Source organism: Taurulus bubalis, assembly GCF_910589615.1.
Source record: "Taurulus bubalis genome assembly, chromosome: 6".
NCBI lineage: Eukaryota > Metazoa > Chordata > Actinopteri > Perciformes > Cottidae > Taurulus > Taurulus bubalis.
Window position 1 is genome coordinate 24019000 of NC_136594.1, and position 55105 is coordinate 24074104.

Genomic DNA, 55105 nt, shown 5'->3' on the forward strand with positions numbered 1-55105 from the left:
ATCATGATTTTGTGGTCAAACCCTTTTCATTCCTCATCTCATTTTAGGGAGGAAGTGACGTTGTGTTGTCGTTCGTTATGCTAGTGTGGGGGATGCTACGTGAGCTTGTTAGCTGTTCCGTTTGAGCTAACGTTACTGTTAGCGAAGAGCCCCTTTGCAATACTGTGAACACTCAAGCAATACACCTGCAAGTTAAGGAAACCAACGTCTGCGGGTCGTTACTGCGGACGTTACAATATCAAAGTTTACACCAATATGTTTGGGAACTGTCAAGCTTGAAATGACAACTAACGGTCGCGCAATTTAAATCTAGCTGTTATTTTAAGTGCGCACTGATATGGAACGCTCTAAATGTAAACAGGCTGTACAGTACTTTATGGCTGAATAAACTACACCTCGTGACTCACTCTCAACCAATCAGATGCTTGATTTGATCTACCCGTATTATAATGCCGTATAAAGCTCTGGTAGCAGCAGCGACCTGTCCAACAGAGTAAGCCCCGCCCTAAATCATACTCTGCTTTATGGTCTATTGGGCTCTAAATGGACCATCATTAACTAAATAAACATCATGCTGTATTGAAGAAGACGTGGAACTAGAGATTAAGACATAAACTCATGTTTACAATGTTTACTGAGGGAATAAATCAAGAGAAGTAGAGTCATTTTCTCATAGACATCTATACAACCAGAGGAGTCGCCCCCTGATGGTTAGTAGAGAGAATGCAACTTTAAGGAGTCAATAAACACATCTATTTGTTTTATATGATTTTCTTTCTTTCTTTGATTTGTTCCCTTGCACTGCCACTATAGTGAACATTATTGGACTATGCTAAACTGCCACATACCACAAATATAATACAACAAGCCCAACAATACCATGATAGGAATTTTAGTTCATATCGCCCAACTGTAGTGTATAGCAAGATGCGATTGAGTTGCATTATGGGAAATGCAGGATCTGATATTTTTGGAGCTTTACTCATGCTAGGGACTAAATGTCCGGATATCTCGACACGCTGCTTCAGTTTTGATCTTTTTATTAATTTTAATCTGTCGCTTCCAGTCAAACAGTCTCCCTCTGCACTCACGAAGCATGTCACAAAGACACAAGAGGATCACGGCGTGGGAGGAAAGTTTCACTTAGCACTTTAAAGAAAAGAAAACTATGCAGGTGGACTACTAAAACATTGGGCCAAACACAATTTGCCTGACAGGTGCAGAGCCGACATGTGATCCGTCAGATCAATGTCGGCTTGAAAAAAAAGAGTTTGACAGCGCTCCGTTAGTTAGAAGGCAGGGCCACACCCTCTGCCCTCTGCATTCTCCTCCTATTACATAACATGACTAGGCATTGACATGTTCTACCTCTCCTCCTCCTCCTCCTCCTCCTCCTCCTCCTCCTCCTCCTCTGGCTTCCCATACAAGAGAAGAGACAGACAACAGTAGTACTTATGGAGGCCAAGAAGTCATGCAAATTAACGTCAGTCAGCATCCGTGTGTTTTGGCCCTCCTGAGCCCCTGTAGGGAGGAGGTGCAGGGCCAACTGAGTATAATTGGGCCTCAGCTGATTAGTGAAGAGGGGGGCTCATACAGGAGGAAGGGGGGGGGGGGAGTAAGAAGAAGAGATGCTGAAGAGATATTAGGAGTGAGAGAGCAGGGCCTCTGAATCAAACAGGAGGAGGAGGAAGAGAGAACTGACAGAACATACAGAGGGAAAGGATGGAGCAGGGAGTGTGTGTTGCATATTCATGACCGCTGCCGTGTTTGCATCCCGACTCCCTCTGCCGTCTCTTTCTGCTCCAGACTGAGTGCATTTGTCTGGGAGCAGAAACACAACTGAAGGTGTGCAACAGGCCTACGGATTCTATGCATTATTTATCATTTTGTATTCATTTATGTAAAGGATTCCTCTGGTTTCCTATTAGTTATGATAACGTGGCGTCATTTGCTGAAAAGAGTCAGACAGGGCCCCAAAAAAACACACACAAGCAGTCAGATGATTATACAAGTTTTAACCAACACAATAATGTCAATATTGGATGATTCTGCAACACCTCGTGCTAATGCCTCCAACTTTTTTTCTCCCTACAATATCCGCTAATACGTCTCCCATTGGTTTGTGGACTGCTGGTTTAAAGCCTTGAGTTCAACATTTAAGCAGTCGCCATCTTGTTTTTATGCAACTAGAAGTGACATAAGAGGAGCAACCTAAGACATTTTTAGGCATCCTAAACTTTCATTAACTGAAAACACACTAAAAGGTTTAAAGTTATATGATGAAAAACACGGACAACTCCCAGATCGGATAATGTTGCGGTAGCGACCCGTCAATCACAAGGTAGCCCCGCCCTCAGGCATATTCTGCTTTATGGTCTATTTTACTCTAAATTTAAACATCAGTCTGTATTGAAGAATACTTTAAACTACTTCTCACTTGTTTTATTCCCTCAGTAAACATTGTAAATGAGTTTATGGTCTCCCTTGCTAGTCATTTTCTCGTAGACTTCGATACAATCTGACTTCTTTTTGCAACCAGAGGAGGCTCCCCCTGGTGGCCAGTAGAGAGAATGCATGTTTAATTAAAGCACTTCCACATTGGCCTCACCTTTCAGACCCGGAGTTTGATGGATGTTAATTTTTCTAATCAACGTTTTTTTTTTCGAATAAAACAGTCTCAGAAAAAATAAATAAGTGACTCTTTGGTTGAACTGAATCATCCAGTGACATGTATGGATGAGGGATTGCAAGACAACATCGCTTAATTTGAAAGGAGTCACAAGGAAGTTTCAATCCCACTTCCACGTGTAATTGCATGCCGCTTACTTCTATCACCACTTTTTGTTTTTTTTCTGCTGTGCAAGCAAATTCCTTTAGAGTCGGGGAGAAGCAAGCCGGTCCTCCGCTGGTCTGACTGTTGGCTCATCAAATGAGGAGAAACTCTACCGCACTCAAACGGCGATAAAAAAAAAACGTAGTTTGACCTTATCACAGAAGACATTTGGACCTCACAGAATGAGCGGTTACATGCCTCCCATTGCCCTTTACGGCAGCGTCCATGTTCACACACTGACGCCACGCAGACGCATTACACAGTGAGCGGTGGAGATGAGCGAGGCTTGTATGTTTCTATCATTAAGGCCCATCCCGGACACCAGGAATGACGGGACACGTTGTTCCATGTAAAGTCCCATCACTCCCAACAGATACTACATGTAACAAATGTCAGATGTGTGTGTGTGTGTGTGTGTGTGTGTGTGTGTGTGTGTGTGTGTGTGTTCCATTGACAGGCATGGAAGCAGCTTGTTGAACTAATAGCCTAACTAATGTGTCTACATCCCCCCCCCTCCCTTCTCCTTACCTCCCTCACCCCCTCTTCCTGCTGCAAAACTGACATCTATGAACTGAGCAGAGGACGGAGGAAGGGAGGGAGAAAAGAGGGGGGGTAAAAAAAGAAAAGAAGAGTGGGTTGACAAGCGGCGGACCCTCTCGCCCTCCCGTCTGACTCCGTCTATCTCCCCCCTCTCTCTCCCTGAGGGTTTGTCTCTGAGGGTAGCGCTATGATGAATAGGCCTGTCTGAGCTAACCTAGCGGAGACCAATTAGAGAGGGAGAGAGAGAGAAAAAGAAAAGGGAAACCGAGAAACGACGAGAGAAGCTGAAGCAAAAGGGGAGAGCGGGAGACAGAAAAGAGGAGATCGAGAGGAAGGGCAGATAGGTTAAGAGGGAGGTAGGAGGATAGGGGTAAAGTGGAAAGTTTAAGACAAAGCATGTTGCTGTACGTGTGTGTGTGTGGGGGTGTGTGTGTGTGTGGGGGGGGAGCTGTCAGTGCTGAGGGAGAGGCAGCGTGAGGGGCTGGCCTCTTAAGTCTTAACCTCGTCTGCTGCTGCAGGAGAGGCTTTGACAGCAGAGACGCAAACAGGACCGACCCTCACAAAACACTCCTCTTCCTCCTCATCTTCCTCCTCCTGAGAAACCTTTCAATGCTCGCTCCTCGTTCTTCTTCTCCGCTCTCCTCCCCTCTCCCTGCTGGTTATTCTGTTGGTCCTATACGTTGGCATCTTCGCTCTTCTTTTTCTCCAAGTTGAGCGAACACATTAAGTTTAGGTGACATTTCTTTAATATTAATAAATTCACTAATGTGTGCTGCGGGGTTTTCAGACCACAGACAGAGGAAGACGACGTCGTCACGGTGGCGTTGCCCATCGGTTTGTGGACCACGATTTGAAGCCTCGAGGTTTTTGGAATTTCCGGCGTCGCCATCTTGGTTTTTCTTGCAACCAGAGAGGGTGGAGCTAAAACCGAATGCTGAGTTAGGGCCCGTTCACACCAGATGCGACTCTCAAAAACGCGTCGCTAGCAAAACCATTGTTTCCCGATGGTACACTCGGCCAAGGCAGCCAATCGGATGAAGCAAAAGGCGGGCTTTATTACTTTACCACTTCCTTCCTGTTTTCGTGTGGTATCGTCTTTCCTTTTTCTTTAAAATATTGTGAACCCAAAACCTTCACTTTTTCCTCCTCCTCATCCCACAACACAGCAAGGGCAAGAGCGCGACGTCTGCTTGAATCCATTTTGTAAATTAAGTTCTATCGGCTGTTTTGCCAAGGCCTTTTTGAAGCGACTGCGCTTTTAAAAGTCGCGTCTGGTGTGAACGGCCCCTAAGACGTTTTTGGGCGACAAGACAACTTACATGTAACTTTCCATGAACTGAAAACACACTGTGAAGGGGTTAAAGTTGTAAGACAAAAACACAGACGGCGACCTGTCAATCACAGTGAGCCCGCCCTAAAGCATAGCCTGCTTTATGGTCTATTTGTATTGTAATTGTTTATGTTTATTATATGACTTTAAACTAGAGATTGAGACCATAAACTCATGTTGACAATGTTTACTGAGGAAAGAAAGCAGGAGCATTCTTTCAGGTCATAATCACAATTTGGAAAGTTTGGAATAGAGTGATTTGGTTGGCTGCCTCGCTTCATCACAAGTCCATTGTTTAAGGTATCTTAACCCCTAAAAGGTGCTACAATGTCAATACCGATGCTTTTTAACCCTCGCACAACCAGCTGTGTGATCGCACATTGGCCTCCATGGTAGAGGGTTCTCATGTTCATGACTTCAGGATGGTTTCTGAAGTCATGAACAGGAGAACCGTCTCCATCCATCCCGGATGGTGTGAACGCTGCATGACTCTGGAAACGTTGGTGCCGCATGTCGGCCCTTGTGGCCTGGGTTTAAACGCCGCCGATGCTTCCCCACCCGGGTGTGCCGAACTACGTTTCCCTCCTTCCAACACACATTTGATAGAAGGCCTCCTCTCAAAAAGCAAAACTCTCCCCCTCCTCCTCCTCCTCCTCTTCCTCACCGATCACCGCCGTCACCCCCCCGCTCTGAAACAATTACAAACATCCCGCTTCCCCATTCATCACCGACAATTAAACAGCACGATGGAGGCGACTTCATGAGCAGAGCGTTGAGGGCGAGGCGAGATGAGGTAGAGTCGGCAGTGAGAAAGAGAGAGGAAGGCTGACAGCACAATTAAGGTTTTTAATTCTCTGCTTGAGTGGGCCGGTCCAGTCTTTATGCTAATTAGGATGCCACGGCTGTGTAATAAATCTCTATGATCCAGCCTCATTTCCCTTCTGTCTCTCTGTCTGTCTCTCTCACAACAGAAAGTTCACCCGCTACTTCCACCTTTTTTCATTTTTTTCCCCTCGGCTGGAGTGCTAATAGTTTCGCTAAAATTGTGTTGGGTGGGAGGAGGAGGGGAGAAGGTTTGTTCGTGCGGTTTTGAACGCTTCCCAGAGATTCGAGAGTTCCTCGTGGCGGCGCGCGGCGTTTTGCGGTTGGCCAAGCATTCGATGCCTGGCCTCCACGCCAGTATCACATAGTTTCTCTCCCTGTTAACTCGCTTTATTAGTGTTTTTACAGCAATATGGTTTGCATGCCCCCCCAAACACATCTAGGGCGAGGAATGCAGAACATATTCTCTTATTCCTCTCTCTCGCTTCCCTTATCCGCTCATCTTTGACGGACATGTCTAATGATAACATCTGCGGATGGGAGGAAAACAGAACAACAATCCGCAGATAATTGGGAGGGGACGCTTAAAGACGAGGACGGAGAAGACGAGAGGGATAGATAAGTGGACAAGTGTACCCGGTTTGTTAAAGTAGCAACTAGCAGATATATTTTCACCCTCATTTAGATCACGAGGACGTGCTTCTTTATTTTTTGTCCCAAAGCCAATTTAAAAAACACAAAATCTGTGGCGACTAATTAAACTGCAGTTGCATGTTCATTAAATAAATGAAGGTAAAATAGGTCCATGCAGATTTTTACTGAATGAAACACACACAACGAGATCATTTGACAGCAGAGTTAGCCTCGCTGCACATCCGTGTGACTGAACATCCCCAGTTGGGTTTTGGCGCGGCGCCCCTCCGCTTTCCTCTCCGGGTACAAAACTCTCTCGCTCACGGCGTCTCCGTCGGCCATCTTGTGCCGCGCGAGGGTCAAAATGGCCACCGCCGCGACCACCAGGGCCAGGTGGAGCAGGTAGAGGGCGACGCGGAGGCCCGTCAGCAGCAGAGAGGCGCAGACGGTGGCGACGCACCAAGGCCCGGCCAGGAGCAGCAGCAGCAGCGAGTGATGCAGGGAGCTGAGGACCAGAGCCGGGACGGCCAGGACCAGTCGGAGCAGCGTGGACGCCAGCCAGGAGTACAGAGACAGAGGGGACAGGAGGAGCGCCGCCGCCGCCTCGCTCGTGGACACGGCCTAGAAGAAGGAAAGCGGAGGTTACGACAACGCCGATGAAAAAGGGAACGGTTAGCGAGCAACATCCAAGTTTGTTTTGAAGTCGTGCCTCTTTTAGCTCGGTTTGGGTCTCCAACTATATTTGCTCTTTAGCTCCTAAATGCTTCAGTATGTTCACCAGCTAGTCGCTTACTTTTTAGTTTTGGCAGCACAAGGAAATATGGGGTAACGAAACCGGCTGAATCCGATCACATCCGCCCACCAGGGCTCTCAAGAATATTTAATATGAAAGTTTAGTGGGGGTTTTTAGGCCTGGAGGTGCAAAACCATCCAGAAAAAGTAACAATTTAACAACTTTTTTGATCTCTTATGCCTTCAAATCTCCCAACCCCCAATTAGGGAACCTCTACATATAAAGCACATGTAGGCCTTAATTCCTTTAATCAACCTACCTCACAAGGATTTCCATGCAAGTCGTCATCGGTCATCTGAGCCTTTCGAAGCCCTGAAAGATAAGCAATGGGCAGATATATTTATAGTCATGCAGCTGCCTCACAAAAAAACAAAAAAACCTGCGAGCAAAATTATTGGACCGTATCAGTGTAACAGCTCTGCTAAAAAAACGCATAAACTCACATAGGAAAAGGAGAATGAGAACGGTTGTCAGCAGGAGCCTCATGTCGCTCAAGTCTGAGAAGAACAAACAAACCGGTGAACACAAATGTGCTGTAATCTGTTGGAGCGTTCAGGAAGAACTTCTGCTCACTGCTTCCAGGCTGGACGCTCTGGGTCTCAGCTCAAGCCTCTCGCTGCTCCACACTCTGCAAGGTTCCTCAGCTTTAAGTCACTAATCCTCCTCAGACACGCCCTTTTTCATTCTGCTTTTCAAACAAGCCTTGGACTGAACTTCACAACATGAGCAGTGCCCCCTGTTTGAATGGAGGGACAATGACAAGAATCATTTCACGTCACTTTATTGAGATTCGCAGACCTTTTTTTTTCTTCTTTTTTATTGCGAGGAGGAAATCGTGAGTCATCTACCTGACACTGAACCGAAATGTTTGACAACAAAGTCAAAAATGCAAATAAAGGCTGGAGAAAATGGTGGAAAAAGGCCCGAAAAGAAGAGGAAGGGTCTCTTTTATGTGAGAAAGGTGTCAGCTGGCTTTTATTCCAGCTGTTGTCCACAGCACACACACACACACACACACACACACACACACACACACAGCCCAGCAGGAGTCATCCGCCACTGGAACAATATGGAGGATACTGGCTGAGGAGGATGGGCTCTTCATTTTTATCTCTCCAACTTCAACCTTCACCTCTGTCTTAAATTAACACCCCCCCTCCCCAATCATGCTCTCTCAGACTCCATTAAGGTTAAACCCGCCTTATCACAGCCTCCACCCACCGTTACCCTTCCTCTCCCCTGCTGAGACGCCAAGGAGAACCTGCCACCAATGGACGCCAATAAGCCGCAGCGCTGTTATGAAGAGAGGCGTCCTGTCGAGGAACAGGGGAGGTGGGGGTCGTTCAGACGTTGCCGGCAACGCGCATCATTATTTAGCCGTTCAGGCAGCCATAACAATCACGCTCCTGCAGCCATTCCTGCCATTACCATGATCATCCACCATTTACAGCGTCGGGCTAAATCATCATCTTCCACTGTGGTTATGAACGACCTGAAGTCTTAACTTTTTCAAGGATAAAATACATTACAGATGTGGCAATATAGCAGGTATGTGCGTTGCTTTTGCATAAAAATGCTAAAAAGAAAAATGCAGTTTGTAGTATTCAAAGTGCGTGCTTGCAAACCCAAAGTCCATAAAGTGACACTTCTCACCACTTATTTGACTAAATATGAACAAAGAGATGCCGTCACTCAGCTAAACTATCAGCATCAATCTTCGTACCAGAGTGAAGACGGGGAGACGAACAGAAGGATGATGACAAGAGTAAACACACCACTGCTCCATCAAACCGCTGAGTGGTAGAACACAAAGTAAATACATTTAAAAAAAAGCATTAAATGTCATGGAAGTAGATATTAATCCAGATTGTCAGTCTCAATACAACACACGCTTATTATGTTTACCCAAAATTATTTATTTTGATCCTTTTATGTCAATAGAAATGTGACAGACAGTTAAAAACTAGAAAAGCACCAATGAGACGTAAAAGCAGACGCTTAGTGCAACACAACAGTGTAAAAACAAACGCCATGATGGAAGATTTGAAAACATGTACAATAATGACAGTAAATTACATCTATAGGGGGAGAACAACACAATACATAAATATGGTAATGAGCAGCAAGAAGGTATACTGTAAATCGCTTCAGCTTAATAATTACAAGGTAAAAGAGCAATGCTCGACATTAAACAAGATACGCTGTACAGGATCCTGCGTGTAATGCTCGCACGATTAATGTAACACGTACTCTGAGGATCGCGGGCTGCCCTAAGGACAAGTGGAAATATTCACTATGAATAAGGACTAATGTGCTAAGACGCCATCCCTGTGCGCCCATCAGTAATCAGACAACATTTCTTCTTGGGACACAAAAAGGCCGGTGTCCATCGGCCTGGAAAAGAAAGATTTAGATTTTGGACGAGGCGAGGATGTCCTCCACCAGGTGCTTGTAGACCCAGGCGTCGCCCTTCAGCCTCTGGCGCCGGATCCCGACGACCTCCGGCCTCTGCAGCATGCACACCTCCAGCTCAAACGCCATGGTGACCTTCCCGAGGTCGCCCCAGGTCTGACACTTTAGGGTATACCTGAAAGAAAGGCGGCGCAGGAGCATTTAGGGTGGGATCAGAAAAAGAAAAAAAAAGGAGCGTGCTGCGCCGTCTTCTTACCCCTTCTGTGTGAAGTCGACGTTCTTCTCCGGCAGGATGGAGAGGATCCGGTTGAGGATCTGGTCTGGATTGGTCTGACTGGTCAGAGTAACGTTGTATTGCGCCTAGCGGGGAAAAGACGAGACAAAGAAAAGTGACGAGTGCAACACTCGAGGCGCGGGAGACGAGTTTGCGTGGCTTCGGCGCGCTGCGTACCTTGATCTTACGCGGGCCGTCCCGCAGGGCTCTCCTCTTGCTGGGGGTGAGCATGGTGATCATCTTGTCCAGGCCTCTCTCCAGGGAACCGAACACCTTCCCCCCCCGCGTCTTCTTCCCGCTGTCGTCTATGACCGCCATGTCCAACGACCGAGACCTGGGGTGGGCAGAAAATGACGCAATCAAATGTTTGTAACACACCATCACATGACTGTCACCAATCGTTCACTGATAACAGCCCAATTTACATATCTAGGAGTTGCATTCGGAGAATCTGAGAATGAACGACGCGGCTTATAGATTATATTACTGTGTATGCCTACGTGCTTGGAGCTCGCGGAGGCAAACAAAGCTGCACTTATGAGCTTTATCCTCCCTCTTGCCCCGTCATCGTCCATATTCAGCACATTCAGCTGCTCTCACACACACACACACTTTTCCATACTCCCTCACCTCAGAGCCTCCACTCACCTTCGCTCAGGACTGAAAGCCAGTATTTCAACATTCGCAAGCTCCTTGAACGCTTCAGCTCTCCTCTTATTGTGCTCTTTAGAGGCACTGCCTCCACCTGCAACACACAGGAAAAAAAAGAAAGTTATGCAGCCAAACATCATTCACAAGACATTTGATGAGGTCACCTTGGACGATTTTTTTTTTTCATAAATAATGTTTTAAGACCATAAGATTCATTTAGAAAAAATAATTTGCAGATTAATGTAATTAAAAACAATTGTTAGTTGCAGTTATACAAATTTTAGCATGTGTGAAGAATGGTGCACAAGACAATTTATTTATATTTGATGAAATGGTGCCACCACTAGAAAAACAACAGTTTGGGTTTGAACATATAACTTTGATATGTCACTCAGCATCTTTTAGCTTCAATAAACTTAGAAAAAGCTGATCCAACAAATATGCAACGCTGTCCGGACAATTTTAAACTACATTTATTTCTTTTCGCCCTCAAAAAGGGAAATAAAAGTGACCGGTACAGGCTTGCTTTGTCATTGGGGTTGTTGAACACAAAGGCTTTGGTTTACAGAGGCAACACACAAACACACACACACACACACACACAAAGAGAGCTAGGCTTTAGTGGCAAGAGAACACATGTCACTACAGCCCACGTGGGACGGTGAGCAGAGGAAAGAGACAGCTACACCTGTCACAGCACACGCCTGGGGACACACACACACACACACCACAAAATGTGTGTGTGTGTGTGTGTACAAGTTTGTCAAAGGCAGCATGTCTGCACTGCAGCTTAGAGAACGGGGAGGCTGAGGGGAGCAGGACCGAGCCAGACTCCAAAGGTTTCCACAGCCAACAGGTCCGCTGCAGGCGGTGCGTTTAAAGGGGGGAAACTAATGAGGCCGGACGTCTGAGCAGAGAATATGCTTTGAGAAACAATTAAGACTTTAATGATCCTCCGTTCATATTAGCGTCCGTCATTTTCCGATAAGCGAACAGAATTAGCGCCCTGATGATAACCTCACCTTCGAGTTGACAGAGATAAGTGCGCATGTGTCCGTTTCCAGTGGTTTCCGTAATGACGGCTGAGTCGTTGGAAATATGAGAGGCTTTGTCGGGGAAACAGGCCCGGCAAATGAGTTTATTACCAGAAGACAATTTACTTGCAAATGTGTGGCATGTGGACGTGGCACTTGTGATTACGAGGGCCCCGTGTAAAGGCTGAGCGAGGGGACGAATACATTTGAAGAGAGAGGGACAGTTCGCTAATGCAAATAATCGAATGGAGATTGTGCTTCAAGTGCTTGTTTGGAACACAAAAAACAATTACAGTAGACAAATAAACCGCATGATGAACTGAAGCGCCGTGTTGTCTGTACTTCATTACTGCCATGGGCTGAGTGGACTCCTCTTTACCTTTAGGTGTGACCGCGTCGGTTTTGGTGCCGTTGGGAGTATTTTGGTTGGGCGTGGTCAACACGTTCTTGTTGGGCCGCGCGTTCTTCTTACTGGACACCGGAGTGCGAGGAGGAGGCAGTGCGAATATCTCCACGTCTTTCTCCCGCGCGGTGGTGGCGACGTTCTCCTTGTTCTCCTTGTTCTCGATGACTCGCTCCCTCCTCTCCTGGCGGTGCTGAGCCGGGACGCGTCCCCTCTCTGGGGTCGGGCTGTAGGCGCACCTTCTCTCCACTGACGGAGACGCTGGTCTCTTTTGGGAACACGGAGAAGAGAGAGAGAGCAACATGGTGAGAAGATTTGTTTTCTTCTCGTTGGCGGCAAAGAGTCTTGGCACTTCATAATGGCGATCGGCACAAGTGCGCTCCGCCTTTCACATACCGGGTCTTTGTGGTTCGCTGCTCCATCCGGCTGACCTCGGACTCCCTTGGGTGTGTAGCGTCTGACTGGAACCCACGGGCAATCGTCGATGAACTCCGAGCCGAAGTCCAGAGAACCCACAATCACGGCGTCCTCGTCCTCGCTGAAGTGAAGGGCTTCCCTCGTCTGGACGCGAGAGAGAAAATAAGAAACGGACAAAAAAAAAGATCGCACAAATAACAGACAGTGCTGACAAACAGGGAGTACTTTCGGTGTACGGCAGCCAGTGGCCCAGAAAAAGAACAAAGCATTTGGGGAGTCGTGGCACCGAGTCTGACCTGCAGTCCCCGGTGCAGTGGAGAGTAGGAGTCCTCGCACGCGGTCGGCTCGGGGCGCAGGCGGACAGGTTTGCCCCTCTGCTTCTTCGACAGCAGCAGCAGGTAGGTGGCTGTGGTCTGGTCGTACCGCCACTGTGGGGGAGGTCATTTGTGTTATCTGCGATTCACGTGTAAAATACCACTTCTGTGAGGAATACGAGGGGCGCGGACGCGATTGACGTGCGGCACAACAACAAAAATCAACAGATGACGAAGTGACCGCCACAATAAACACACAAAATGTGAGCACAAACACACAATAAACACAAACACGCACCTCCTTGACCAACGCCGTGGCGCTCCCCCTCGATCGCTTCATGTTGACGGCCATCTCTGTGATGCAGTCCTCGTCGATGTGGCCGAGCTACAGAGGAGAGCAGGTACGTTCACACAAAATCCAAGACCGATTTTATCCCCCCCCACATCTCTTATTTGTAAGCACTAGAACTCAATAACATTCAAATAATAATTTAAAGGATTATGGAATTGTTTCAGGGAAATGGCCTGTGTGGTGACTGGAGAAAATTGGAATAACTAAATTCAAAAGAAACAGGTACTAGGTAGCATGCTGCCCCATAAACGCTTAAAAGCTACTGTGATGCCTGCAGTCCTGTTTGTATGTTTATGTCTGTATCTATTAAGTGGTTGTGTGTGTGTGTGTGTGTGTGTGTGTGTACATACCGGCTGCCTGCTACGCCACTCCACAGGGCTGTTGTAGTCTTTTATTGCCCATGGATGGTCCAGCAGCTGTCGAACACTAAGACGCCGCTTGGGGTCCACCTACAGGACGAACATGGAAACTACAACTCAGTACGCAGGAGACCACGCATCCAACAGAGCTGCAGCGTGTTTAAAATATTGCACATGTTGTACAAATGATATTACAATTATGTAAATTCTAAATTGCTTCTTCTCTGCTATTGTGGCAAGTAAATGTGTTGATGTCTGTTGATGGGTTCCACCGTTGTGCAATGAGACATTTCTGTTAAATAGCACCGGGAAAAAAAGAAACAAAAAAGGGAGAGTGGGGTTGTTTGTGTGTACCTGCATCATCTGGTTGAGGAGGAGGACGCTACCCGGAGACAGCCACTGGGGGTTATCATATTTACCTCTCTGAAGAGGCACAAGAAACACATTATGGAACATAAATAAACTCGAAAGAGAAGCAAACATAAATGTTCTCTGCTATCAGGATTTGATTAATATCCCATAAACCACAAGGGCAGACAATAATTGCAGGAAAGGTACACAAGATTATGAGCGCAACACCAGGATCCAATATTTTTCAATAATAAAATAAAAAACTTTGCAGTACATAGTTGAAGGTGAAGCATCCGAAACACTAAACAGCTGAGAAGGTGTCAGCGCTCTTACTGTAATCTTCCTGTAGAGGACCATGCAGTTGTCGTCGTCGAAGGGTAGGTACCCACAGAGCAGGGCGAACAGCAGCACCCCCATACTCCACACATCGGCCTGGGGGATACACACCACGCAGCAGAAGGTTCAGCTTCACAGTTTGGATTTCACAGAGTCATGCACCAGCGGATATGATCAGCGCACCATGAAAAAGCAGGGCAGAATTGAAAGTGGAAAGGCAGTTAATCGTGACTTTCTTTGTGGAAATACAAATGCGTTCTAAAAGTTGTAAACAGTAGCGTGCACGTCTCACCTCTGAGCCAATATATGCTTTTCCCTGGATGAGTTCAGGTGCAGCGTACGCAGGGCTTCCGCAACACGTCATCAGCTCATAACCCAGACCTCCCTAGGAGACAGATAACCAGACACACTGTGGTGAGAGACCCCAAATAGATTTGCCACCATGTTTGTTTGTTTTTCCTTCACCTTTCTTGTTACTTGATAAAACAGCTAACAGGTCTGATACTTTTGCCACAAACACAATGAGACGGGGAAAGTTGTTTATTTACCTTGGGTTTGGCACACAGTCCAAAGTCTATGAGCTTCAAGTTGTGGTCTTCGTCAATCAACAGGTTTTCCTACAGTTCAAGACGAGCGGGGCATCGGACGTTAAGATCAGTATGTGGTCACAGAAAAGCATTTCGTTGCCGTTTCACATCCTCTCAGTCACACGCAATCAGTGGACGGCTTTACCGGTTTGAGGTCCCTGTGAGCGTATCCCTGGCTGTGGACGTAGGCCATCGCGGACACAATCTGTCTGAAGAACACCCGGGTCTCCTCCTCTGACAGACGGTCTTTTGCTATGATGTAGTCAAACAACTCCCCACCCGGACAGTACTGAGATTTTAAAGAAAAAAGGAGGGGGAGAAAGATGAAAAATTACAAACACATTCTCTCTCTCTCTCTCTCTCTCACACACACACACACACACACAGTAGATTGCGTGCTCACCTCCAGCACCATGAAGATCTGGGTGGAGGTCTCTATGACCTGGTAGAGACGACAGACGTGCTGATGACTCAGGTTCTTCATGGCCTCGATCTCCACCTTCACACGAGGAAGGTCAACCTGGGGGTGACAGAGTTTGTCGTTTTGTTATTGACTCAGGATTCCCAGTTTAATGCAAACATCTACAACGGATTCCCCCAAAAGCACGAATGTGCAAATGGATTATTTGACTCACCCCGAGATCCTTCTTGTTCATGATTTTAATGGCAACCTTCTCTCCCGACAGGATGTGTCGACCCAGCTTGACTTTGGCAAAGCCTCCTGACCAACACACACAAACACACAGACATCAGAGAGGACACGGCACCGACAGAGCCGTTTCACGCGCTGACACACACATCAGCATCGTCATTACCTGAGCCGATGGTCTCGTACACCTCATAGTATTTGTGGAGCTCCTCGGCTCCGCGCAGCTCCGTCCTCTCCACCGGCATAGTGCCCGCTTCCGCCCCGCGCGGCGATAACCTGCCTGCGGGGAGAGAGAAAACGGTTCACAGAAGCCGCGTTAGCATAGAAACACTCGGTTTAACTGCAAAACACCAATTATCTCTCGGCTGAATGTAAACGTTAGCAGGTAGCTAACACCCAGCAAGCTAAACAGACGTTAAAGAGAATTGCAATGTTCGCTAACTGGCTGACAAAAACCGTTAATACCACTAAAAGTGTTAAAAAAATACTTAGCTGCTAGCTAACTCAATGCTCGGCATGGTGAATTTACCTGAATGTGTGTGAAAACGGGTGAGGAAGAAGGTACAAATCAGTTAGCAGCAACACGTCATGTAGAAAAGCGATGTGGCAGAGATGTTTTGTCCCAGAAATTTGAATTTCGCTCGTCGACTGACTCTATTTCCTGCTTCCGGTTTGTCCGCCGCTGCGCGCCCCCTTGTGGCGAATAACGATACTGCGGCCATGAATGGTGCTTTCAGAGGCTGTAGGTTATAGTGCTGTTGAATTGTAGTGCGTCATACAGACACACATTTTTGTTGTTCTACTGTCAATATAGATGGGGTGGACACACTATTAGAAACACCTCATATTGTACATTACCATGAAGTTTAATCAACACCTCAATCAACAAAAAACACTTGCATGAAGGTACATTGGTTTCACACGGAGAGAGTAAACAAGGGGAGGAAAAGCAAATGGCTCATAGGTGCAGAGCTTGATACTCTAAAGCAGTTACATCCAGTTGGAGTGAGATAGCGAGCCAGTGGTGGGAGAAGTGCTCATATTGTTTACTTGAGTTTTAGCAAGACCACAGCATTAAAATACTCAATTGGAGTATAAGTATAAGTCCTGCTCTGATTACAATCAGAACTTCATGTGTACGCAGCATTTTTATGTCGTATAGGTGGTCAAGATGGAGCTGTTTTTTTCATTTTTAACATACTTTTGGGTAGTTTAGTAACTTCACAACAATAAAAAGTATTGAAGACGATACTCGGACTGTAGAAATAAAAATACCCATTGTGTTCCCTCTCAGTGCAACATTGTTTTACTAAGGTATGAAATGGAATATATATATATATATATATATAGTAGTGGTTAGCTGGGAAATGTACTTGACTTCATAACCTCATGTGCATTCAAGGACAGGTATATACAACCTGTGGGATAGAAATGTGCAATGTGTGATGTAGGCATGTGGCTGCAGCGGCTGACCAGAGAGGTGTATTTATGGTGTCAGAAGGTGCGTGTGTGTGTGTGTGTGTGTGTGTGCCTTCATCCCCACAGCTCCTCCAGTCTGTAATTAGCAGAAGGTGAGAGGTGGGGTCAGAGGTCACTGCATGTATTTTAACAGACCCCCTGACTTCTTGTCAGCCAGCTGTAATGACTGTATACAACCACTCTCACTGCTGCCGTTTTCTTGTTGGGAAAATTGCCAGGAACCATTTCTCTCTGGGCCAATGTCCTACATTAACTGTAGTGGAAAGGGACATCTTGCTGCACCTGTAAGGAGCCAGGCATCCTGTGTCTTAAGTCTGGCAATCAGGCCATCCCAGTCATGCATGAGACTGTGTGACGTATATGAAAAACATGTTTAGCAAATGTGCAAATGTTGCATCCTGACACTTATCCTGACACTTAGCCAGGGAATTTTTTTCCCGTGATTGATCGGTGGTCGTCCTGTGCTTCTCATGGTCGTTGGAGAAGGAGTTGGTCGTTAGGGAAGCAGCCGGCAGTTAGGGTGCGTCCAGGTGTCAGTGGGATGACAGAACCCATCATTTGGTTTCTGGGGGCAGCTGGCCAGGACGGGGCAGACGGACATCAAACGACCCACAGCTGGGGGAGGAGACGAGTGTGAGTAATGGGAAATAGAAGGGATGGTAGAGGAAGAAGATGAGAAAAGAAATGGGGGAACGGAGAAGAGAGACAAATGTAGAAAACCAGTTAGTATGGCGCTGTAAGGAGGAAAATATTTAATTTCAGGGATGAGCCAAATCTCTGTTGACTGTGTCCTTTAGCATGTTGTCTTCCTTTCCTCTTGTTTTTTTGTGTGGTTAAAAGTGGCCAGCTAACACACACATAGAAACAAACACATTTTAAATAGTCACATATGGTTCAATCTCGGCAAAGCAATAGAAAAAAAATTGGTTCAGGTCTTTTTTTTTCTTTTCTTTTTTTATCAGGGCTCTTTTATTCCCAAATCTGCATGAGCTCACACATCTTACTGCACATTTAAAACCTATTTTTAATGTACTGTAACATTCTGTAAGCCAGTGGGTGTTCCTCCTCCCTCCTCCCCTCTGGGTCCTTTTATAAGATGCAACTCAAGAGAAACCTTTCTTTTTTTCTTTCATGAATAAAAAAAATAAAAAAATGGTTGTAATGCTTTTGAGGGAAAATTCTGCTACAGCCAATGCTTTTAACAGACCGTGCAGAACTTACACAGCCAGCCAGCGTTCGCTGCAGGGACTGACAGTAAAAGTCTCACACGTACAACCTTCAGTAAGCACATTCAACATCGTGAGCTGAATTCCGCTGAAAAATATGAAAACTAAAAAAAAACCCATCACAAAATAATTAAGGTTGACAAAAACAACTATCATTGTCACAGATCATTGTCGCAGCAACCTGTATGCATGCGAGCTATGCTGGAATACCTGTCATTGTTTGAGTTGTGTTTAAGAGCCGCTGTGCCACGTCCAGCCGCTTTCAGGGACACGCTGTGTGTGTGTATATGTGTGTGTGTGTGTGTGTAATCAGACATGGCAGCTATTAAGCTGTCACAGTGGAAAATAGACATTGCAGCGCCGGGGACGGAATTCCCAGTATTCCCTGACAGACTTTAGGAGGCTCCCAGAATGCATCTGTCAGGTGTTGACTGCAGGGGACCGGCATCTTAAATCTAGCTGTGTGCTAGAGAGGCGAAGTAAAGAAGAAGAAAAAAACATATGTATGTTTGTGTTTGTGCTATAATCCTGATGGTGTGTGTCATTGTCCTTATGTGCCTCAGGTCAAAGGTCACAAAGAGAGACAGACGCAGACAGAGATCACCGTCGCAGCCCCGCTTCTCTTTCTCCCCCACACTCCTTTTACTGTGGCCCGATTGATTCACCATGTATTACGGACATCATGGCGCTTTATCCACACATGTGTGACTCATATATCTTTGTGGGGTTTAAACACACACACACACACACACACACACACACACACACACGCCTAAAGACACACGTGATCAGAAATAGGTGCACAGAGAAGATTGTGAGACTCTCAGCCAATTTCAATTTCACACCCGTTGTGAGCAGCTGTGGTGTCGATCAGCTGGCAATCTCTGGGGAAAATGCTTTTTTTACGTCGTGTGTCTGCCTCTCCGAACGACACAGGTGGAGAAAAACACATCACCTCCGCTCCGTCTCTTTAAATGTATCCACACTGCAACGCACAACGTTTAATTGAAGTAGTTTCTGATATTCACAAATATTCACATCTGCTCACTCCCCGACACAAAGCAGTGGAAAGTTAGAGAGCCGGGCGAGCGACCCTACATTGTGTGTTTACAGGGCCCTATAAGGGTCCTCTGCCCAGAACTGAATGATTCAGACAGGGAATACAACGTCTCCCAATTATTTATGTCCATGCAAACTTGGGAGTGTTGGGGTTTTGATGCCTGGCCAGTGGGTTTACGGTCATTTCTGAGTCGACCTGGTACGGGGCTGAACTGAGTCACTGTGAAGCCGGCATCCGCTGGAAGTGAATCACTGATGAAGGAATACTGAATCACGCAGAACGCGTTAAGTTGTGAATATGTTTAACGCATCCTTTCTATTATGGTCAAACCAAGCCGTTGTTAACGTGGTTTACCAAAAAAAAGACAAAGAAAGGAATTGCCCAGGACTAAAAAGGCTTCATAGAGTGAAACAACGAGAAGTCAAGAGCGATGTGTGTCCAAAGCCTCACAATCCTGCGTGACGATTCACAGGGAGAGATGTTGTTTTTGGGACGAGCTTCCCGATACACTACAGGAGCCTGTCATCAAGCCAGAAGCGTGAGCCGTCGCAGCTTTCACACCGAGGTGCGAAATGGGTGCGACTTCCAACTTGCAACAACTTTAAAAAAAAGAAAGAAAGTGTAACACAACTCCTTATATCCCTCCCAAACTTTGCCTTTTTCCCCCTCCCACCCCTCAAGCCAACCTCTACACACACACACACACACACACACACACACACACACACACACACACACACACACACACATGTTTATGTGTGTGTGTGTGTGTGTGTGTGTGTGTGTGGGAGCGTCCTCCCTCAGTCTCTCCATGGCTGGATTGTGGCAGCAGCTTTGCTCCCCGCAGCAGGGCCGAGCTCTGGCTCTCCTCCACCTCATCGCTCTGCTCTACCCACCCTCAGGTGCTCTTCCTTGGGATATCAAAGCCAGCTCACCCCTTCTGGAGGTAGGACATCCACATGGTTCATGTTCATGTGTAGCTTCATGTATTTTTCAAGTTGCAATTTGACAGTTTATGTGATCTGTGTTAGTGGTTCAGGAATAACTAGATAACTGACCACTGGTTTGTTTTAGATTATCTCTTTGTCACTCACTCACACCTTTTGGGATAGACATGACATGAAGAAGAGCAGAGCAGTGTGACTTTAAACATGCAAACATAGAGGATGCATGAGGAGGAGGAGGGGGACCAGAAGGGCTCCCCGACTCAAACCAACTGTTGGACTGGACTGAGCTGAGCTGTGGGGTTTCCAGCGAGAGAGAGAGAGAGAGAGAGAGAGAGAGAGAGAGACAGACAGACAGACAGAGAGAGAGAAAGGGAGAAAAATCCAGCAGAATCTATGAAAACCCCCACCAGTGATGGTGCGAGCCATGTGTTGCTGTGTCTGCAGAGGCACATTCAGGGTCTGTACCTGTGGCGTTGCGTGCATTAAAGTGTGTGTGTGTGTGTGTGTGTGTGTGTGTGTGTGTGTGTGTGTGTGTGTGTGTGTTGGCAGGGCTTTCAGGTTGTGAAGGGGAATTTCTCCAGAAGTTTCTTGCAGGTTGGCTACCATAAGATCACAGATATTCCTGCAGGAGCACGCAATGTCAGCATAAGGGAGACATTGAAGAGCCGAAACTACCTGGGTACACACGTACACACACACACACACACACACACACACACACACACACACACACACACACACACACACACACACACACACACACACACACACACACACACACACACACACACACACAAACACATATTTTCCCCATAACAAACAGTACGCTGATGCACGAACATGGGGTTTCCCCTCCAGCTCTGCGGACCCAAAGCGGCCTCTCCGTCGTCAACGGCGACTGGGTGATTGACAGGCCGGGGGTCTTCGCTGCCGCCGGGACACGGCTGACGTACCAGAGACCCAACGAAATCCGCTCTCGCAACGGAGAGTCCATCACTGCCGCCGGGCCGCTAACCGAGGACCTGCATGTTTATGTGAGACCAGGACTGTAACTATTATTAACACACACACACACACACACACACACACACACACACACACACACACACACACACACACACACACACACACACACACACACAGTACTACTATAACCACAATGCTGTACATGTCACTTCACCCATCTTCCCCACAGCTGATCTACCAGCAACCAGGTCCCAGTGTATACTATGAGTACAGTGTGCCTTTAAAGAACACACACCCCACTCCTGAGCCAGATCCACCATCTGACGTCTCGCCCCTGGGTGAGTGCACACACACTCACACGCACAAACACACTTCTTTTTGGGCGACCCTAAATTACCGCTGTGACATTTTCTCACGTCTGAATATTCTAGTTTGCCCTCAGGGAGCGTAACACAAAACAGATGCCTCTGTTTGTGTGTGTGTGTGTGTGTGTGTGTGTGTATGTGTGTGTGTGTGTGTGTGTGTGTTCAGTTCAGATTACACGGTAACGCCAATATGTATCATTTTCAGCTCAATCGTCCTGCGAATACTCGATTAGGATTTTGATAACGTTTGATGCAGGCAGGGAGCCAGACTCGGCTTTGGCCTCTGCACCGCACACGGAGACGATAATCGGTCACTTGGGCCGGGATTTATTTCAATACCTAATATTCAACCCACAGTAAATAGATTTCTTTAAAAAAATTGCTTCATTTGTGTCTGTTGATGCTGACAAATAATGAGTTAATAACTGGAAATCCCAAAAGACAACGCATGTCAAACATTTCAAGGAAATTCACTGCCTTTCTTCCCCATTATTTGCCTCTTGTAGTTGCGACAGTGGGCCCATCCCACCCTGGTGAGAAGGGCCACCGAGGTGACCTCACCAACAATGACATCATCAAAGAGACACCCCACCCTAACCAGGTTCCCTCTGACACCCGGCCCACCTACGCCTGGACAAGGAGTGGGCACACAGAGTGCAGCGCCACCTGCGGCGCAGGTGAGAAAACACACGTAATTCAAAGACGACGTGACCGCACAAATCTTCCAAATCTGTGGTTTTCTTTTTCAAAATTTGTGCTACATAATTTGTTGGGGCATTTAGTGTGCAGGCAGGCTTACATTAAAGTGGACGTATCATTTTTTAGGTTCTTACTTTTTTGGTTACATTTTGGGTTTCTATTCAAACATAATTACCTGCTTTAATGTTTGAAAAAACTATATTTTTCCCTCATATTGACTGTCTAATTATACCTGTGTACTCAACCTCTCTCTGAAACGCTTCATTTTAGCGCCTGTCTCTTTAAACCCTCCTCCCGAAAAGATTCTGATTGGTTGGGTTTTAAATTGAAATGAAACAGTAGCTGTCACTCACCCAAAGGGCTGAGATTGCTGGCAAAATGCATGTGCCAACTTCTGTCAAATATGTATATACAGCCATATTTTTGCGGACAAAACGAACATTCACTTGCTTAGTCTTTTTTCTCTCTCTCTCTCTGTGTGTGTGTGTGTGTGTGTGTGTGTGTGTGTGTGTGTGTGTGTGTGTGTGTGTGTGTGTCTCCACACGCTTGCCAGGCAGGCGTCAGTTACTCTGGGGGTGTGTTGAGAAAGACTCCGAAACAACTGTTCCTGCTGACCTCTGTGACCCCGCCCTTGAGCCAACGGACCAAGAAGAAGACTGCAACACCCAGCCCTGCCCTGCATAGTGAGCAACACACACACACACACACACACACACACACCTGGTGTATACAACGGCCATGATTCATGGGAATAAGACACATGCACGTCGTTGCATTAGTTCCACACAACGCTGTTACTCTCAAGGCTTTTTATCACTCACACACATTGTCAAAGTCAATCACGCTGACTTTCTTTGATGTGGCTTCTCCGGTTTGAGCGTCTCGTGGTAAAAAACCGCGGGGTCACCGCATGTCGCCAAGATGCAGAGGGGTGTTAGCGGAGTAGCTGTACGTTTGCTTGCGGGTCTGTCAGATGTTTCGCCCGCAGCAGCGATCCCTGATGGCTCTCGGCCTGAAACCGATATGTTTCTGTTGGGGGAACGCAGCAGAAGTAATAGAACCCAGAGAAACATCTGAACTTGTGCAACACACACTGGCTCATTTCGCTTGTCCCCGTTTATGATCTCCTGTTGGGGGCTTTCTAACGCCCCCCTGCAGACTGGGGTAAACTATGGTCGAAATGAGGATATGGCACTCACACAAACTCAGCTTGAGGGAATGTCTTCGCCAAGCTCAACGCTCAACCACATCTTTTGTGACTCTTCATTTCCTTCCCAACTCTCTTTTCCTGTCCCCGCGATTGGCTGACAGCTGGGACGTGGGCGAGTGGTCGGACTGCAGCAGGAGTTGCGGGCCCGGCTCTCAGCACCGACAGGTCATCTGCCGCCAGGTCACCCGAGTTCCCGCCAACGGGACGGAGACCTCGGTCCCCGTGGCCGAAGAGCTGTGCGGGTCCCCCGACCCGCCGGTGACCACGTCCACGTGTCAGCTGAAGATCTGCAGCCAGTGGGAGACGCGGTCCGAGTGGAGCCCGGTGAGAGACCACTCACAGGCCTCCGTACTCCTGCATACTAGTACACTCTACCCATAAACAAGTCTTTCATAAAGGTAAACCCATTTGCCCTCTCTGTCCCCCGACCCCCAGTGTTCGGTGCCCTGTGGGGTGGGCCAGCGCAGCAGGGAGGTTGTGTGTGTGAGCAACCAGGCAGACGTGGAGGAGGACGAGGAGTGCAACATGAACCTCAAGCCAGACACGCTGCAGAACTGTGACATGGGAGTCTGTGCACGCAGCTGGTTCACGTCCCTCTGGAGCCAACGGGTAACGCAGAGACTGTTAGAGTGTGTGTGTGTGTGTGTGTGAGGAAGTTAAATATCACATATGAAGTGGATCTGATTTGGAGCGCGTGCGACGTTCTTCAGTGCTCTGCAGAGTGTGGTCACGGCAGTCGAACCCGGACGGCGCTGTGCCTGATGGATCACGTGACTGATCTCCCATTGGACAGCTGCGAAGGGCAACGCCCACCAGAGGTGACCTCGTGCGAGGCGGGCCCCTGCCAGGACCGCCTGGAGTGGTACACCGGACCCTGGGGTCAGGTAATTGACACACACATGCACACACACACACACACACACACTGTGAAAAGATCCATTTGAAGTCTGTGTGTGTGTGTTAAGTGTTCGGCAGAGTGTGGGAACGGCACACAGACCCGGAGTGTGGTTTGCATTTTCAACAACGACGACGGTCGCGTGGAGGTTGGGGACCGGGGGAAATGCTCCGCCCTCTCTCAGCCAATCACAGCTCAGCTGTGCAGACTGAAGCCATGCGGCGTGCAGTGGTACGTCACAGAGTGGAGCGCGGTAAGTGTCCCTGCAACCCTGGAGCCCTCACGTACGACCTCATAGTGTGTGAGGGGTCAGTCAGTATAAAGAGGTTTGGTTGTCATATACAGGAGCGTTAAAGGGTCAAAATCCAAGTGGACCTTTCGTGGGGATTATTTTGTTAAATGACGATAAACATCGTCTAGAATAATCGACAGATTAGCGTGAAACCTATGCTCAACAATGTCTCAAGTCAAGAGTGACATTTCTAGAAATCTTTAATTGCTTTGAACACCAGAATTTAAATCCTATTCACTTTATTATTATGTGCTGGAAGCAGATTTCAGAGGTCAGAGAATATGGTGTCTTTTGGTGATTTAGGGGAATTGACCTCTTAAAGCTGACGGCCTAATTGATTTTCATTTCAGAGGACATTCAAAAGTACATGAAGTCCTTAACATGACTTTATTTATACCGTATGTGTGACTCTTCCTCCCTGCCCCAACCCTTCTCCATCTCAGTGCTCACGCTCCTGCAACGGGGGCTACCGCGTCCGCGAGGTACGTTGTCTCGCCGACAACGTCACCCCGAGCGACCGCTGTGACCCCGGTTTGACCCCGGAGGGCCGAGAAGAGTGCAACGAGCAGCCCTGTGTCGGCGAGATGAGTGAGTCTGCAGAGCAAAGTGCTGCTGAGAGGAATGCATTTCGCAAGGCACTGTATTCATCATGTGTTTCGTCTGATTCACTTTGTACTGAGCGTTGAGGCCCGATGAACTGACTCAGAAGGCTGGGTGTGGTCGATAACTGGAAGAGTTGCTTCTTATCCCCTCACGTACGTCTCACTTGCCCCCCCCACGCAGATCCATCGTGCAGCGACCAGTATCACAACTGCATGGTGGTGGTTCAAGCCCGGCTGTGCGTGTACACCTACTACAGGAGCGTCTGCTGCGCGTCCTGCTCCCGAGCCAGGAACTCATACCCCGCCTCGCTTCAGAACAACCACATCCGCAGATGATGCCGCACGGCTTCAGGACTCAGTCAGCAACCGATTCACCGACCGGCTGCCTTTTTTTTAACTTGTTTTATCTTCACACTCACCTGGATTTTTTTGTTTAATCTCGTGACAAACACACACACACACACACACACACAGTGAGAATTTAAGTACGTAGAAATTTAGTCAGGGTTCCTATAAGTAGGGAATTTGATTTGAGTAATTATCAGGTCTGGATAATTCTGTTAAAAAGAAAAGGGAGAATGGAAAAGTACTTGTTTTCAGACTTTTGCCCCATAGTCTGGACAATTAGTTCTTTGCTGCCGTTTGGTGTTAACTGGTTTGTATGACACAAGGTACCGAGCTACAATCCTCTGGCAAAAATACTCTGCATGCCCATAGTTGGATTTTAAAACAATTTATTCATATAATAAACTTCTCGATATTTGTACTCAGATGTCAAATATGGTAGGAATTTGAGTGTATAAAATATGGAATTTGAAATATGTGAAATGTGTGGGAACCCTGGTTTCATTCTGAGTGTAACTTTCAACCAGAACCGGTCACATTATCGGTGATGCACTTGTATATTTATTCTAAAATAAAGGCTGTATAACTTCTGGTACCTAAAGCTGCTGTTTGTTGTATTATTACAGATATTACAGACATTATTTAGCAGTCAAAAAATATGTAATGGTTAATTTATACCCCAAAGCAACATGCGTGCTGCTATAAATAAAGGTGGGACTTGCTGGAAGACATCTTGTTGTGTGTTCAACACACAAAGTCTTCATGCATTTTGACTTATGATGGTGGGAAAATGATAATAACTTTAGCGACCAGACAGTTCCATTTAGTTAAGTCATGACTTCTGGTGACAGAAACTGGCGACGGGTCAATTTAAAAGTGGCCAAATATTCTAAACATATATGAAGCCACAGTAAGCTTAGCAGGTAAAAACAGCTGGTCTAGCTTTGTCCAGAGGTAATAACATCTGCTTGTTAGTCTAATCTGGACATCAAGAGACCCAACTGTCACGTCAACGACACCTTCATCTGGGCAAAGCATTCCTGTAGCAGCTCTAAAGAAAGGTTGCTTAGTAGTTGAAGACTTCTTCCACCACCTTCTCTCTTTCTTGTAGACGAACCGTTTCCTTCGCAAATAATGGTGTCCAAAATGTTGCCACATGAACCCCAAGTCGGTCAAGAATGGTTGAGGAGGTATTCAGATAAAAGTGGAAATCCCCCTCAAAGTAAACAATGCAGAAACCGGCTCCCTGTAAGCGGGACGCTGCACTATATATTACTGTAAAGTAGCATTTCACTGTTTTGGTTGGTTGAGGTTGACCTTTGGGCAATGTGATCTACAGCAATGCTTTATATGTTCTAATCTCAGAGGTTTGGTGTGTAAATCCAGCTTGTAAAACAACAGAGGCCCGCTTGCGTCCACGCTGCGCAGCACCCAGTCAAGAAGCGGTCACATTAGCTCTGGAACTCGTTCATGATAGTAATACCGTTGCTTTAATGGGACAGCCGGACCGACAGCATGTACAAAGACCAAAATTCAATCACGAGAACTTAAAATTATTTTTTTTTTTTTTAAAAAAAGCACAAAAAGGAACATTTAAATGAACACCGGTGAACAAAATGCACGTATGCATTCTCTGTTTCTCGTCATGTGAAAAGTAGCATGGGGAGGGGGACCAAGACTCTTTGAACGTACACACACACACACACACACACACACACACACTCATTTCGTGTCTATACCAGTCCCTCTCGTGTCCGTGGATGCAAGGCTGCACTGGTTGGGTCCATGCTGAGGATGTGAGACAGGAGAAGACATCTTCAGGGTGAGCCTGGGCTTTGGCATTGAGGGATGCAGGGTCACATTCACCAACAATATCCAGGGCCGTCTTGACTAAATTGCTCAGACGCCATTACCCCCCAAAATAAAACATTCAAGGCTCCTTTTCCATGCTGATGAACCTTACCCCATTCTCGATAAACATTTGTGTGTGTGTGTGTGTGTATATATATATATATATATATATATATATATATATATATATATATATTTTGTTTGACTAACAGACACCGAGCTGGGGTTTTGTGAACAGAAATGGCAGCCACTTTGTCTTCTTTTTTTTTTTTACTCTTGCTTTGTCCTTGGCATTGGGTACCAGACAGCACATGAAGTTAATGCAATTATTACTGTGTTTAACAATAAACGATCTTAAAAACGTTAGCTTCACCTCCCCCCAACATCCCACCCCTTATTGTCCTGGAATTGAACAATCACCATTTATACAAGTCAGTCCTGAAAATACAATGGCAAGGGACATTTTCCACCAAAAATCTCATTGTGAAAAACAAAAATATATATATTTCACTCCCTCTCCCATCTGATTTGTTCAGCTTATCAAATGCTATGACTTTGTTTCTCTCCGTCGCGTCGTACCAACATTCACCGATTTCAATATAGTAGAAGCTTTACAAAGACATAAATATAGTAGGATACAACACAGTAAAAAATACAAAATAAAGTCAATATAGTTTTTTTTTCTTCTTTCTTTTTTTTTGTTGATTTGACTTAAATGATAATTCACCAGAGGCAAACCCAGAAATGGATCTTTTGACACTGCAAAAAAAAAACCCACTAGAATTACCCCCCCGAGGTCAAATGATAAAACTATAGGTCTCGAACCAGAACTCGCTCCCAGACGACGCACTACTTCCATGGTATTCGTAAGCGGCGCGCTACATGCAGGACTTTAGGCAAAATGTGGGTGTCCCGCCAGACACACAGTCAACGTGTGCGCTACTCAAGTGCACTCGTTCGGGTGTTATTACTATACCGGCGAGACGTTAAGCTGAGGAGGACTTGAAGGCACAAGTATCTGAGGCAGACTACACCTCGAGAATCAGACGCAACGGTTGTGGTATCAAGAGAGTACGATTCAAAATAAGGGGGAGGGGTGAATACAAGTTTACAGTTTCAGGTATGGTTTAGGTCTGAGAACGACGAGGCAGTGAATCTAGTTAAGGCCAAATTACTTGGTATCGTCCAATCGGAACGCTCCAACAGTAAAGATGATGTTAGACCTGACAAATCACACCGATTTGCAATACGATATCAGTTTTAATACCAGATCTCCTTTGTGTATTTTGTCACAGCCTGGCTCGCTACATAGATATTTCTTCTCACGGTTAAGTCAATTATATTAAACAAAGCTTCTTTTTCTTGCTCTTCTCTCAGAGGTTGTTATTATGCACAATAATGTATGTTACAAGAATATACATTAGCTTCAGTCTATAATATCTCAGTAAGGAGTACATCCAAGCATTCAGGGTGAGGACTTTGGCTTTGAAAAGTTAGTCTACATATGCACAGATATGAAACACACGTAGAAAATGCACCATATAAAAAAAAGAAAAAGGACTTGGAAAAGAAAAACAGGAGGAAATAAAACAAACGGAAATGGACTAAATGGCTCACGCTGATCTACTGTCACTTAAGACCATTTGCTCACAAACAACCATTTCCTCTTTAAAGAAAAAAAAGTTTTCAAGTTTGAACCTTTCCACATCAATCACATGATCTGCGATCGCAGACGTGTTGAGGGTCGAAAAGGAACAAGAAAGGAAACAATAAAACGGGTTTGGAGGGCGTCAAGGGGTTAAGTTCAAGTTTGTCATTCCTCATGTGCAAGTCAATATAAAAATGCTACAACTCGTACGACTCTCTTGTCAACAAGACAGGTTCAGGTTCGGGGCGGGCCAAGTCCCCCCGACCCCCACCTGTAGTTTGCTAAATAAAAAGGGGCTCGGAAATTGGCAGGACAGCTTGCTCTCAAACAACGCGCAGTCTCTACTCCCTGTATGTTTCTTTTGTTTTTGTTTCTCCCTCCGGCTCTTCGCCTCCTCCGTCGATCCGTTCACGTGAAGGAGGAGCAGCCGTGGGAGTCTGCATCGTGACATTGAAGAGCCAAAACAACATCTCCATCCTTTTGTCTCTTCTCTCTTATGGCAGCAGAGACATCTGGAACGTTCTTTTACATTACATTTCATTTAGCGGACGCTTTTTATCCAAAGCGACTTACAACACATGCGCCGTAGACACGGCTACGGGGAGCAATTTGGGGTTAAGTGTCTTGCTCGAGGAGACATCGACCTGGGGTAGCGGACCCGGGGATCGAACCGCCGATCCTCTGATTGAAGGACGGACCTGCTAACCACAGTCGCTCCCTGTGGCGTCCTTCCTCGCTCTTTTCGCCCACATGACTTCAGCTTCGGCCGGGCCGTCCCCGTGTCGCCGCTCTCTCTGCCTCCGCGTGTCCCTCACTCGCTGTCGGTCTCCAGGTCGGAGTCGGACCACTGCACCGGGCTCAGCTTCCCGTGGCGCTGGGCGTACTCGATGACCGACGTGTAGCAGAAGTAGTACTGGTCCCAGGTCTGGATGCTGAAGGCCCTCTGCGTGCGCATGCGCCGCACCGTCTGGCGGACGTCCACCGTGGCGATGTCCTCCAGCCGGGACAGGCAGATGTCCAGGGTGCAGAAGGTGCCTGGTGGAGGACAGAAAGAAGACGGAGAGGTCACACAGGAAGCAGTGACTCACGCTGCGCAGGCAACAAACTAGAAGTAAGCCTCTGCCAACCAGTCGTGTTACAGTTTACATCCCCGTCTCAAACGTCTTCACTAACATTTCATCCTATGAGACAGTTGTGTGATATTGTCATCATTAGGATTATTAATCTTGAGCTCTGGCCATGAACTCCATTTGTGAGGTCGAGGTGACCACCAAATTCTGAGAAAGCCACCCTCGTGTCCAAGAGGACATTTCGTGCCAAATTTGGATACTCAAGATATTGTTTTCACAAGAATGGACCCGAAAAACACGAGGCCTCCAGCCTCGGCCGTCTCTGGCGTGGAGCCATAAAAGGACTCGACAATAGAGACACAAAATGGTCGACGATGCTGTTATTGTTATTAAGAATATGTTGAAGGCTGGGTATCAAACCTCAATACTTCTATGGTTCTGACAATGAAAACAAATATGACAGAAAACTGGCTCATTATTTTTTGGTAGAATTGAGACCCAGCTCTACTATATTTGTTTATTTCCATACAGCAACACTGTATGCAAACACAAAGACACATGACAGAGTAACAAGGTCTTTGCATAAACACGACGGTATACCTGAACGCCACCGTGGTACATGTTCGTTTACCTGTGCGGCCAATGCCGGCGCTGCAGTGCACAACCAAAGGGGGGCCCCCGGGAGGCCCCGTCCAACTGGAGCCCAGGCTCTGGACCGCAGCCTCCCTCCTCTGAAGTACGTGCTCGCGGAAGTCCAACATGGCGGAAGCGCTTTTGGGCACGCCGAAGTCTGGCCAGCTGACGTAGAGGTAGTGGCACACCTCCCGTCTCTCTCCAGACTGAGGGAAAGTCACGCAGGTTCACAGAAGGGACAATAAAATAAAAAGATATCAGACTACTTCTTTTGTGACGGCATGTACAAGCATGTGGGACAATATCCACACCAAGCAATATTCTTATATTACATGAAAAAAGAAACAGATTCCGTTGACAAAGCCATCTTTTATTCAACTTTTAAAAAACCCCGAAGCCATTAAAAGATACTTTTTAAAGACCGCCTCATTAACTCAAATTCACACAGTTAAATGTTTCAAGTCCTAACGCAGTTCGGTGGGACTTACCTGTGTGTTGTAAAGTTCAAGATGGGAGAGCGTGAAGTCCTGAAACGCCTTTATGTGCGTGTTCCTGACCAGGAAGTACCCGTGCTGCTCGGTCCGGCCCTCATCCAGAGGCCAGTACTGGCCGCACTTGACCCGGCCGCGCTCCACCACCCTGCGACGCACACAAGCACACGCCGGTTTGAGCTCGCCACCGGCCCAATCGGGGACGCGCTGTCACGCGGGCGAACACTGAATTGACTCGGGCGCAAAAAGGAGTCTCACCTGGTGGTCATGACAATGATGAGTACCATCTGTTCCCACACCATGCGCCAGAAGTCACCAAACGTTTTGGGCAAAGGACCTGAAGGACACGAAAGAGTGGGGTTGGCGCAGAAAGAGGGAATATTGCATGGAGACAATGATAGACAATGGGACCGCAGTTTCTGTCCCCAGTTGCTCACCCTGAGTTGCAATGTAAGCGTTACTCCTCTTGTACCCGTCCATGAAACTGGCATTGATGTAATCGGATGTCTGCAAAAAAAACAAAAAAAGGGTTTGGCGATGGGATCTACTGCCCCCCGTAGGAGGGCATTGAACATTACTACCAGAGGGGCAACGGATCACGGCTCTGAGTCACGGATCGAATCATCAAGAAAATGAAAAAAGGGAGCATTATATAAGTTATATAATACAGATGCTCTTGTGCAAGTTTTTTTGCCGTCGATACAAATTCCCGATGAGCCATATCGGCAGATACAGATCACTTTTGTTGTTGTGTTGTTTTGTCATAGCAGCTGGTTTACAAAGCCCTTGATTTATCTTTTCGTCCCAAAACATAATTTCAAACACCCTGAACTTAGCGTAAAATAGTGATGTGTCCCTTCGTGTCGAGGCAACTAAATGCATCCAATATGTAACGTCGCATTCCCTAATCGGTTACCAAAAACACACTTCTTATGAGAAGGTGCAACAGAGGCCTGGTGTTGGCAGCAAAGTCACAATTCAACAGCAAACATCCGTAAAATCATCCACAAAATACATTTGTGAACCAAACTAATCCAATCACAGAGGGAGAAGTGAGGTTTGGCGTATCCGTAAATACCTCATCCTCATCATCGCAGAGCTGGCAGAGTCGCACCCGTGACTGGTCCAGGCAGAGCACATCGCTGTACCTGTTCTTTATCTGATTGGCCAGTTTTCTGCAAAAAGGCAGAATTGAATGTGTGTTGTTAAACAGTGTTATCTCTCCCCTAGTTTTCCTTCCCTGAGACAGAAAATAAAGCACACGGAAGAAAAACAACAATATATTTTGATCACTTACTTGGAGTAGTCAAAGGTGCTGGTCGGTGGCTCCTTCCGGATCTCCTCGTACTCCTGATAAATCCCCTTCTTCTTCTTCCTCTTCACGTGCTCCACCAGATCGTGCACCGTCAGGCCCCCCTGCTCCGGCACGTGAATAGACGCCTCCACGCAGCCGTCCTCGTCATCTGCGCCCCACGACGAAGGTAGGGGCGGGGACTGGGAGGGCGGCTGGTGTGGCGGGCGAGGCAACGACTTCTGGGGCAACGGAGGCACCCCCTCCTCTTCCTCAACGCCATCCTCCTCCTCCTCATCCTCAAACTCGTCATCGTCGTCATCCTCTTCCTCATCATAATCCTCCTCCTCCTCCCTCACGCCAACACTCTGAGACCCACAGGTGGAATCCGTTACCTTCCCGTCCACCGCATCCCCCTCGCCTACCTGGGAGAGCGGCGTGTCGGGGGGCGTCTCAGACTGGGGAGGGGCTTGGCGGCAACGTCCGTTCGTGTTGGCGTTGGGACTCGAGCTGCTGCCGGCCCCGCTCCCTGTTGAGCCGTTCCAGTGTTGGTGGTTCCCCTGCGGCCTGCTGGCGGCAGACTGCGGGCTCGGTGGGTACTGACCTAGGCCTCGAGTCCTGCCTTCAGTGCAGTGGTTGTGTGAGTTGGCGTTGCTGTCGTCGTAGCAGTTTGAGTTAGCCACCGCTAACTCGGAACCCAACTGGGCGCTGATGTGGCCGTGCGGCTGCGTGGCGCCCGCGCCTGCGTTGCTGCACTCTAAGCTGTAGGAGCGCAGCAGGCTACCGACGCAGTCGTGCGGATCGTGCTCTTGCGTGCCGCCCGGAACAGTGTTCGTGTGCGTGTTGATGCAGGACTGGATCCAAGCCACGTGGCTGTACTGGGACGTCCCGTCCAGGTGCTCGGGGAGGGAGGAGACTGGAATGTGACTGGCCAGCTCGTGAGCTTTCACAGTGCACACCTGGCGGATGGGGAAGAGAGAAAACGCCTTTCAAATGACAACCAAAAGTCACGATGTATCGGCAACGAAAAATAAAGAGACACATACCCTCTCTCTCAGCTTCTCGCGCACAAACAGGCGGAGGACGGCGAAAGGGGCTCGGAACCAAAGAGGCGATGACACAATGAAGACACATTTTAGACGAGCTGGAAACGCCCCCTAGAAAATACATCAATCATTTCAGATAGACCACTTGGACACCGAAAACTTGAAGGCAGGCAGATCTGAGGGAAACAGAAGCTTGTTCCTTGTATTTACCTTCAGCAAATTGAGGATCTTGACACAGAGCTCGTAGTCAAAGTTGCCGTAGGTGGAGTTCGTCATGTCATAGATGAATATGAGTCCGTCTCTTTGAGTTTGTTCGCTGTTGAGCAAGAGAAGAAGGGGATCAAAATGAGCGTGCCATAAGTGATGCATATCATCTTCGAGCAAATACTTGAGACACTGGTTCGCAAAACAAATGCCCACCTCGGGCGCTAAATTCACGCGACGCTGTGTCGCGAAAGCTTCCTGCGGTCACTGACTTCCTGACATTGTTGAGTCAGAAATGAAGGAAAATAACTATTGTATCACCTAGAGCTCTACAATAGTACCTCATATTTGTGTATAAATGCATGCGAATAAACCATAGACTGTGGTATAACCAATAACGTCGCTGTCATATTTGTTACGTTATTACAAGTTTTGGTAGATGTAAGCGTAGCCTGGCACCGAATTCTCCAAACTCTAATCAGAAAACAAGCTTTTAAAAAGTTGTTTGCCTGTAGTCTTGCACCCAGACCCTAGTTAATTCGGCACCATTTTAATCTGTTAACTGCAAGGAAACCACGGTAAAAATTGGATGGAACCTTGTTGGAAGCCCACTCCGACGCGGGCAAACTCATGTGACTAGCGCGAGGCGGCAAAAAGAAAATTTGCTTTTCATTTGGTGTGTACGCGTCATTAGAGATCAGTGATACTCGGTAGTGTGTATGACGGGTGAGGGCATCACCTCTCTATGGCTTTGTCCAGCTGATAGATAATGGCCTGCAGCACAGCTTTGTGGGTGGTGACATCTGACCGATGCAGGCGAGCGGTGAAGAGCGCTAGAGCGGCACCCTTCGCATCGCGGCCAGGCTGGTGGGGACATGCAACATATCGTCATACATACAAATCATCATCAATTGTGCATCCATTCTTTGGAATTGCGAGAAAGCTATACATTCTGATCACAAACGTGCACAGAGGCAGGGACACACGTGCAGACCAAGTCACAAAATGACCAGCAGGAGCTTCCGCACTCACCAGGACTGTAAATTTTCCACTCAGCAGCTCGGAGCGTAAGGGCTCCTCGTCAGGGTTGATATTGATGATGCCCTCTTTGATTCTTGTGTTCTGATTTTGATATACGATGACAGAGACGAGGGAAGCGGACATTCATTAGCGTGCAATTTGAAATGGTATGCAAGAAAAAAGAAAACGGCATCTAAAAATGATTGATGATGCGCATCACACTGCCCAAACATGCTGCTTTCCAGTTCAATAGGAGCCTTGTTATTCAGAACTGAATAACAGGTTATGACCTGCTCTGACGGGACACGGTTATGCAGCCGAGAGCTTTTCATCATATCATTAACGGCTGTCAATCACATATCAAAACTTTGGCTAGCAGCAGCAAGAAACTGCAAATTATCTAATTACTTTTATTCATTTAAACAAGTAGAGTTTGGGATTATTGGTATCAACGAGTTTGAGTTTATACTACACCAACAAATAAGGCGAAAGACATTTTTCGCAATTCAAATCACAAATTTAATTATTCAGAAAAGGGTCAGGACATATTGAAATTAAATATCTTTTCTCGATCCTTTGGCCCCAAGGACATGTAGCGTTCTGTTGATAACAGAATATATTCATCTCAGCTTTGTCACAGATCCAAGCACAGTACCTTGTATGCTTGGAAGAGGTTGATGGCTCTGGAGACGTCAAACTTGCGGGCCATAAGAAACTTTACAGCTGTGGGTTGGGACACAAGCCCAGCGCTGTGAGGCTGCTCCCGGCTTCGCACCTCACGCAGGAACTCCTCCACAGCCTGGAAGGAGAACGGACGAGACGGAGGGAGAGCGATGAGGTGAGGGAGGAGACATTAAAACAGAGAGAGAGAAAAAAGCTAGTTGTGTAGATGGGGAAACCTATAAAAATAATATCAAAAGCAGGGAATTGAGGGGAGTCGGGAAAATAGCAACAAAACAACAAGGGGGAGAGAAGAAAGGCACGGCGACTGACACGACAAAAATAAACGCATGAGTCTCTCAGCCCCCTCAGCTTTGTAGTTATCTCCCTGCCAAGGTTACACAATGAAAATGTCCAAATGAAGAGGTTTCCCTTTGACTTGTTGGGCAGATGTGAAGATGCGCCTCAAACCCTGATGCATCTGGTCAATCAATTTTGTTTGATTAGATGACGGGCAAAAATAGACACGCACATTCGAAAATATTGCATTTTGCTGCAGGAAAATAAATAGCACCCTTGGTTCTGTTTTTATTTTTTTACCTGACTTTACCTGATCTTTCATAATAGATCGATTTGGCTTATGATGTCAGAAGTGATGGTCCTTACTGTATATAATGTGGCACACTTTGGGGGAAATCTAACAAACAGGTGTGGAACATGTCATCAGCACAATAATGAGTCTACACAACAACAACAACAAAACGTATGTGCGCTCATTGGCTCGGCCAGTCTGGGAAGGTTATCTTTAAATCACAACCCGACCATAAAAGCTGCCACCACCAGTGTGTGTGTGTGTGTCTGTGTGTACACACATCAGCACCAGGGGGTGGTTGCTAGCCTTGGTCGGGTTAATCCGAGCCAAACGCAACAAGTCGCTGAGATCTTAAAAACTACAAAAAGGTTTGGAGCAGCAATCTGGGGGAAAGTGCAGTGAGCCATCAAGAAAACACATTGGCTCATCTGGCGCGTGGTAACAGCCGTGAGCGCGTCCTGTAAATAAGTGTACAGATCAGTTAACCTTCGTGGGAGGGAAAATAAGTAGCTATGCTGTCATCGCGAGGCCCGCGTGACATTTGATGTTCGCTATAAAAGTCGGGCCGGCCTCCCGTCCCCCCTTTTTTTTACTAGAAAGCGAGGGCAACAACAATGCCAGGAACCGGGGGCTCGCTTCTGTGAATACTCGACCGTAAATCTGATAACACCGCGAGCTAACCCGCTGGCTTACAGCAAACACATCCCGTGTCATGGTGCACACCGCCAATAAACACTTGAGGTTATCACTGTTTGGTCCTTTTTAATCCTCACACTTGGGCCAATGTGGTTTTTAAAGCGTGGAAACACAGCTGTCGAGGAGATTCCCTGCAAGTCAACAATAGCTATTTAGCGTTAGCTAGCAGCTAGGTTACATGTGGCAGATGGACGGCTAACGGTGCCGTAAAGCCGCACGTATGGGGGCAAACCACAGGTGGCGAAGTATGGCTACTGGACATCAGCGACACGAACACGTCTGCGTGGTCCGCGCACAGCCGGGTTATCGGGGGAGCGGGTGCTCGCGGCACGCAGCCGGCGAAGTGAGCCTCGCCGCTGCTAGCAAACGCCATCATGCTAACACACGCATGCTAGCTGCTGTCAGTCACACCGGAGCCCGTCGGCTACGGGAGGGTGCGAGCGGGCCGGGGCTGTTTACCAGACCGCGTCGTTCCGAGGGACGTTCGCCGTGACAAAACGTTTGGAAACAAAAATGTTGGGAGTTGGAGAAGGAAGTGAAGGTGACACGGGGGAAAAGTCCGTAAAGAGACCCTTACCAGCTGCTCCTGAGTTGTCATGGCTTCCGCCATCTTGAAGCCTCCGCAGCGTCGCAGCGGGCGCGCCCACCAGCCGCGCGCGCTCACGCCCTACACCCCGCGAGGCCCCGCCCACAGGCCTTCACATGGAGGCGGCGTTTAATAGAGAAAAACAACAGTCTGGATTTATCAATGCTGCCACTGACAGTTCATAAACTGCAGCCTATTTGTCCATTGATATAATATAATATATAAAATAAAAATGTAATGCTGACAGTCCCATGCTGACAGTCAAATATATCATGACATTAATTACACACATCTCTAAAATCTGTATTGCATTTTAATACTACCTTTCATAAACTATGTATTATTAGTTATTAGCTTTATTCTAAAACATGTACATTGTGCATTATAAATATTATCCATAATGTTGGCAGCTCACAAACTATTTTAGAAGGTAGAACTTTATCATGGACAGTTTGTAAAATAGTTGCCAAGACATCTTATGTATTACTACTCTTTTCATTCAACCGTTAACGTGTATTAATCCAAACATGTATTCTATACCACTCGCAGTAGTATCAACATAACTATGACTGTTGGTTCTCGTCGCTCCAGCAGCGCGCTGCTACTTCATGGGAACCTTAACACGCGAAGATTGTTTTATTTTCTTCCGTCGGACTGTTTTTAGTGGAGCACCGGGGCGGTTCTCCGGCGGGGTTTTTGATTTTTCCCACTTGTTGAACGCTTAGCCCGTCTGCCCATCAGGAGGTGAAAGTGTTGTTGATACTTCGCAACCAAAATAATGAATCCCACGCGGACGTTTGTTGTCGCCTCACCGCTTCCTTGCACGCACGCGCGCACACACACACACACACACACACTGTTAAATTGAGTTTGTGAACTCGCGTCAAGGGTCAAACCGATGTGATGTCAATGAACGTCCACCTCGTCACCCGCATGACAGAAACAGGAGCGCTGCTTCAGCATGAGCACCTCGGGTCCGCCCTTGAAGAAGAAAAGCTACATGGGGCAGCACCAGATCAAGAAGAAACAATGGCAAGTACACTGGATCACTACTGTCGACCGATTTAGAACAATCATGACCAAACTCCTCCCGTTGCCCAGAGACGCCCCGATAATCTATAGATGAACGTCAGTCTTACCTGTGGTGAACCCACTTTTTGTTGTTGTCTGAGCACAGTGTCCAAGCTCCTGATGAGCCACCAGACGACTGCAGACCGTTGCAGAAAGCCAAGCACATATCAGGCAAAACCAACAGGAACAAGGACCGTAGAAGCCTTGTGGTGAGTGGGTCAGTTTGAAAGAGAGAGAGAGAGAGAGAGAGAGATGTTCTCCTACTCTTATTGTCATGTCTGATTCTCTTCCACATCCACCTGGATCCAAATGACATGTGTTAATCTCCAATTTCAGGATGGAGGCGCAGTGTGTCCACTGGGAGAATCCACCTTGGCTCTTGATGAAGAAATGCTGCAGGTGTTGGACGCTGTGGACCCGGCGAGGCCTGCAGCCGGCGATGTGCGCCCAACGGCGGCAAACACGGGTGCACGGAGAGGGCCGGGGTCATCGGCTGTCATTGTCGGAGCCCTCCGTGCCCGGGGTAGCGGTGACGATTGTGAGCGACAAGGGTGGCGAGCCGACTGCAAGGACATTGCACAGAGGCTCCTCTTCGGTGAGGACTCTGGGGAAGCGGATCGAGCTCGGAGGGGCATGGAGAACATCCAGCCGCCGGCGGCTTCCTCCGGCATCAATGCGCTATCAGACATGAAAAACGGTCTCCAAGTAGGCGGCTCCAACAAGTGAGTCTTAATTTCCACATTATGTCCAGTTTTTCTTCTGTAACTCTGTTAACAAAATGTGTTTTTCTTACTTTGTGCGTCTCAGGAGGCGGATGCTTCCACCCGGACGAAAAAGCTCTCCGAGTGGCGCTGACAAAGGAGGGTCAAGTGCGAGTGCGGATCAACCTCTGGATGTCTCCAGGGACTACATCTTGTTCAGCCCCACCCGCCTCGCAGCCGCCACTAAGCGGGCCAGACTCCAGCCGTCGCTCCAGAACCAGTCCGCCTCCGTGCTCGCGGTCCCCAGCGGTTTAGACCTGAGTGCTCTCAGCGGCACTCTGCCTCAGCAAGGTGAAGTCCATTTGTGAAAACCTTCTACAAGGTTCATACTTTCTGCAGTTGTTCTTGTTTTTGGGTGCCGTTGACCCCTATGACACCTCGTCATAGGGGCCAACAGAAAAATGAGCTGCTGGGCCCTCATGAAGTCCCCTCTTCCTCCTACACTCTGTGCTTTAGGGCTGTACCCCTTTTTACATTCAAAGCTTCTAGTGAGGTTTTTATTAATGAAGATTTGATTGTCTGTTGGCATATTATAGGATGTCATCACCTTTGGAAAATGGGGGACAGTAATATTTTGAGTTATTGTGGTTATATTAATGTAATTTATGCTGCTGTCAGATTGCTGCTGGATGGGCCCGGTAATTCAGAGTACACTTTTTTACTTTATGTTGTTTTTGAAAGGCTAAACGCCAACAGTTATGTATTGAAGCAGAGTAGTTTGCACGATAAGAACGTGTTGTGCATTTTTTTTCTTATGATTTTAAATTATTATTTTTTCACACAAGTTTCATTTTTGGACTGAGGACAGATTACTGTAAAGACGGGCAACACCACTTGGGCCATACATTTTATTTGGTAATTCATAACAACATTTCATTTGGGAATTTGCAACATATGAGCACAAAACTGAAACGGCAAAAGTTTTCAAATTCAACTTGATAGAGGGAGAAAAAAGTTGTCCGGTGCAAGATTTGAAAGAAGCCTGGAGCTTTTGGGGCAGTTATGCAGCCTTTAACCTTGTATGCACATATCTCTTGTCTCGGTATGTTTAAGTTACTGATTTCGATCTCAGTGAAACAAGATTTCTCTTTCCCATATCAAACCCACTTTGCTGTCGATGTCACAGTACTGACTCCTCCCACCAGTTTGACTTGATACATGTGTAAGGGAGGTTCTTTTTACTATTTCTACTGTAGGCATCGCCTTGTGTGCTCCCACGGGGCAAGCCGACAAGCTGCTGCTATGCAACTGGGGCTTACCAAAGCCCATCCTGGAGCGCTACCACAAGCACGGCGTGACTCACATGTTCGAATGGCAGGCTCAGTGCCTCGCTGTCGGACAGGCGCTGCAGGGAGGTAACCTGGTGTACTCTGGTAAGGAACGCTTCTCTACGCAGTGATTCCCAGAGCCGGTCGCTGTTTTCGCCTTTTTTTTAGAAGTCCTTCTTTTTCCAGCCCCCACGAGCGCTGGAAAAACTCTGGTGTCGGAGCTGCTGATGTTGAAGCGTGTGTTGGAGACTAAAAGAAAAGCCCTCTTCATCCTGCCGTTTGTCTCCGTGGCCAAAGAGAAGATGCATTACCTTCGGGTGAGAGCAGTACATGCACCTTGTTCTCGGCCGGTGTCGTGCGTCTGCGTAACCGACGTGTATCCGTGAACCCTGCAGAGTGTTTTCGAAGAGGCAGGCGTTCGCGTGGAGGGATACATGGGCAGCACCTCGGCCGCTGGAGGGTTCACTGCGCTGGATGTGGCTGTGTGCACCATCGAAAAAGCCAACTCTCTCATTAACCGACTCATTGAGGAGGACAGCATGGGTCTACTAGGTAACACACCGGGGATAACGGTGGGGGTTTCTTCACCGTTGAACCGAGAGTTTGAGTTTTTTTTGTACTTCCAGGTATGGTGGTGGTGGATGAGTTACATATGGTTGGTGATTCGGGAAGAGGATACCTACTAGAACTGCTCTTAACCAAAATCCGCTACATTGCGCAGAAGCAGAACTCCACTGGGTTCGTGTCCGTTTGTCTTGTATTTGGACTTTTATTTTGCATAACAGCTAGTGTCTTTTGAAAATCCTCTCCTTCTACTACACGTGTCAAGAAGTCTGTCTGTGCAACAACCCCTGCCTTTCTGCAGGTCTCTCTCCGAGGGCGTACAGATCATTGGTATGAGCGCCACCCTGCCCAACCTCGGCCTCCTGGCCAGCTGGTTGGGTGCAGAACTTTACCAGACGGACTACAGGCCCGTGCCCCTGCATGAGCACCTCAAGGTGGGCTGCGACATCTACGACAAGAGCCTAGCTGTGGTCCGGCGGTTCACTCCTGCGCTCCAAGTTAAGGTAACTGAGAGGGTGGGAATGTTGTCCAATGTGCGTGGTTGGTCCTTGAGACAAGTGATCCAATCGTGTGATCCATGTGGGGACTCTTATAGGGCGACGATGACCACATCGTGAGCTTGTGCTACGAGACCGTGAGTGAGGGCCGCTCTGTGCTGCTGTTCTGCCCCTCGAAGAACTGGTGTGAGAAGCTGGTAGACGGTATCGCCAGAGAATTCCACAACCTCGGACATACCGGTACGTAATCTGTTTTGTTTTGTGCACACACTACATTTCAACAGTGAGGTCAAGTCCCAACTGTAGCGCGTTGTTAGGATTGCTGTAGATTCTGGCCTCGTCCTTTCAGACCGTCAGGGCGAAGCTGAGCCTAAGCCGGTGTCTCTGGATCGGGATGGACTCGTGGACGTCGTTGCCCAGTTGAGACGAACTCCAGCTGGTTTGGACTCCATCCTCAAGCGAACTGTGCCATGGGGGGTGGCCTTCCACCACGCCGGTGAACACTCGCGTAACTTTGACCTGAATGGTTCTGTTTTCTTTTTCTTTCGTGGGCAATAAGATAAAGTTCCTCTCTGCAGGTTTGACATTTGACGAGCGAGACGTGTTGGAGGGAGCTTTTCGTCAGGGCGCCGTCAGAGTCCTGGCCGCCACCTCGACCCTCTCCTCGGGGGTTAATCTCCCGGCTCGGAGGGTCATCATTCGAACCCCTACCTTCAATGGACACCTGTTGGACCCGCTCACGTACAAACAGATGGCAGGACGAGCGGGGAGAAAAGGAGTGGACACTATAGGTATGGAGCGATGATACTCAAGCACATTTAAACATCTCTCTTTTTGGCCTCAAGTCATTTCGTTCGTCTTCTTCTCAGGTGAGAGTGTGCTGGTGTGTAAGGAGGCGGAGCGTCAGAAAGGTATCAGTCTCCTTAAAGGGGCTCTTCAGCCAATCAGCAGCTGCCTGGTGAGAAGGGAGGGAGAAGGCGTCACCACCAGCATGCTGCGGGCCATCCTGGAGGTATGGTCGATATCTGAACAAACTTGGCACCCATCGAAAGGACTTCCAGTCCGTGAATAGATCATGTTTTAATTCCCTCTTTACTAATTGATGTCTCTTTTTATGGAGGCCTTCTATGGAAAGTCAGATTAGTTTACCTCCTTTTTTTTCTTCTTTTTTTCCCCCATGACTTAATTTGAATCATCCCAACACGCAGATCATTGTCGGAGGGGTAGCCAGCACTCCGCAGGATGTGCGGTCATATGCTTTGTGCTCGCTGCTGGCTGCCAGCATGAAATGTGACGGCAAAGAAGAGTCAAGCGAAGACGCCAACAAAGGAGCTATTGAGGCCTGTGTTGAATGGCTGATGGAGAACGAATTTATCAGTATCCAGAAGGACGGACAAGGTACTTACTGCCTCTTGATGTCATGACGTACGATGAAAGTGGATTTGAACCGCTGCGACAGAAGTGTTCTTACTTAACCTCACTTTTTACAATAAAGGACATTTTTCATATCTGTTAATTACAAAGCAGGTGGAAGTGCGTTTTCGATACTGTGGAGAATCCATGGAGAGATACACTCCGACACGGTGCCTTTTAAATTATGTCAAACTATACAATATAGAGGCCGCTTCACAATTTGCGCGATAATTCTTAAAATATTAAAAAGAAAAAGAAAACAAGCTGAGCTGGGGCTCGAACCACTGATCCTCTGATTGAAAATCGGGAATGCTAACCATTGAACTACAGTTGCAATTATTTGGTCAACTGACATTACTACACATATTGCCCAACTGCGAGGGAATCTGCAGAGGAGAGCCCAGGCAGATAAACAGTGGGCTGATGTCTGAATTTTTGGTCTTTATGTTCCTAGTTTAATGTAGAAAGACCTTTCTACATTAAAATAGGGTTTATCATGCAAAAACCTAAAGAAATATTGTCATTATGTATGCGTTATTATGCTGTGATTTTACTGGTCCGGCCCACTTGAGATCAAAATGGGCAGCATGTGGCCCCTTAACTAAAATGAGTTTGACACCCCTGGTTTATTCAGACACAGTATGAGATCAATTTAGTTTTTTTTTTTTAAACATGTTCTGGTAGAAACTCAAAATACGTATGAGTATAAGTATGAGCCTGAAAATGAGCATGATATGTCTCCTTCAATTCAGATTGGTTGAAGTATACAGGCCAGACTATAAGCCGAACGTCCTTTTTCAACAACTGTTGTGTATCCCGATGTCTTCGCATATCCAGAGGAGCGGTACCATCCCACTCAACTCGGTGCTGCCACCCTTTCCTCGTCCCTATCTCCTCCCGAGGCTTTGGGAATATTTGCAGATCTCCAGCGGGCCATGAAGGGCTTTGTGCTGGAAAATGACTTGCACATTCTTTATCTGGTACACAGACGCACACACCTTGCATCATTATTTTCTTTAACAACGTTTCTGTCATCTTTAATCCCCCGCTATCATCCCCGAACACACAGTATTTCAAATTCAACGTGCAAATTGCCCTCAGATTACCCCGTTGTACGCCGAGTGGACCACCATAGACTGGTACCAGTTCTTCTGTCTGTGGGAGCAGCTGTCGTCGTCGATGACGAGAGTCGCGGAGCTGGTGGGCGTCCAGGAAGGATTCCTCGCGAGATCTGTCGGCGGCAAACTGGTCGCCAAGACGGAGAAGCAGCGCAGACAGATGGCCATTCACAAACGGTAATGCACATATTTGTAATTTCCACTTCATTCCCATCATAGCATTGGCAACAAATAGTCCCCCCCGTGTGGTTTTCTGTTCGTAAAGGAACCCAAAATATGAGAATTGTTAACTTGTGACAACATGCGGCTTGGGGAAAAAATTTACCTAATTTGCTATTAAATTAAATTAAAGTCACAGTTACACATTGTGCGCTAGTATGCCAGTATACAAGGAGGAGCACAATTAAGTGATCAATAAAGCCTTTGTGAAGCATATAATGTTCAGTTTTGGTGGGACGTAATAACCAGCTACTATTTTTTATTTTTCTCTGATTTTATGCATAAAGGTCACTGATTCACAAAAGTTGTGGCTATTTCGATAAAAATGTGACTCCGAATAGAGACGCTAACGCAAACCACTCGAGGATTCATCCCCTGAGAGATAAACAACAAATCCAATTTTGAGAAATGCTTTTGTTCACATGGCGCTCTCTCCTTCCAGGTTCTTCACCACCCTCGTGCTCCAGGATCTGGTGAACGAGGTGCCTCTGGGAACGGTGGCCTCCAAATACAACTGCAATCGTGGGCAGCTGCAGTCCCTCCAGCAGTCTGCTTCCACATATGCAGGTACGAGAAACGCGTGTTTCTGAGCGTCTCCAGGGACGCGATGAACGCCGACTCTGACTTCCACACCAGACTTTACATTAAAAGGGGAGCGCGGTAACTTGATGCACTCTAGACTGATATACAGCATGTAAAGTGCTCACACTTCTTTCATTAAGTCACTTTGAGAGGGTTTATGAGGACCGGATGTGATTCAGACTCGGAGGGTGCGTGCTTAAATGTAGTTTTTTGTGGGTGTGAGTATATGTCATGCTAATTATGACGTTTATTATCAGTGTAAACACAGAAGGGAACCCAAAGGAAACTAGAACCAAAGCAGTGCCTCTAAATCACTGCTGAACGCCTCTGATCTCGCTCCCTTCAGGTATGGTGATGGTGTTCTGCAAGCGTCTGGGCTGGCACAACATGGAGCTGCTGCTTTCCCAGTACCAGACCAGGCTGAGCTTCGGAGTCCAGAGGGAGCTGGTCGACCTCGTCCGGGTCTCCCTGCTGAACGCGACGCGGGCCAGAGCGCTGTACGCACAGGGCCTCTGCACCGTCGCAGAACTAGCCCGGGCTACTCTGACTGATGTGGAGAAAGCCCTGAGGAACGCTGTGCCATTTAAGAGGTAGCTGTGTGTTTGTTTGCACCATTAAGACACAAAATAAAATAAAAATGCATGTGAGGTAAATGAGGATGTGAGCCTCTTTGCAGCACATTGCTGTTTCAAGTGGAGTGCCAGCAGCTGAGACACACGCACAGAATAGCACTCTGTTTGTTTCCACTCTCAGCCTACACACATTAACAAGAACATTTCCTTCAATGAAGTAAATAAATCATAACTAAATCACGTACAATCCATATGTCTTAAACAGTGAACTGATTTTGTCTTTTGTCTCTTTCGGATTTATTTGATTTAATTATTTACATTACTTATATATATTATACAATCTCTATATATGTGTGTGTGTGTATATATATCCAACATATATCAAATAATATAACACAAATTCAAATTGTGTTGTTGGTGTATATGGTTTGTAGTGTGCGTTACTCTTAACAACGTTACTATGAAAAATACCCCAGCTTCCCGTATTTAGAGTGAAAGGAGATAGACGCAGGTACATTCCTATAAACTCCTCTTAAACCCGAAGCATGCATAACGTATGTGCAACTGTAGCATCAGCACACCAAGCCATAATCTCCCCTGAAACATGACTCCAGGCATGAAGCTAATGATGCACTTGTCTGTCGGTCTCAGCTCGAAGCGCGCAGTGGACGAGAGCGAGCTGGAGGCGGCCGAGAGACGGAGCCTCCGCTGCGTCTGGGTCACCGGCGGCCGGGCCCTGACGGAGCAGGAGGCCGCCGTCGAGATCGTGTCTGAGGCGAGGCTCCTCCTCCGGGAAGATCTGGCCCAGTTAGGAGTTCGGTGGGACCCGGCGACCTTTTCGCCGGGGGCTCCTGCTGCAAACAGCCCTCAGCCATCAGCATCACATCTCAGCTCACAGGGAGCACGGGGCGGCAGCAAAGAAGATCACCGGGAAGGAGACGGGGCCAAGGAAAGTGAGGGGAGACATACTGACGGACATGGGGAGGGGGAGGAGAATGAGGAAGAAGATAGACCTGAGAAAGGGATGTCTGAAAGGAAAATGGAGAAAGCAGCAGGAGACGCCAGAAAGGGAGACAGGACGGAGACAGAAATCAGACTAACAGGAAGTGGAGTGCAAGTGGAGAGAAGCAAAGAAATAAAACACTCAAAGAAAAATACAAGATCATTAATGGCAAATGACTCAGAAGAGCCAGATGAAAAAAGAGAAGAGCATGCAAGGCCAAAGCAAGGAGAATTAGAGCGCGAGAAAGCAGAGACGAAAGAAGGGGAGACGAGCAAAGGGGTCGGGCCGGTGACGAGCAAAGGGGTCGGACCGGAGACGAGTAAAGGGGTCGGACCGGAGACGAGTAAAGGGGTCGGACCGGAGACGAGTAAAGGGGTCGGACCGGAGACGAGCAAAGGGGTCGGACCGGAGACGAGCAAAGGGGTCGGACCGGAGACGAGTAAAGGGGTCGGACCGGAGACGAGTAAAGGGGTCGGACCGGAGACGAGTAAAGGGGTCGGACCGGAGACGAGTAAAGGGGTCGGACCGGAGACGAGTAAAGGGGTCGGACCGGAGACTCGCCGGGCGAATCGTCCTGTTCCTGAACGGAGCCTGACGCAGGAGTTGGCCGAGATCGTGTCCAGCCCCCTGTTTCGACCGATGGCGTGTCCCCAGCCCTCTCCTCCCCCAATGCCTCCCCCTCGCTTTAGAGCTCCGTCATCCCGAGCAGAAGAACAACCCCGAGCTCCCACAGGGACATCAGACGTAGATGGTGCCACAGGGGTCGCTGAGTCACCCGTGCAACCGGGAAGGCTGAAACACTCGAGAGCCTTGAGCAAAGTCCTCCACTCTATACATAGTGAGAAAAGCCTACAAGATCATGTAGAACCCTCGGTCCCAAATCCAGCACCTGCAGGCCGGGTGCCTTCAACCGTTCGAGCTCCTGAAGAAACCCCTCCCGGTGTTTCCGCGCCTACAGATGCAGATCTGTTGCTTTCCCCCTGGCCCGCCACTCCTGCCTCCGTTCCCTTGTTCTCGCCCGAGGCGAAGCGGAGGAGAATGGATGCCGGAATAGCCGATAAGTTCTCGTCTCCCGAGCTGTACGCGGGAGAAGATGAAGTAAAAGAAGAAGAAGAAGAAGAAGAAGAAGAAGAAGCCGTGGGACGTGTTATAAGAGGAGGAGAGAGTTTCGGCGACAGCTTTGAATTGGACACCCAGACAGAGAGACTCCTCGTTCAGCAGGCATGCCAACGCAGAGATGCGGTCAATCCGTTGGTAGAAACAGAGAAGAACAGAGAGGAGGGAATGGTAGACGCAGCTGTGGAGAAGGACACACATGAGGGAAGTAAGGCATGTCCCAGATTCAATATTTCTCTCACAGACAGCCAGATGGAGCTGATCCTCGACACCAGCCACCCGGTGAGTAACCAGAATCCTCCGTTGTGTTCCGATTATAAACATTTGTTCAAACAGTTTGCCTCTTTTAAAGTCAAAACATTTTTTTAGATTTCTCCAGGTCCAGGTGGGGATGACGTAGTTGAGGGTGTTGATGACGACGACGGCAACCCAGCTGCCTCCGAGAGCGTCAACAGAAGCAGCAGCTTCCTGTTTGACAGCCTGTATGAGAGCCCGCCGCGGCTCCCCGGCCAATCGGACGAGGAGGAGGAGGAGGGGGAGGAGCCTGTCGGCCAGGAGGTCGGAGGCCCTCTTCTGTCGACCCAGGAGCGAAGGCGCAGTGAGCTCCTCGCCAACCAGGAGGCGGAGAAGCAGGAGGCCGTCCAGTGGGGCGAATCCTCCTTCAACCTGTCCGAGTGGGGCGACTCGCTGCTGGTGGGCGAGCACTTTCTGGAGAGGCGGAGCTTACTGAGACACGCAGAGAGAACTCATGAAGCTCAGCGGCCCCCTGCCGAGGAACAACCCAAACCCAGTCAGATACAGCCACAACCCACAACGACGACCACAACTCCAAATGAGTACGACAAGGACAAAGCCGGCAAGAATCGAGGCATTACTAAACAGCAAAGTAACGTTCAACATGTCAGGGAAGCAGGCGGCAGACAGGAAACGATGAATGAAGAGGGTGACAATGGAAAGCAAGTAGAGACGAAAGAGGAAATGAATGCTTTGCTGTCAGTAAATGCAGTTTTAAAACACCCACAAGTCCAGAACGCACCCGAAAGCTCTTTTTATTGCAGCCCCGGGTTGCAAGAGATCTTTGACCGCTGGCCTAGTATGTCTGACCAGCCCTGTCTGAACAGCACAACGGGCCGCGGTGCCTGCAAAAACGCTGCAAATACAGCAGACGTCCCAGAGCGACCTCAGCCCTCGATGCAGGTGGACAGAGATGGAGAGAGGTCTGAGGCGCAGGCGGTCGCTGCGGGGAGCGACCCTCCAGAGGACCAACACGACCTTGAGATTGTAACGGAGAGACCCGGCTCTGCTGGCGACCTCATTCCCCCGACTCAGGAAACGCCGCCCGTCACCCCCAGAGTAAAGCTGACCACTTCATCCGTCCAGTCGCCTCTCGTCGCTCAGCCACTCGACCGGTCGACGCCCTCGGCCCTCGTGGGGCGGAAACCGGTGATCACAAAATCTCGCCAAGGACACAGCGGTCCTCCATCAGAAGCTGCCGCTCACACCAAGCAGTCGGATTCCACGTCGGATCGCAGCCACGAACACCAGCGCGGTTCAGGACAGAAACCGCCGCCGCACGCCGGCCAGAGCCTCAGCTTTCCCGAAGGCCGAGCCTCTCCGTCCTCCCGACGGCAGAAGCTTCCCTCTGATGCGGAATCGCCCGGCGCTGACGAAGTATTTCCTCTTCAGCCGTCCCAGGAGGCATCGCTCCCTTGCAGCAGCTCGGGGGCGTTCTCCATCATAGACGTGGCGAGTGACAGGCGCCTCTTCGACGCTTTCATTAAGGAGTGGAGGACGAAGGAGCGCTACTCTCTGGCCTTGGCCTGTGAAAAGAGGGAGCACAGGCAGCCGCCGGAGGAGCAAGTAGGAGGGAAACAGAAGAGAGGTAATACACATGACACATTATAAGCAAAGCCTGTGTTGTATGCAGCCGCCTCTCTCATGCGCGTGTGGTTTCCGTGCAGAGTCCGCAGCTCACCAAAAGCTCCACAGGGCCGACGGTTTTCCGGTAAGAGACAGCGATGGACTGGTGTTGATCGGGATGTCAGTCTGCTGGGGGGCAAGAGACGCGTACTACATGTCTCTGCAGACGGAGCAGAGCAAAGGTACGGACACGTGCACGCATGCATCGCACCGCAACGCACCACACAAGCTCACTCCAAAAAGTGTTACCCCCTCAGGTTTGAGCTCCAGTCTGGCCCCTCCCCCGCTGGACGACGACTTGCCAGTGAGCGAGAGGCTGCGGCAGGCGACGACCTGCCTGACGGGGCCAGCAGCCGCCACCGCCGCTCACAGAGGGGGTGTGGCTGTCGTGTATGACATCATCGAGGTGTACAAGAGGCTAGTGCTGAGCTGCGGTGTCAGCTTGGAGGGAAACTGCGAGGATCCCAAGGTGAGAGAAACCACGCATGTGTTCTCTAGCGGCAAGCAGAGAGAAACTAATTATGAGCAAGCTCACACATTTTTTACTTTTCTACAAAAATGTTCACCATCAGAATCATTTAAATGGTGTTAGAATTCGGTCCCAAATCCACACATAGGGGCTTTAAAACAGAAATGGACAAAATAAGGAATTTATTGTGAGGAAAATGCCAGAAACAGGCCCTGCGTTGAATCCCCCGCCGTAGGTTGCGTGCTGGCTGCTGGACCCCGGCAGCGAGGCGAGGACTCTGCCCAACATGGTGACCGTCTACTGTCCCGAAGAGTTGCCTCTGCTGGACGGACTTGGCAACGCGCTCACACACTGCCCGCGCGTCAGGGCGGCGACCAAGAGCGTGCTCGTGCACTCCGTCATGAAGCACCTCGCCGGCCTGCTGGAGAAGGACGGCATGCTCGGTAAAACGGACGTTCATAGAATATCCCCTCGGTGGTGAGAGCTACGGTCAACATGATGATGATGATGGTAACGGGTTTGCATGCATGTGTCAGGTGTATTCAGGAGTGTCGAGATGCCCTCCCAGGTGTCTTTGGCGGTGTTGGAGTTGAACGGGTTGGGCTTCAGCGTCCGAGAGAGCGAAAGACAAAAACACGTGATGCAGGCCAAACTCGCGGCGCTGGAGTCCCAGGCGTACGACCTAGCGGGACACGGCTTCTCCCTCACCAGCGTCGACGACGTTGCACAGGTACAACCACATTTCCACTCCCAAATACCCCAGAGAAATATCCAGACGTGCTATTTAAAAGTCTTATGTGCGCTGGCGCTGCGCCGCAGGTGTTGTTCTTAGAGCTACACCTGCCTCCAAACGGTGACGTGGGCGGACCGAAAAGTAAGAAGACTCTCGGCTACACCAGGAGAGGAGCGGGCGGCCGAGTCCGGCTCGGCAAGCAGTTCAGCACCACCAAGGTAAAGCTCCTTTTGCGTCGCATGTAGTTGTCTTTCGATGGGATCGTATCACGATTAAATCATATATTGAGATATCGTAATACACAAATGCATCGGGAGATTTATAATAATGAACCCACACTCACCGAAATGTCTCAAAAAAATCTGATGTGACGTATTTTGTTGGATTTAGCTTTTCTTTTCACATCACAAATGAACCCTACCACTCAGATCCATGTGGTTAGCAAACAGGACTCACGCTGGCAGCCTTCAAGGCACAAGCATCTCCAACCTTTAGGCTTCATTACCACACAATAGTGCACACACATCAGGACAGGGTTCTCTGCAGAATAACAGTGGGGCATAATGTTTAAAGGTCCGATTAAACCGAATGCACATTAAAATAGATGAGATGTGGGAAGCATTTTCTTTCTTCATTCATTCAGCTTTGCCTGCGCGCCTACCCCCACAAAATTCAGCTCATGGGAAAACCCCTGTGTTATTAAATCAAACGTTATCACATTACTCTGCGTGCATGCATGTCGCTGGAAATATTTATTAAGTTTTCTCTGTAATTTCCCTTGATACTGTTTGTTTTGCACGAAAGTTCTTAGTCAAATAAGAAAAAACATTTTTCATACACATCAAGTATTTAATTCACTCTGGAGTTTACCAAAATAGGCTTTACCTTGTGGTCATTTCATATGTATTCATTATGACCCTATATTGTGTAGTGCTGGGCGATGTGGCCCAAAAGCCTTCTCTCCCACTACAGGCGGTTTCATATCTCAACAACGATATCGTTGTTTACTGTTGGGGTAAACACGAGGTCATATTCGTGCGATGAAGCGTTCGCTGTGTTTGATCTGAGTCTCAATGACGTCTGGCAGGACGTTCTGGAGAAGCTCCGCCCCCTGCACCCGCTGCCGGGCGTTATTCTGGAGTGGAGGCGGATCACGAACGCCTTGACCAAAGTGGTGTTCCCCCTGCAGAGGGAGAAGCGATACCACACCACACTGGCCATGGACAGAATATACCCCATTGCCCAGACGCACACAGCCACAGGTAACACACTCACACACACACACACACACCTCTGTCTGTGATTCCCAGAGCATGCGGTGACGCCGCTCTTTCTCTTGTCCAGGTAGAGTGAGCTTCACTGAGCCCAACGTACAGAATGTCCCCAAAGACTTTGAGATCTCCATGTCCACGGTGGTGGGGGAGAGCCCGCCGTCACAAGATGGCTGCCGCATGACGGCCAGGTCAGGGTAGGTCCAGCTCAGTTCACTGCATCTGATGTGTTTAGTGTAAAATAACTATTGTTGTACTCATAACTTACTGATTTCTAACTTCATTGGATAAACTTTGTGTTGATTTTGGCGGCCCCTGTGGACAAAAGTGGCACCAGAGTCCCTGAAGAAAACCGCTGAGTCAGCTGCAGCGGGGCCTATGCATAGAGGTCATATCGCAGTATACTGAATACCAGTATTACAGCTGAGATTGATTCATGGCCAGTTAACAAAAAAGTGTGTAGCTGTTTAAATAAATAAATACAAATATAAACATGTTATATGTCAATATAGTATTAACAGTTTTTTAGCGATTAATGTTGTTGCAAAAAATCTGAATATTATTTAATTAGAAAGATTTAAGATAAAAAGATTTATAAAGATTATAAGGTCCATATTTAAGTTTATTTGTGGAGTGTGCTGATTCGTCTGGATCTTTCTGTTTGTGGTATGTTTACAGTCTCACTGTTATATTCATAATGTAAGCTACATACACGTTGTGTGATATGTAAAGATATCAATCAATCAAACTTTATTTGTATATTACCCGTCATACACAGAACTCTATTCAGCAAGTAAACAATTCAACAATTTGAGACCATAAAATTGTAGAAAATGTAATAAAATATAATGAAAACCTTTAATAAAAGTGATATTAGTAAAAAAAAAAAGTGTGAAATAAAAACTGGATTAATACAATTATACAACTTAAATACGGTTTAAAAAAAGGGATAAATAAATACAAGACAACTATACACCAAAACAAGTGATTATTGAAATGACAATTTGTTGAAAATTGTCAACTTAATTAATAAAATCATCGAGGAAAAAGAATGATCAAATCAAACGAAAGTGTTCGTGCACCTGGTGTCTCATGCTGACTCCTCACAGGAAGAAGAGACGCTCGGCGGCGCCTCCAGCTGAACCCGGCCCGGCCTTCTCCGTCAGCATGAGACACGCCTTCGTACCGTTTTCAGGTTGCTATGAATATATACATATAAATATATATATATATATATATATATATATATATATATATATATATATATATATATATATATATAAATATATATATATATATATATATATATATATATATATATATATATATATATATATATATATATATATTGCATCACCTTTCCTGTCTCGGACTGCTCTGCCAGCTGCGTCTTTCTGCCTCTGTGCTGCAGGCGGGATGATATTGGCGGCCGACTACTCTCAGCTGGAGCTGCGGGTGTTGGCCCACCTCTCCAAGGACCAGCGTCTTCTGCAGGTCCGCGGGTCCCCAGAAACCATTATCACGCGGCGGTCACCGGCGCGCAGGTGAACTAAAAATGACAAACTGTGTGTCCGGCGTCCGCCAGGTGCTGAACGGAGGAGCCGACGTGTTCCGCTGCATCGCCGCCGAGTGGAAAAGCATCGAGCAGGAGTCCGTGAACGACGCGCTCCGGCAACAGGCGAAGCAGGTGCAGCTGGGCAGGACAGGGAGCGATGGGGACGATGGGGACGACGTCGCGTACGAACACTGACTCTTTGTCTCTTTCAGATTTGCTACGGCATTATCTACGGGATGGGAGCCAAGTCGTTAGGGGAGCAGATGGGAGTGGAGGAGGACGACGCGGCCTGCTACATCGAGAGTTTCAAGGCCAGATACAAAGGTATTCGCCGCGCTCTCGACATCTTTTGAAAAAGAAGTCGTGAATGCACAAAAAGGGTTCATCCGTGTCCCGTCTTGTGTCTCAGGGATCAACGTTTTTCTTCGGGAAACCGTGAAGAAGTGTGTGAAGAACGGCTACGTCCAGACTCTGATGGGCCGCAGGAGATACCTGCCGGGCATCGCCAACCCCAACGCGCACGCCAAAGCACATGTAAGCGAGCACGGTCATCGGACCAGCGTCTGTACCATGCGATTATTATATTTTCTCCCCCATTCATTCTCTGTAACGTCCCCCCTCAGGCAGAGCGCCAGGCAGTGAACACAACGGTACAGGGCTCGGCGGCGGACATTGTTAAACTCGCCACGGTGAACATCCAGAAACGACTACGGAAAACGTATCCCGCCGCTCCGCTCTCTCACCAGCACGCGCGCCCAGGTGACTGCCACTCAATCTTCTCTTTCCACCCCCATACTGTGTGTGAGTTAAGAAAAAGAGGTGTGTAAATGACTCGTGTGTGTGTGATGGCGTTCGTTCCACAGCCGGCGGTCGCCGCGGGGTCGGGACGTCCCGACTCGGAGGGGCCTACTTTGTCCTGCAGCTGCACGACGAGCTCATCTATGAAACCACGGAGGAAGACCTCATACAGGTACGAACGCCCTTCAGTAGTCCGCAAGTTGCAACACACTAGTCATTGATTTGTTATTTCCGGTTGTTATGCATTGATGAGTCTCACTCATCTGAACGGACCGTTATGTCTCCACAACTCTTTGTCTCGTCAGGTCGCTCGGATCGTCAAGCGGGAGATGGAGTCGGCGGTGAAACTGTATGTGAAGCTGAAAGCCAAAGTCAAGGCGGGACCCAGCTGGGGCAACTTGCAGGACCTGGATATATAATGTGAATGTTTCCACGTCGACATGAAATACATGCGCTGATTGTTCAAAAGGGACAGTTCCCCCCTTCCCCCCCCCAAAAAAAATCAACAGTCCCCTCTTCTGTGGGGACAAATAGTCCCATTATATTGGAGAGACGGACGATATTTTCTAAATTGAGCGACAGCACTAAAGAGGATACATATGAAGTTTCGATTTTTTTGGGGCAGGTGAACTGTCCCTTTAAGGTTCTGTAATATGTTATTACAACTGTACCACACACCCACAGTCTATATATTTGTAATTACATTAACAATGAGATGCAAATATGAGCTGTTGAATGTATTTCTAACTATTTAGTATATACAAAATATATTTTTATTTACCGATACCCCCAATACTTGTCATGACATTTTTATGCACAGTGATAATCTATGTAATATAATACCTTGAACTTGTTCTTTATTTTGAAATCTTGTGGCTGTTATAAGCGTTTTGTGGTAATCCGGTTTTATGAAATGTAAATCACAACTTCCCAGAGCCAATGTGTAAAGAAAACCTTAACGTAAGGCTATTCTGTTTACAATAACCTATGTAAAGGAAAGGCAGCACACCGGCTCCTCACAAGCGGGAAGTGGAGAATGTTTGGGCCTTTTTGTTGTCAATAAATCAGAAAGTCATATCCAGCGTGGTGCATTCAGGACAAAAAGACGCGGGGCAGCCGTGGTCTCGAGGACATCCTGAAAATCTCACATTTTATTTGACCGTTGGTTGAGTTGTCTGTCAGAGGAACATACATCGTTGTCATCGTCACAC

The 55105-nt window shown here is 47.8% G+C and overlaps 3 protein-coding genes across 3 annotated transcripts; 1 reads left to right on the plus strand and 2 right to left on the minus strand.

Moving 5' to 3' along the window:
* Positions 1-8861: 8861 nt before the first annotated feature.
* On the minus strand, positions 8862-15335 carry melk (maternal embryonic leucine zipper kinase; the record flags this gene model as incomplete). The annotated part of the gene is made up of 17 exons (XM_079219309.1): positions 8862-9538; positions 9620-9723; positions 9815-9971; positions 10286-10382; positions 11702-11993; positions 12122-12286; positions 12439-12570; positions 12755-12841; positions 13159-13257; positions 13522-13590; positions 13852-13950; positions 14147-14239; positions 14403-14471; positions 14587-14730; positions 14845-14961; positions 15077-15162; positions 15257-15335. The coding sequence occupies 17 exons, from the start codon at positions 15333-15335 to the stop codon at positions 9361-9363; spliced, it is 2067 nt and encodes a 688-aa protein (XP_079075435.1). The 3' UTR covers positions 8862-9360.
* Positions 15336-29486: 14151 nt separating this feature from the next.
* ptpn9b (protein tyrosine phosphatase non-receptor type 9b) lies at positions 29487-36988 on the minus strand (the record flags this gene model as incomplete). The annotated part of the gene is made up of 13 exons (XM_079219516.1): positions 29487-29710; positions 30377-30584; positions 30867-31017; positions 31128-31206; positions 31307-31376; positions 31948-32044; positions 32167-33119; positions 33207-33317; positions 33417-33522; positions 34150-34274; positions 34443-34532; positions 35086-35229; positions 36956-36988. 13 exons carry the CDS (start codon positions 36986-36988, stop codon positions 29487-29489), a joined length of 2391 nt encoding a protein of 796 aa, XP_079075642.1.
* Positions 36989-37925: 937 nt separating this feature from the next.
* Positions 37926-54421, plus strand: polq (polymerase (DNA directed), theta; the record flags this gene model as incomplete). The annotated part of the gene is made up of 35 exons (XM_079219248.1): positions 37926-37996; positions 38142-38244; positions 38372-38757; positions 38843-39087; positions 39993-40169; positions 40251-40381; positions 40460-40616; positions 40691-40802; positions 40930-41131; positions 41224-41365; positions 41475-41621; positions 41704-41916; positions 41995-42137; positions 42334-42523; positions 43376-43518; positions 43640-43833; positions 44318-44442; positions 44804-45047; positions 45681-47430; positions 47518-49030; positions 49110-49250; positions 49326-49537; positions 49773-49980; positions 50074-50267; positions 50357-50488; positions 51358-51532; positions 51615-51738; positions 52651-52736; positions 52953-53035; positions 53127-53228; positions 53309-53420; positions 53506-53630; positions 53720-53855; positions 53960-54066; positions 54200-54421. The coding sequence occupies 35 exons, from the start codon at positions 37926-37928 to the stop codon at positions 54311-54313; spliced, it is 8439 nt and encodes a 2812-aa protein (XP_079075374.1). The 3' UTR covers positions 54314-54421.
* Positions 54422-55105: the final 684 nt, after the last annotated feature.